Source organism: Nicotiana tomentosiformis, chromosome 6 (assembly GCF_000390325.3).
Source record: "Nicotiana tomentosiformis chromosome 6, ASM39032v3, whole genome shotgun sequence".
NCBI classification, from domain to species: Eukaryota; Viridiplantae; Streptophyta; class Magnoliopsida; order Solanales; family Solanaceae; genus Nicotiana; species Nicotiana tomentosiformis.
Window position 1 is genome coordinate 36,278,784 of NC_090817.1, and position 72,089 is coordinate 36,350,872.

Consider the following 72,089-nt stretch of genomic DNA (forward strand, 5'->3'; position numbering starts at 1 on the left):
CACAACAAACTTTCCACCCCGTAGAAGGCATCAGCCTCGAGTCATGGTCAAAATCATCGTGAACTCGTCAAAACCCATTTACACATAAGCAACTCACCAAAATTCAATCCCTCAAACCTCGTAGGTTACCAAACCCATAAGTACATCAAACTGAAATGCTTGCCACAAAATACCTTTAATGAATCTGAAGTTGTTTCTTCCATCTCTCCAACACTGCATCGCAGAACCAATAATGACATAGAATTATTCCAAGCCTCTTTCACAATCCAAAGAAAAATGCAAATACTTAGCCACACAACAAACCCGAAAAATCCTTAGGTACCACATCTTGGATCTTGAATCCACTAGAACTATTCTCGAGAGTCACCCATTCTGACCTAGTCCTGAATGCATAGCCAAACATGTTAAACGACTAGTGCTCTGCTAGGAGATGAATACCCCAAAATAAGCAACCGAGAAATTCCTTTATCCTGCATACTACATCCACAAAGGAATATCAAACTTGAGCCACTCCATAAACTCCATATATCAATAAGGCGTAATACACCATGTATTTAGTAAATTCCTTGCCCAAATCATTCTCGTTGACACCCTTCTCAAATTATAGCTAGTTCACAAGTGCATCCTAGTCCAGGATCTATAATAACACATGTCCATATGACCTAATCATCGATAGTAGACTCCCCCACTTTGCTTGAATCCATAAAAAATCATCTAATAACCCATAATACTCTTCCTTCTTAACTGCCATGATGTCGCGCTGTTATCCAATAGAATCTTCTCATAAGCTCATGTCGCACTAGTTATCACACCTTCTGAACTATCCTTAAAATGTACTCATCCTCATGATAATTGTCACACTCTAACCTCGGGAGGTGCAACCGGCACACGACGCCCGACGGCCCGTGTGAACCAACGTCCATACTTAGACCCTTCAACATGAAATCTAGGCGAACAAGGCCTCCAAGTATAATACCAACATAAAAAAATATTCACAACTGATGGTGGAAGAAACTTTACATTTTATATATATAGACAATTGTTACCAGTAGAGTCATAATCAACATTTACATACACACCGGACACTAGTCCATAAGCCTCTAAGAGTGCCGCAATACATAACTTGGTCAAGAGAGGCCCCCAACATACCCAAAACAAGAGAAACATATATTTTGGTATCTATCGACTTCTGTACATCTACTCTAGAGAAGTGGAGTAAGACAACCAATAGCCGAAACGTGCACTTTATTGAGGAGGGACGTCACTAGGCCTATCTGTACCTGTGGGCATGAACAGAATGCCCAAAAGAAAGGGGCGTCAGTATGAAAGATGTACTGAATGTGTAAGGATGATAATGTATGTAAACCAAAGGCATAACATAAGAGATATGGATGCACAATTTCAACATGAGTGCTGAAGACAAGCCACAGGGTTGTATACTGTGGAAACCATAAATCATAAATGTATGGAAGTTTTGAAAAAAAAAGGTCAAGCCACTCATTGGGGTTATGCATTATATATATAATATCATTCAATCGCTCTTTAAGACATATCATCGCATATCATGTTCAACCACTCTTTGGGGCATATTATATCATATTGTACCCGCCCTCATAGAGTACTCGGTAAAGCTTATGTATTCATTAAATCGTACGTGGCCCCAGGAAGTCTCGATTGTATGTTACTCCTAAAACGCATGTGCAAGTATACATGTTCGTACAAGTAATATAGGATTGTAAGTCCAGATATCGTATCCACAGGGACTTGTAATTAACTATTTACTAAATTAATCTAAGACAAATAATCTATTCAAGTATTTTTTTAAAGTTTGAATATTTAACTAAAACTAATCTAGAGTAGCAAACTAAGCAATTACAGAAAACAAGTTTGCAAACTTAGAGACGAATTCAATGGGAGAAAATATTCCAGAGCTGTGGGTTAGTTAACAATCCCGTTGAGTTTTCCACTTAAATTGTCTAATAATTTATATGATTTATTAATTGACAGGGTTAATATTACTCGTAGTCGTAGTATTCTCCTGAAGTACTACCCGCCTATTTAAGCTAACGTAAAGCCTATATTCCTATGGAATTAGGATTAACAAGAACGCATTAATAATTTCCGTATAATAACCAAGCAAGGCAATTAGGTATATCCCTATCCTACCAGCAAATCCGTTCTCGATGCTCAGGTTTAAGATCTTGCTCTACTCAGTTCTATATGCAATCTAAAATTTTCTCTCTCTCGAGTTCAATCCTAGATTTGTAGATAGTATTTAATTGGTGATCAAGCAATCAAATAATTAAGTACAAGATTGAATGAATAAATCAATATGATAAAGCAATAAGAACAATTCAAATACAACATTCATGTAGCCCCCACAATTCTAGAACTAATAAACTATGAGATTAAAGGAAGAGAAGAGAAGAAAAATTAGTGGAAAACCTATTCCAAGCGTGGATTGTGTTCACCCCTCCAAAGTGGCGTCTTCTCATCCCAAAATATGTTATATATCCTCCAAATTAGGTTTAGAATCCTTTTTATACAAGTTGGGACCGTGTTGGGCCGAAATAACCTTGTCCCGAGCGAAATAGGAAAGATCTCGCAACGCCGCATCCAGGCCAGCACGAGGCTTTGGACTGGCACCGGATCCAATGAGTTTTCTACCTCCTCTTTAAATCATATTTCATTTCTTTCTTGTTTTCCACTTGGGGGGACAAATACCAAAGGGTGTCCCCCATTTTTGTCCTTCTTTTTAATTCGTTTGTTTTCCTTTTGTTTTCTTTCGCGTTTTATTTACTTTTTCTCCAAATTTTTTTATCTTCACATCGCTTTATTCCTACACAGTTAGAATATAATATTAAGCATAAAATAATATAATTAGTACTCAAAAGATGATTAAAAGCACTAGAATATGAGACAACAATGATTAAATATATGCATTTTGTTGGCCGAACATCACTGTAACGACCCGACCGGTCGTTTTGAGCTCTAGCGCATCGTTATTCGGTTTGAGACCATGAACAGCTTCACTTCAGGTATCGTGACTTGTACGCGTGGTCGGGATTGAATTTCGGGAAGTTTAGAGTTGAATTGGAAAGAAAATTCTCATTTCGAAAGCTTTAAGTTGGAAGAATTGACTAAGATTGGATTTTAGAGTAAACAACCTCAGAATCGGGATTTGAAGATTCCAACAGGTTTGTGTGATGCTTTCGGACTTGGGCGTATGTTCGGATCGGGTTCTGGATACCCCGGGAGCTTTTTGGCACCTATTGTGGAGGTTAGCATTTTTAGAAGAATTCCACAAATTTGGGTTGAAGTGCATTTCAATATTATTGATGTCCGTTTGGAATTCCGAGTCTAAAAATAGCTCCGTATGGTGATTCCGGTATTGGGAGCACAACCAGAAGTGGATTTGGAGGTCCGTAGGTCATTTTGGGGTCATTTGGAGAATATTGGAAATTTGGTTAATTTTGAGAAGTTTGACCGGGAGTGGACTTTTTGATATCGGGGTTAGAATTTGATTTCGGAAGTTGGAGTAGGTCCGTAATATCAAAGATGACTTGTGTCCAAAATTTGAGTCCAATCAGACGTGGTTTGATAGGTTTCTACATCGAATATAGAAGTTTGAAATTCTAAAGTTCATTAGGCTTGGAATGGGGTGCAATTCATGAATTCGACATTGTTTGATGTGATTTGAAGGCTCGAATAAGTTTGTAATGTGTTTTGGGACGTGTTGGTATAATTGGTTAAGGTTCCGAGGGACCCGGACGGATTCCGGGTGGTTTACAGATTGAATTTGGAATTTAAAGAAGAGTTGAGGCAGCTGATATCTGGTGTGATCACACCTGCGCAAAAAGGGCCGCAAGTGTGAAGCTGCAGGAGCGAAAAGTGCATCGCAGGCGCAAAGAATTTTTCCGCGGGTAAAAGCCTCAGGTGCGAGAAATCTTTCGTGGGCACGGACACCGCAGGCGCGAAGGATTTTGACTCATGCGAAGCTGCGGGCGGGATGATCGCTGGGTAGTGAGTGTTTAAAGCGGGGATTTGAGCATTGTTTTCTCATTTCTTCACTCTTGGACGATCTTTAGAGCTTCTTGAGAGGAGCATTCACCTAGAAACTTGGAGGTAAGTTAATTCCCACCTATTGTAAGTTAAATACATGGTTTATATATGGATTTAGACATGAAAATTAGTAGAAATTGTGGGGGTTTTTGTAGAAAACCTAGAATTTGGTATTTTTAGTTTTTTACCAAGAATTGGAGCATGGTATTGGACATAAGTCATATATTTGAGTTCATAAGGTTATGGGTAATGATTATCTTCGAAAATATTCGGAATTCGGGCACGTGGGTCTGAGGGTGATTTTATCGACTTTTCGAACAGAGTTGGGAATTGTTGTAAATAGGATTATACTGAGTATTAGAGTATATATTTATGGATTTGCTCATTTATTGACTAGGTTTGGAGCTTTGGGCATCGATTTGAGTTGATTGAATGGCTTGGGAGCCGGTTATAAAACTTCGGAGCGAGGTAAGTTTCCTTTCTAACCTTGTAAGGGGGAATTAACCCCATAGGTGAACTAAATTATTGTGTGCTTCTATTTGTGGGGGCCACGTACGCACAAGGTGACGAGAGTCTATACGTAGCTACTAGCTATGCCTATGTCCGGGTAGTTTTAGGCTCACATCATGCCTTGTTGATATTGTTATTGATTTATGTTTATTGTTTGCCTTGAGAGGGAGCGAGATTTAGTCTGCTTATTAAATGTTTTGAAAGGAGTTAAAATTGAAGAACTTAAGATTTAAAAGGTTTCGTTCGAACTTCGTAATATCGAAAAGGATTGAGTAATGCTATAATAGCTTAAGAAATCTATGTGCAACCGCGTCACATGTACGTTTCACGAGCGGGGTAATTTCCTTAAAAAGCTACAAGCTGAATTTCCCTTATTTTGAAAAGAATCAAGAAAGAGATATGATTTTAATGTTAAATTTATATTTGACCGCGTCGCAAGTATGATCCGCGAGCGGGGAGATTCCTTAAATCTATATTTGACTGCGTCGCACGTATGATTCGCGAGCGGGGTATTTGCTTCTACCGCTTTTATGGGATCGGGCCGTTCGCTTTGGCAGGTTAATAGATGCATCTATGGTTCACGCCGTTCGACCCTTGGCAGTGCATAGTTTACTTTTATGTTGGATCGGGCCGTACGCCTCGGCATTTCTTATATATATATATATTCATATATATATTATCCTCATGGAATCGTGTGTAATGTTTGGCAAGAAGCTAGTGTATCTGATGTTTTTTCCCTGATTTGGATTATTACAACCTCTTTGATGAAATCCACTATATATATATATATATATATATATATATATGCTCCGGTTACGGAGGGAACTTGCTAGTTGAGAGCTTGAGTAAATTGTAACGAGGAAAATTGTACTGCGTATTTTATACTTGTTTGTTTCATATATTTACTTTGGCTCATATTCATTCACTTATTTACTGTACCTGATATTATTGGACCACTAGTAAGTGTCGAAGTCGACCCCTCGTCACTACTTCTTCGGGGTTAGGCGGGATACTTACTGGTTACATGTTAATTTACGTACTCATACTACACTTGCTGCACATTATTGTGCAGGTGCATATATGACTAGCAGCATCCCGGGCGCAGAGGTGTGGTTAAATGCGGAGACTTAGGTGAGCTGCATTCCCATTTACGATTCGCAGCCAGCAGAGTCCCCTTCAAAGTTTCTTATGTATTTTCTTCTCTAATTTGTATTTTGGACAAGTGTTGTATTTTATTTTATCTTCCTAGTTGATGCTCATGCACTTGTGACACCGGGTTTTGGGGTGATTATGGGTTGTCTTGTATTGAAATTGTCGAAAATATTATTATTTACTTTGTAAACTCCATATTTTGCTATTTAATTGAAGGAAAATATGATTTCAAAAGTAACAAAATGAGAACCTAATTAAGCATTTATTGTTGGCTTGCCTAACAGTGGAGTCCGGCGCCATCACGACCTTTATGGATTTTGGGTCATGACAACATGGTATTAGAGCACTAGGTTCACTTAGGTCTCACGAATCATGAGCGAGTCTAGTAGAGTCTTGCAGATCGGTACAGAGACGTCTATACTTATCTTCGATAGGCTACAGGGCTGTTAAGAGCACTTCCCTTTCTTGATTCCTCATCGTGCGATTTGATTCCTTTGAGGATTATGTCTTCATTTCCTTCCTATTCAATTTTATGCGACGCGAAGCGCTAGTTATAAATCGAGAATTGAGGAATTTTAATAGTACTATAGATGTGGTGCGAGATGTTTCTCCCTGCGTAATTGATTAAGCTATTATAGTCGCCTTGTGGAAGGATATTATGTCAATTCAGCTCAATAGCTATACTTCTGAGAGCATTGAGGCTATGCATAGGTTGCTATGATGCACATGAGTTGTTATTGCACAATATTGAGATAATGGTAGGATGCTTGCCTATGTCTTGGGGCATAGTATTATAAATGTTGCCGAGAAAGCGGCTGTCTGAGGTCGTAGTGTGCAGTGGCTCAGGATCGGATCGACATTCCCGATATTGATGGCTCGAGAAAGATGATTTTCTGAAGGGTTTAAAGTTGGTAGTGATCTATTGGTTTAAGTGCTACAGAGTTAGATTTTGATTTAAGGCAACAACTGGGCAGCGAAGGATGAGGAGGGACATGTGGGAGGTGTCTTGTGGTGGTTAAGTTCCTAGAAGGCCATGTGTAAGAAACAGAAGTCGAGTAGTTGCTTAAAGGAGAGGATTTGACCAAAGTGGGAGAGTGACAAGGTAGCATATGGGCTACTGGGTAGGATAGCTACACATCTTGAGGAAAGTTTGGAGTGATTTGGGATTCATGGTGGACAATGACTAGGTCTAGAGACTTAATTTAGAATGTTGGCTGTTATACTGGGGGAAGATTGGATGCGACATAAACGAGTTTGCTGATATGAAGAGGGATACAACATGACTTTAGATTGGAATGTATTGTCGCACCTTTAGTTGATGTCCATGAGGAGTGAATAGACTTGTATAGCTGGTGAATGAGCATGGGCTAAGGATGGTTTATTGGCTTCATGGTTATTGTACTCAGTGCAGCATTGTTGGAGGATGTCGGTATGGAATTTCCACATGTGGGTTATCTCCAGTGAGCGGGTTAGCGGTTGTGTGGTGTTGATGAAGCTCCTACGGAGAATTTCTACTGACTATCCAGGAAGAGGTCGAATATGTGCATGTGGCTAGTGATTCAGAGTATTCATGAAGTGTTTAACAGAAAAGATTTTGAGGAATTTGGCAGGTTGATTATGCTAGATCATGTCGATGAAGGAAGAATCTTGGTGGGTTCCAGGTTTATGCAATAGTAGCTTCAAGATAAGTGGGAGAGTTCCACCGCCTACAGTTGGATTGCATGGTCGTCTATTTGTAAGATTTTTGGGGTATCGTCATATTGATGGGTTGTTACGACTAAGGAAGGAGAATATCAGTGGTAATTTGAGCAAGCAATTTGAGGAATGTGTGCTATAGTTGGCCTTATCGATTCATGCTTAGGTTTTGGGAAAACTCAGGATTTATGCTCTGTGTAGAGGCGAGTTATAAGGAAGATGATTCGGCCAGGTGCTTCTTTGAGAGGGTTCTCATGTGCTAACAGAGACTTGGAGTTTATTATATTCGGGACCAAGTCAGAGTGGGTGACTCTCAATAACGGCCCTAGTAGATTCAAAAGTTAAGGTGTGGTGTCTAAGGATTTCGAGTCCATAATATGGTTGAATATCGAGCTTTTGCAGCAGATTTTGATAAAGGAGCCTGGAGCGTTCCATGTTATCCTTGGTCTACGGGGTATCATCAAAGGAAGGGGTGCATGTAACTTTGGATTTATAGAAGAGTCATCAAAATGGGTATATCAGTTGAAGACGCGATTATGCGCACAAGGAGGGTATGAATCTCGTGAAATGGGGTCGCTCGGGATGAGTGCAGATTGAGTTTGTTATATTGATAAAGGAGCTGTTGTTATTTCTAAGGAAGATCTAGAGTAAATTAGGAGAAATCGGGTTTGGTTAGCAATGGCTGAATTGGCATGATGATGGCAATGATCAGCTCCTTCAGCGTGTTGAATTATGCATTTGATTTGTGGCGGTACATGCGAGGTTTGACGGCTGCCATAATTGATTTTATTTGGGGGCATTCAAGCATTATGGCATGTTATATGTAGACGGATCCCGTAAGAATTATATTGGTTTAAACCACTACTCGAGGTTTGTATTTTCTGTGGTCATGGGAATTTGGCAGCATGTTGCAATGGTTCTCTTGAAATGAGCTGAGTAAAATGTTTCTATATGATGAAGTGTTTACCCTATTAGTGGTTCCGGAGTTATGATGAAATTTTTGGTGCTCTTGCGCATTGGCACGATTAAGTGTAGTGATTAGCATGGGATTTGGAAGTTGAGGATCAAGGTTGCGGTTCGGTGTTGACAAGAATGTCACGAGCTCAGATGAGCGAGAAAGGACTCAGATGGTTAGAGTCAGCTGGCATTGTTTTTGGCGTCACCTGGGATCGGTGCCTGGTGTGAAGAGGCTTTGCATACTGAATGCAGATTCTTGAATTACTTTACAACATTGGTGTGGCCGGTAGTATGAATGTACAGACTTGTTACCTGGTGCGGAAGGTCATAGGAGCATATCCCACGGGAAGATTGTATAAGTGTGACGTGTAGTCACTTGATTGATTGAAGAATGAAAACCACGTATGAAGATTGTGGTAATATCGCTAATTGGGAATTCGTGCCTGGAGGACGCTCAGTTCGTCTGGTGGTGGACTGTGGAAGCTTTTTCCGATTATGATGGTTGTTCTTATGTGTTATGAAAAAAAAGGGTTATTATAGACCCTTGAAAGGTTATTAGCCTGGTACGGTGCGATCAGAATCGGCTTGAGGTCCATGAAAGGATTTAAATATGAATATGGGCTCTGTATCAGGCTGTATGTGTTCATTTCAGCATAGTTCTTCTTATGGAGGAGTATTCAGACGTTGGATGTCATTTCGTCATCGGCTTTTTCATGTAGTGCTATATTGTGCCGTGTGAGTTGTGAAACGGCTTGTTAATTTCATGTGTGTTGAGGTTCAGCCTAGCGATAGTGTAATATGAGCAGGATGGCTCTCGAGATGCAAATCATATATCGCACCGTAGTTGTGATTGGGTTTTGTATCGTATGACATTATCTGTCTCCCCAGGGATGGTATTATGCACTTAGCGTTCTTGTGGCCGATATTCGGGTATTTTGTAATAATGAGCATTCTAGCTCGGTAAGTATCTCCTTATATAGATTTTATGTGTGGATCGGGTGGCACGCCGCCACATGCATGTTGTTTGGATCGGGTTGCACGCCGAAACAATGTGATATTGAGTGCAGTCCCCTATGTCTATTTTCGTGTGTTTTATTTTCCATTTTTTGAGGAAGGTTCGTAACACCTTTTCGGTTGTCTAATTAGTTATGCGGGTTGAGTAATCCTTTCTAGAGTTCATTTTCCTTAGGTATCACGTTCGGGTTTGTCGCTTATTGTCACATTGTGGCATCATATGCAACTTTTGGCAGTGCCTGAGGTGGCCTATTGCCTGGGCAAATAATACTAGGTGAGACGAGATTTTTGGATCTGGGATCAGTGCGATCGATTTATATGAAGCATATAAAAGAGCAAACATCATTATTCGGTTCATAATGGGGTGATGATTCTAGTTAAGAGGAGAGATTCAATGATTTGTTGACTCGGCAGTTGGTTATGAATTTCTACATGTCTCTTTCGTAGTGGCGGTATTGCAAGAGTTGGAACCAGACCTATGTATGTCATGAGGTGCATGGTGAACATCAGATTCAGGGAATTTTGGCTATTGTTATCAGAGGATGTTATTATGGTCATGTGAATTATGTGGTGCATGGTGTGAATTTAGCAAAGGTATACAGTCATGTTTTGATACATCGTGTGGTGATTGGTACGGTGATCGTATGTTGGAAACAGGCCTAGCAGAAGATTCCGGATGTTGGAATTTGGCTCTAAGGCTAGTTTGACTAAACACAAGGGGAATCTTCAGATTTGCTCGAGCCAGTGTGCTAAACCCAGTTGTGGTAGCACGGGTAGGTGCACGAGGTGTTAAGCAGTGGTTTCAGACAACTTCAGAGCAGTTCTTAGCACGTTCGAGGACGGACATATGTTTAAGTGGGAGAGAATGTAACGACCCGACCGATCGTTTTGAGCTCTAGCGCGTCGTTCGGCGGTTTGAGACCATGAGCAGCTTCATTTCAGGTATTGTGACTTGTACGCATGGTCGGGATTGAATTTTGGGAAGTTCAGAGGTGAATTGGAAAGAAAATTCTCATTTCGAAAGCTTTAAGTTGGAAGAATTGACTATGATTGGATTTTAGAGTAAACGGCCTCGGAATCGGGATCTTGAATCCACTAGTCGAGAGTCACCCACTCTGACCTAGTCCTGAATGCATAGCCAAACATGTTAAACGACTAATGCTCTGCTAGGACATGAATACCCCAAAAGAAGTAACGGAGAAATTCCTTTATCCTGCACACTACATCCACAACGGAATATCAAACTTGAGCCACTCCACAACCTCCATATATCAATAAGGTGTTATACACCATGCATTTAGTAAATTCCTTGCCCAAATCATTCTCGATGACACCCTTCTCAAATTATAGCTAGTCCACAAGTGCATCCTAGTCCAGGATCTATAATAACACATGTCCATATGAACTAATCATCCATAGTAGACTCCCCCACTTTGCTTGAATCTATAAAACAATCATCTAATAACCCATAATACTCTTCCTTCTTAACTGCCATGACGTCGCACTGTTATCCAGTCGAATCTCCTCATAAGCTCATGTCGCACTAGTTATCATACCTTCCGAACCATCCTCAAAATGTGCTCATCCTCATGATAATTGTCATACTCTAACCTCGCGAGGTGCGACCGGCACACGACGCCCGAAGGCCCGTGTGAACAAACATCCATACTTAGACCCTTCAACATGAAATTTGGGCGAACAAGGCCTCCAAGTATAATACCAAAAAAAAAATATTCACGATTGATGGTGGAAGAAACTTTACATTTTATATATATATATATACCGTTGATACCCAATATTTCCCTCATATTTTTAAAATATATATAGTTTCAAAAATAGTATATTTGCATCATCATTTAGTTTATAAACCTATACAAGCATGTTTTCATAATTTTCCATAATTTGTAAAAGCATTAAATTAATATCTTTCTGCATTTTATTATATAAATATTCAATAATTATCCTTAAAATTGTTTTAATGATGATTTAATCATCCTAACTTATTGTTTACACCAACATGTATGTTTTATAACATTTTACTCCATTTCTTTTATAATTACATTTACATTTTTAAGCTAATTACATATTTTTTCAATAATAGCCTATATTCATGTATAATTACTTTATTTGTGCCAATTTGTTTTTTATATTTTTATAATGCCAAGTTATTATTTTCAATCATTTTAGTTCACAAATAATATTTTTGTTATTTATTAATTACTTTTATAAATTATTGTTTTATAAATATTGGGTATTTAAACACTAGCCCCAATTTTTAAACAATTTCGGACCAAATAAATGGCCCAAAAACCCCAATACCCTAGCCCAATAACCCCAACCCAAACCAACAACCCCTTAACCCAAAAATCCGGTCGATACTCGTTAATTGACACGCCCCACTCGCTTTTTTTAATCCTGGCCGTTGATCTCTCAAGATCAACGACCCATGTTATTTCTCTCCCTTTTAATTACCCTCCTAGAAACCCTAACCCATAATCCTATAACCCGCCGCCCTCATATTCTCTCAACCTCCCCTCCCTCTCCGAAGAACCCTAAACCTGCCGCCCTTAAAATCTTCTCCTAATCCCACTGAATATGGGATTTGATTTATAACCTCTTGCCATATTCGACCCCTTTTGGGTACTGGTTGTTCTCCTATAGTTCTTGCCTAAACATGGCAAGCAGATCTCTTCAAAATCGAACCAAAATTAGTCCACACCCCTGATTTGGAGTATTATTCTGTCTATATTCGTCCTATGCTACCGTGAGTCCGATTATTTTGTTTATATTCTGCTGATTTTCACTTTCCCTAAAAACTAGGGTGTACAGATCCCTTAAATTATTTTTTAACTGATTTGCATATTTATTTGCCTTATTTGTTGCTTAAATCACTCTGTCTCCCTTGTTTGATGTTCGATTTTACTACTATATAAACCCCTCCCCCATTCCCTTCTAAAGAGGACTTCAATCGCTAAAATCACTACTGAAAAATTAGGGCTTTACTCTGTGTTCATTCATTCTCTTGTTTTTGGCTCTTGGCCGGCTGAAATCCAAGGCAATCGGATTTCCTACTTTTTCGACCTTTCTTGGGTGTGAGCACTGTCCTGGGTTCTTTGAAACCCTTGGGAACTTGACGCATCTGGGATTCTGGGTCATATTGACGTTCTTTTCTTGTTTGTTGAGCAATAACTAGTTAGTTTCTCAACCTTCACAATGTTTATTCCAATATGTTCTAATTAGCATATCTATGTTTTCTGAAATTGCATGACTTGATATAATCCCTTGACTCTCTTCATGTATGATTCTGCCTATAGCATGAATTCTCTAGCATTGTCTCATGCCTAAACTGTTGGTTCTAAAAATGTCTTTGTATCTAACTTAGGTAATTTGTTTAGTTTGAAGAATGTTTAGCTTAATGTGTTGACAATCTGAGTGTTTGCATTGGCTGTGTGACCTAATCTTGTTTCCTGCCTGATTCTAAATTTCTTAGTGATTAATTTATGTTATTAGTATGCCCTAATCTATTAAAGCCTTCACTCTAGTTATAATTTGCTCCTATGACTATGTTTGTCACTCAGTATATTCTCACTCTGCTTAATTTTGTACCCCTAGCAATTAAGTGGAACCTCTCAGACTATTTTTGCCTAAATTATGATTCTGCTTGCCTCATTAGTATAAGTTGTATTGTTTAAGCCCTAGTGTTTAGCATAACTTGATCCTTAGGTTTGAACTTGTTGATTTAATTATAACTGTTTGTCTTACTTGCCTAATGTATCTTTGCTCATTAACTTTGTAATCCCAGAAGTTTAAGACTCCTTGCCTCTTACAAATATACCCTGCCCCAATGTGTTATGTGACAACTTGCAGCATCAACTAGTTTCTTGAACTCATGCACCTTCTATGTTGATATGTCCATTATGTGATCATTTTCTAGTGTTTGACTCCAAAAAATATAAATGCACTTTCTAAACCTTGTTACTTTGCTACTATTTTCATTGGTTGTTTCCCTGTTCCGAGTCTCTAATTCTTGGCCGGCTAAAAGCCAAGGCCTCCTAAAATCTCTCTATTAACCTCCCTAGTGTGAGCACTACTCGGGGTCCACTTTGAGACCCCTGTGCACTCTGACACACTAGGGCCTAAGGTTCTTGGTCACTTTCTTCTTGACCGCTCAATTATGTCCCTCTCTATGCCTACTGAATAAGCTAATTGGCTTGTGTAAATGACTGTTTTCTGAATCTTTTAATCAACTATGGCTGTTGGGTATCATCCAAGTTCTCTTGTGATTTCTGGGCTATGTTGAAACCTGTATGGATACAAAACTGAAAGCCTGGCTAGGCTGGGTACACTTTGGGCCTGTCTTAGGCCCACTATAGTTATTTGTATCTTTTTTTTGTAGTTTTATTCAGTATTGGGCCTATAATAATTCTGTAATAACAATTGGAGTATTAGTAAAAATTGGAAAAATGGGTCTATTCTAGTGTTTGCAAGAAAAGGGTAGAAATCTTGCCTATAGAATCTGAGTGTTTAATTTGTTCAACATGCTTTGCTTCTATGTGTTTTGTTAGATACCATGCCTATAGGACATAAATAATCTCACATGTTCTCATGTTCCACTCTCATGTTACTATCTTCCCACTATACTACAACACATAAATTATTCGTTCAAATTGCTTCATTTTAGATATCATGCCTATAGGATTACGTTAAGTAATAAATACCTGCTCTTTATAATATTCACATAGATGTCATGCCTATAGGACTATAATCGAATTAGCTACTATTACCGCCATTCCCATTAAATTGATCGCCTAGAAAGCATGCCTATAGGAATGAAAGGATGAATAACTAGTTTCAATTGTCCTAGAAATCCTGCCTATAGGATCCTACTGCTCGCCTAAAAGCGTGTTGACAAAAACAAACACTTGTAATTTTTCAACTACCAACTGTCTCACTGCTTTACTGCACAAACAATTTAGAAATCATGCCTATAGGATTTGTAATACTCGCGATATGCAAAGCGACACTGCCTGTACATTTAAAATCCAGAATCACCTAGAAGCCATGACTATAGGATTTAAGACTATATTAATTCTGAAACTATCGAACGCCTAATTTGTTTGCGTGCATTTGTTGTCTAAGTGTGGAGGCTAACTTGAGCCCTTAATTGCCTTCACATGAAGTCCAACTTGTTTTGTATGTAGCCTAGTTTTATCATTTCTGAGCAGCCTAAGTTAAGTCTAGAAACCATCCAAAATAGAGGTCCAAACGCCTCCTGGGCCATAGGCATGGGACGGGTAGTGCACGCATAGAGCACGGTTTAGAATCAACTAGTGCGCTTTAGGTAAAAACTTAAAGATAGTAATCGGGTAGCAGGAGATGATAGTCTGTTCCCGCAGAATAATACGAGTAACACCCCATCTCGAGGGAATTACGATGTATTATTTATGTTGCACGGAGTGATCCTTTAGGCTAAAAACACTTAGGACCCCCCATGTTGTCTTAAAATCAATTATTTTGTTTATTAGTAGGTTTCTGATAATAATTGGCCAACTTCTTGTATTTTTCTCTTTATTTTGGACTAATTCATATAAATTGAGTTCGGTCGGGACCCACAGTTGTGGACCTCGAGGAATACCTAACACCTTCTCCTCGAGGTAATTTGAGCCCTTACCCGATCTTTAGTGACGCAAACTGGTTAAACTAGAGTTACTTTCAAATAGGTGCCCTAACGCACCTCAAACCCGTTAGGTGGAGATTCTCTCTTTTAACCCCTTCCTTTAAAAGAGTTGTCACGTGTCGAAACCTAATTTCGCGAGAAATAAAGGGCGCGGCATATACACAATCTTTGCCAACAGGGTCATAATCAACATTTACATACACACCAGACACTAGTCCGTAAGCCTCTAAGAGTGCCGCAATACATAACTTGGTCGAGAGAGGGCCCCACCTTACCCAAAACAAGAGAAACATATATTTTGGTATCTATCGACTTCTGTATATCTACTCTAGAGAAGTGGAGTGAGGCAACCAATAGCTGAAACACGCACTTTACTCAGGAAGGGACGTCACTAGGTCTATCTGTACCTGTGGCCATGAACAGAATGCCCAGAAGAAAGGGCCATCGGTACGAAAGATGTACTGAATGTGTAAGGCTGATAATGTATGTAAACCAAAGGCATAACATAAGATATATGGATGCACAATTTCAACCTGAGTGCTGAAGACAAGCCACCGAGTTGTATATTGTGGTAACCATAAATCATAAATGTATGGAAGTTTTGAAAAAAAAAGGTCAAGCCACTCATTGGGGCTATGTATTATATATATAATATCATTCAATCTCTCTTTAGGACATATCATCTCATATCATGTTCAGCCACTCTTTGGGGCATATCATATCATATCGTACCAGCCCTCATAGAGTACTTGGTAAAGTCTTATGTATTCATTACATCGTACGTGGCCTCAGGAGGTCTCGATTGTATGTTACTCCTAATATGCACGTGTAAGTATACGTGTTCGTACAAGTAATATAGGATTGTAAGTCCAGATATCGTACCTACAAGGACTTGTAATTAACTATTTACAAAATTAATCTAAGATAAATAATCTATTTAAGCAATTTTTTAAAGTATGAATATTTAACTAAAACTAATCTAGAGTTGCAAAATAAGCGATTACAGAAAACAAGTTTGCAAACTTAGAGACGAATTCAATGGGAGAAACTATTCCAGAGCTATGGGTTAGTTAACAATCCCGTTGAGGTTTCCACTTAAATTGTCTAATAATTTATCTGATTTATTGATTGATAGAGTTAATATTACTCGTAGTCGTAGTATTCTCCCGAAGTACTACTCGCCTATCTAAGCTAACGTAAAGCCTATATTCCTATGAAATTAGGATTAACAAGAACACATTAATAATTGCCCTATAATAACCAAGCAAGGCAATTAGGTATATCCCTATCCTAACCGCAAATCCGTTCTCGATGCTCAGGTTTAAGATCTTGCTCTACTCAATTCTATATGCAATCTAAAATTCTCTCTCTCTCTCTCTCGTTCAATCCCAGATTCGTAGATACTATTTAATTGGTGATCAAGCAATCAAATAATTAAGTACAAGATTGAATGAATAAACCAATATGATAAAGCAATAAGAACAATTCAAATACAACACTCATGTAGGCCCCACAACTCTAGAACTAATAAACTATGAGATTAAAGGAGGAGGAGAGAAGAAAGATTAGTGGAAAGCCTTATCCAAGCGTGGTTTGCATTCTCCCCTACAAAGTGGCATCTTCTCATCCCAAAATATGTTATATATCCTCCCAATTAGGTTTAGAATCCTTTTTATACGAGTTGGGACCGTGTTGGGCCGAAATAACCTCGTCCCGAGCGAAATAGGAAAGATCTCGCAACGCCTTGTCCAGGCCAGCACCAGGCTTTGGACTGGTGCTGGATCCAATGAGTTTGCTGCCTCCTATTTCAATCATATTTCATTTCATTCTTCTTTTCCACTTGGGGGGGGGACAAATACCAAAGGGTGTCTCCCCCTTTTCTCCTTCTTTTTAATTCGTTTGTTTTCCTTTCTTTTTTTCCGCATTTTATTTAATTTTTCTCCAAATCTCTTTATCTTCACACCACTATAGGATTTAAGACTCTATTAATTCTGAAACTATCAAACGCCTAATTTGTTTGCGTGCATTTTTTGTCTAAATGTGGAAGATAACTTGAGTCCTTAATTGCCTTCACATGAAGTCCAACTTGTTTTGTATGTCGCCTAGTTTTATCATTTCTGAGCAGCCTAAGCTAAGTCTAGAAACCATCCAAAATAGAGGTCCAAACACCTCCTGCACCATAGGCATGGGACGGGTAGTGCACGCATAGGGCACGATTTAGAATCAACTAGTGCGCTTTAGGTAAAACCTTAAAGATAGAAATCGGGAAGCAGGAGATGATAGTCTGTGCTGGCTGAATAATACGAGTAACACCCCATCTAGAGGGAGTTACGAAGTATTATTTATGTTGCGCGGGGTGCTCCTTTAGGCTTAAAAAAACTTAGGACCCCCCCACCTTGTCTTAAAATCAATTATTTTGTTTATTAGTAGGTTTCTGATAATAATTGCTCTACTTCTTGTATTTTTCTCTTTATTTTGGACTAATTCATATAATTCGAGTTCGACCGGGACCCACGGTTGTGGACCTCGAGGAATGCCTAACACCTCCTCCTAGAGGTAATTTGAGCACTTACCCGATCTTTGGTGACGCAAACTGGTTAAACCAGAGTTGCTTGCGAATAGGTGCCCTAACGCACCTCAAACCCGTTAGGTGGCGACTCTCTCTTTTAACCCCTTCCTTTAAAAAAGTTGTTACGTGTCGAAACCCGATTTCGCGAGAAAGAAGGGGCGCGACAGCATGGCGACTCTGCTGGGGATTCTTTTTGGCTCTTACCATAGCGAACTTGGTCTATATGAATTAGTCTTCTTTGATGAATGTGTTTCCTTGTTCTTTATCATTACATGAACATCCCGCTTCCATTTTCCTTTTTTTATGGCTACATGCACACTCTTTCCTCTATTTCCCTCTATTTTGAATTTGTATTAATATGCAAATCTTTGCTTAATTTGGTTACGATGTGCGTTTTCATTTATTTTCTAGTCATGTTCACTTGCTCTGAATTATTTTTAAATTTTCTACATCATGTCTCTCCCTTCCCCTCTCAAGTTGTCCTTTATTTGCGGTAAAACTAGTCGATCAGCGGTGCAATCGACGGTTTTGTGCCTTCCCCTCTCAAGTTGTCCACTTGAGGATACCGGTCTAGACTCTTCTAGAAACCCTCACTCTAACATTAACCGTGCATGCATCATGTCTAAACCTAGTATGGGTTAGAACACTGTTCGCGTAATAACTCTCTAAGGAAAGCCTTGTCCAAAGCCCGCCGGGATTTCCTTAAATCCCAATGGGTACAATCATGATATGTGCATTATTTGGAGAAAACATGCCGATATGCTAATCATTAATGTGTAAATAGTCGAATCCGGAGGGAGAAAGGGCTAAATTTATTTGTTTTACAGAAATGAGGCACGACATCCCCGGGTTCGGCATGGTTCGAAGTATCCCACCTTTGTTGCTAGATTGGTAGGAAAATCTCTCGCCAAGTGACAAGAACCATGTGAAAAGAGTTCTCGGGAATTTACCTTCTTTGTTAGATATTCAGCCGAATAATGTGTTAATTGAGGCTGCCACCATGTTCTGGGATGAGAAGAGGGTTGTCTTCCATTTTGGTGATACATAAATGACTCACCTTCTAGAGGAAATAGGAGGCTTCACTGGGCTCCCATTGGATAGCCCTGGTTTGTTGGTGCCAAAAAACCGTACTTCTCAAGGTTATGTAAAAATGATGGGTTTCAGGAAAAATGATGAGTTAGTATGTCTGAAGAAATCTTACATACCATTTGACTTCCTTTACTAGCGTTATGGTCACAACAAGTCATATCGTCTTTAACATGATGAATTTGCCATCACTTTTTTGGGTTGGACTCACCACTGGGTTTTTGTATTCATTGTCTATTTTCTAGGGATGCTGATATTCCGATACAAGGAGAAAATATCCACACTTGCCTATATATGGTCACTAAGACCCTAATGGAAGGAATTGGGGGGCAAACTTACACTATTGTCCCAATGATCGTGGCTGAGATGCACCGAGCTTTAGACCGTTGCAAAAAGGGATATAGGCATTTTGAGGGTTGCAATCTGTTGCTGCAAATATGGTTGTCGGAACACCTTCAAAGAGGACAATACCGTCAAGAATTTCCGCGACGACCATGGAATGACCATATAGCTTATCACCATTCGAAGAGAATGACTTTTATCCCAGACAGGTTTGCACATCCGGGAAACGCTGTGAGCTGGGTACATTTCTTTAGCAATTTGACTGATGACAAGGTACATTAGATGTCTGAGTGGTTCCCTAGGAGTGAATTCATCATCAGGTCGAGAGATGTTCCTCATCTAGTGCTAATCGAATTAAGGGGTCCTTATGCTCCTATCAGAGTCATGAGGCAAGCTGGGAGAAAACAGATTATACCACGAGTTTCCAAAATGGTTCATTACAAAGTAGACTTCCAAGGGAATGGTATTCCATTTAAGTTCGAGGCACAACACATGTGGCATCAAAAGATTACATAGCATGATAGGTCAAGCCAGGGGTTGATTTGAGAAATAGGGTCAAAGACGACGCTGCTAAAGCACAAGTCAAATACAGGAGGTTGCGCAAAAGGGTGTTTGAATATGAGGCCAGGCATTTGGAACAACATAAAGTGGACATCGAAGGAATCAATGAATGGAGGGGAATCGCTACTAAATCAACAGAAAAGTTGGAGTATTTAGAGTAGGGCTTGATGGAACTTGAGGGAAAGATGAGGAAAAGGGTCTCGGATTGTCAAAACGCAGATGGCAATATAGGAGGACATCTAGCAAGGGCGTATCTGCTGTTGGACATGCGCGACCTGGGGAATCTGATTGACGGGGCTAAGAAGGCCAAGCTTGGAGAAGGTTCCTCTGGGACCGAGTAGATTAGGAATGATGTTTTCTAGATTCGTTTTAGAATTTGATTGTAATAAGGAAAATGCCACTAGTGACTCTTTATAATTATTGTCGTTTTAGTAGAGATTTGGTCTATTTATCATATTAATGAAATGACGCAGTTATCGGCATTGAGTTTTCTCCAAAGCTATATGTCGCTAGGCCTAACTCAGGCACGATGAGGTCCCCAAATTAGGATGCAAATTTATAATTCCGCAGTACGTGTTTAAATATCGTAAATATCCTTTTAATACTCCTTACTGACTTGTTTACCTTTTGTTTTCCTTCTTTTCTTTGTTTATTCCCATCCCCTAAGGTTGGTTCGTGCATAATGGCATCATCAACATATCATACCAGATCTAAAGGTCCTCCAACTCCTCCTCCTCCAAGTGATCCCAAGAACAAAGGAAAAGCTAAGATGGACGATATGAGTGGTAATAGGAAAGACAACGCTGCGCACGCCGAGAATGTCAAAACTTCAGATGGTCGAAGTACTCGTAGAATGACTTGGTTTTATGGTTAGAGAAAAAGATACTGGAGTTACAAGGGAACTTAAGCAGGTCCGTAACTTGGCAAACCTTTCCCTTACCCTGAATGTTCCCGACATCAACCAACAAAACGCCCAAAACCCAACACCTCCTCAAAACACACAAAACCAACACCCACAAAATCTTCCCGCACCTCATCAATATGCCACACCTCCCCAAAATCCTAATCCTCTACCAGTACCAACCCCTCCACAGCATCACCATTATCCAACCCAGTATCCACAAACTACCACCTACCACACTCCTCAAAATGCACCACAACCTACCCCTGATCCCTAAAACTCAACCAATGATCACCATTACGCCCAAATCCCTGGAGTCCACCAGAGTAACCCCATATACGTGAAAACCTTACCCCATACTTCACAACAAACCCTGTATACATCGAAATTCACCGAGAAGGACCTGTTCATCAAGAACATGGTAGAAGAACTTAAGAAGCTTACAAGTCGAGTCCAAGGTGTTGAAGGTGGTAAAGGCATCAAAGGTTTAAACTATGAGGATTTGTGTATTCAGCCAAACGTAGAACTGCCAGAGGGTTACAAACCTCCTAAGTTCGAAATGTTTGACGGGACAGGTGATCCAAAGGTACATCTGAGGACATATTGCGACAAGCTCGTAGGGGTTGGTAAAGATGAAAGAATCCGCATGAAGCTGTTCATGAGGAGCCTCACTGAAGACGCCCTATCCTGGTGCATCAGTCAAAATCCAAGGAAATGGGTTAATTGGGTAGGCATGGCATCTGATTTTACGGATCGATTCAGATTCAATACAGAGAATACACCAGACATCTTCTATGTCCAGAATCTTAAGAAGAAGCCAACATAAACTTTCCACGAGTATGCTACTCGGTGGAGATCAGAAGCTGCAAAAGTAAGGCCGGCACTAGAAGAAGAGAAAATGAACAAGTTCTTTGTCCGAGCTCAGAATCCGCAGTATTACAAGAGGTTGATGGTTATTGAAAACCATAAGTTTTCCGACATCATCAAATTGGGAGAAATAATAGAAGAGGGAAATAAAAGCGGAATGGTAACCAATTTCGAGGCACTCCAGGCTACGAACAAAGCCTTGCAGTCGGGTGGTATATCTAAAAAAAAGGAAGTAGGGGTAGTGATGGTAGCCCAAGGTCCGAAGTCTCCTCTCACATACCAAACACATCCATCCACATATCAGCCTTCACGTTCTAGATATCAACAACTCGCTACCACCTACCACACTTATAACACTCAGCCAGCATATTACCACTCACCACCAGCTTGCCAAAACTACCAAAAACCCAGGCCAAATTTTGACCGTAGACCGCCCAAACAATACACTCCTATTGCCGAACCTATTAACCAGTTGTATGAGATATTGAAAGCTACCGCTTATGTCACTCCCATTCCTACCGTCGCCATGAAAAATTCTTCTTAACGGGTCAATCCGAACAAGACATGTGCCTACCATTCGGGAATGAAAAATCACACTATTGATGAGTGCCGCACTCTGAAGGATAAGATCCAGACACTAATTGATACCAAAGTTATATAGGCAAAGGAGACTACACCTAACGTCCGCAATAATCCCCTCCCGGATCACATGGGCGAGGGGGTAAATATGATAGAAACTGATGAAGAATGGGACCCGGAGGGGTCAATTGAGCTCATTCAAGAAGAGGATGATCCCAAAATGCCTCCAGTCACTCTCATGCCTATTTTGGTACAGATACAGTCACCGATTGAAGTTGAGGTAGCCGCACCGACTCCGTTCGAGGTTGAAGTAACAACACCCTCAGCTACGCCAACTCCGTTCGAAGTAGAAGTGATCACACCATTCACCGTAACGGTAGCACCCACACCATCCTTTAATTCCAATGTTTTGCCCTGGGACTATATTGTAGAAGCGAGAAGCAACGGAAAGGGGAAAATGGAAGAAACTGGTGCAGCACAAGGTATGACTAGAACCGGTAGGGTTTACACACCCGAGCATTTGGGGGGAACAAGTAAAGAAGCCTCTTCCAGGCAGCCTATCATTGAACCGGTTCGGATAATATTTGGATAAAGGTGTAAGCAAGGGAGTATTCTGTAGTTGATCATTTGAACAAATCTCCTCCTCAGATATCCATTCTATCACTACTGCAGAATTCTGAGGCACATAGGAACGCGTTGATGAAAGTGTTGAATGAGGCTTATGTACCCAACAACATTACCAGTGGAGAGATGGCCAATATGGTAGTACAAGTATTGGAAAGCCATAAGATCACTTTCCACGAAGATGAATTGCCACCAAAAAGGTTGAGCCATAACAGGGCGTTTCATATCATAGTACAGTACGAAGACAAATTCATTGCCAGGGTCTTGATAGATGGGGGTTCAAGTCTCAACATCTGCCTGTTGACTACTTTGAAGAGGTTAAGTAAAGGTTTGCGTGAGATTCGAGCAGGAACTATGAACGTAAAAGCGTTCGATGGGTCTCAAAGGGCCACAATCGGAGAAACCAACCTCTGCTTACATATGGGTCCAACTTGGTTTAATGTTGAATTCCAAGTGCTCGACATATCTGCCTCATATAATATGCTATTGGGATGACCTTGGATACATGCTGCTGGGGCTGTAGCGTTCGAATGGAATCATCAGGAGGTGATCATTCATGGAGACGGGAGTAAACCTATTTACACCAACCAGACTATCTCGGTTATGGAGAAATGAAGGAATTTAGGGGAGAGACTATCATCGCATTGAGCGTGTTAACGCGATCGAGAAGGACAAATGATGGAGTCGCAAAATAAAAAGCATATTGACATGGACAGGGTATGAACTCGGCAAGGGTCTCGATAAGAATCTCCAAGGGATCACCAAATTAATACAGTTAAAATATCACGGCATGTCCTTTTGACTGGGATATCAATACACCTGGCATGAGTATCAGAATTGGTCACCACCATGGCATGGTCCTTATTACACTCTCGAGCAGCCGATAACACATTTGAGCCAATCCTTCCATCAGGCTAATATGATGTGGGGATCCGAAGTAGATGAAGCGCTAGCTGGTTTAAGGAATCTATTCTTGGAAGATGAAGACATGGACTGTAGTGTAATAGTTGAGTAGGAGGAGGAAGAGGACCTCGTCATCCAGACGGTGGAGAAGGGAGCTGTTCTCTGGAACTGGACTGCCACACCTTCAAGGGCCCACCGAGTTCCTGGGGTAGCCTGGCTGCTAGTGTCAATTATTTTGAAAACAATTCTTATGAGCATTTTAAAAACATTTTTCAGTATTTTGTTTTGAAACATTTGCTTGAATCATTAAAAATCGCTTTTGTTTGACATCTTGATAATTATCAATGGTTTGCTATTTTATTATTTATTACTATTCTGTACATTTTTCTCTCTACAACATTACTATTTCTTATTGTGATGAACCAACAACTGTGACATGTAATGAGACAACGCAACATAAGGATAGTGACTCAAAAGAAATAGAAGAAGAGGATATAATACCTGAGGAAATTGTTAGAGAAGTTGAAGATTTTGAGAACTAGCCTAAGTCCAACCTGGACGAAACTGAGATAATTAATTTGGGAGATTCCGAAACAGTCAAAGAAACTCGCATAAGCATTCACTTTTCACCATCAGAAAAAGAAGAATACACCCGTTTCCTGAAAGAATATGAGGATAGTTTTGCATGGTCTTATGATGATATGACTGGTTTGAGCACATCTATAGTGGCTCATAAGCTACCTACCAATCCAATGTGTCAGCAAGTAAAGCAGAAGCTCAGAAATTTCAATCCAGATATGAGTTTGAAAATCAAAGAAGAAGTCACCAAGCAGATCAAAGCTAAGGTTCTCAGAGTGGTTGAATATCCAACTTGGTTGGCTAACATCGTGCCAGTTCCGAAGAAGGATGGGAAAGTTAGAGTATGCATCGATTATCGGGACCTAAACAGAGCAAGTCTTAAAGATGATTTCCCGTTACCCAACATACACATACTGATCGACAACTGCGCCAAGTATGAACTCCAGTCCTTTGTGGATTGCTTCGCTGGATATCATTAGATGTGGATGGATGGAGAGGATGCCAAAAAGACAGCTTTTATTACACCGTGGGGCGGTGTACTGCTGTAAAATGATCCCGTTTGGTCTGAAGAATGCTGGGGTCACTTTTATGAGGGCCATGAAAACTATTTTCCATGACATGATACACAAAGAGATAGAGGTATATGAGGATGATGTCATCATCAAATCCAAGAACCGTACAAATCACATAGCAGACTTGAGGAAATTTTTTGATCGACTTCGGAGGTACAATTAGAAATTGAATCCTGCAAAATGTGCCTTCGGGGTCCCCACAAGAAAGGTATTAGGATTCATCATCAGCCCCCGAGAAATTGAGCTAGACCCATCAAAGGTCAAGGCTATCCAGGATTTGCCACCTCTAAAGAACAAGAAAGACGTGATGAGCTTCTTGGGACGTCTTAATTACATCAGCCGCTTCATAGCACAATCAACCATGATCTGTGAGCCAATTTTCAAAATGTTAAATAAGGATGTCGCAACCAGTTGGACAGAAGACTGCCAGAAAGCTTTTGATAGAATCAAAGAATATTTGTCCACACCGTCAGTCCTGGTCCCGTCAGAACCTGGTAGACCACTGCTACTCTATCTATCAGTATTAGATGGGGCTTTCAGTTGTGTCTTAGGACAACATGATGAGACGGGAAGGAAAGAACATGCCATATACTATCTGAGTAAGAAGTTCACACCCTACGTAGTATGGTATTCTTTGCTGGAATGCACCTGCTGTGCTTTGACCTGGATAGCCCAGAAACTGAGGCACTACTTCTGTGCCTATACCACATATCTCATATCAAGGATGGATCCTCTTAAGTACATCTTCCAGAAACCCATGCCTATAGGGAAGCTTGCAAAATGGCAGATATCGTTGAGTGAATTCGACATCGTCTGTGTGACTCAGAAGGCGGTTAAGGGACAAGCATTAGCGGATCATCTTGCAGAAAATCCTATAGGAGGAGAATACGAACCACTAAAAATGTATTTTCCTGATGCAGAAGTATCATTCGTAGAAGAAGATATCACTGAAGCCTACGATGTATGGAGAATGTTTTTTGATGGATCCGCAAACTTCAAAGGAGTGGGTATTGGAGCCGTTTTGGTGTTAGAAATAGTTCAACATTATCCGGTATCCGCGAAACTCAGATTTACGTGCACCAATAATATGGCAGAACATGAGGCTTGCATATTGGAGCTCAATTTGGCCGTTGACATGAATATCCAGGAATTACTGGTAATTGGTGATTCAGATCTTCTGGTGCATTAGGTGCAGGGAGAATGGGCTACAAAGAATACCAAGATATTACCATATCTATATTATGTGCAAGAGATGATGAAGATTTTCATGAAGATAGAATTTAGACATGTCCCGAGATTCCAGAATGAGTTCGCAGACGCATTGGCCACTTTGTCATCCATGATACAGCATTCGGACAAGAATTTCATCGACCCCATTCCAGTAAGGATTCATAATCAGCCAGCTTACTCCGCTCATGTTGAAGAAGAAGATGACGGGAATCTATGGTTCCATGATATAAAGGAGTACTTGGCAGAAGGAGAGTACCTGGACCATGCAAATCATACTAAATAACGCACGCTCCGAAGATTGTCCAACCATTTCTTACAAAGTGGAGGAATTCTGTACCGAAGGACTCCAGACCTAGGGTTATTACGGTGTGCTGACTCCAAGGAAGCTTCCAAATTGCTCGAAGAGATACACTCTGGAACTTGCGGACCACATATGAATGGTTTCGTTTTAGCCAAGAAGATACTGAGGGCAGGTTATTTTTGGATGACTATGGAAACAGACTGTATCAGGTATGTCAAGAAATATCATCAGTGCCAAATACACGCAGATATGATACGGGTGCCACCAAATGAACTCATTGCAACGAGTGCACCTTGACCTTTCGCCGCTTGGGGAATGGACGTCATTGGACCAATCGAGCCCGCCGCTTCAAACGGGCACAGGTTCATTTTAGTGGCCATAGACTACTTCACAAAATGGGTCGAAGCTGCATCCTATAAAGCTGTAACCAAGAAAGTCGTCGCAAATTTTGTCAGTGATCGTATTATTTGCCGATTCGGGGTTCCAGAGTGCATCATCACCGAAAACACCGCCAATCTCAACAGTGACCTAATGAAAGCTATGTACGAGACCTTCAAAATCAAGCACAAGAATTCCATAGCATACATGCCTCAAATGAATGGAGCCGTGGAGGCCGCAAATACGAATATCAAGAAAATACTAAGGAAGATGGTAGACAGCCACAAGCAATAGTACGAGAAGTTACCATTTGCCTTATTGGGGTATCGTACCACGGTCCGCACATCAACCGGGGCAACTCCTTATTTGTTGGTCTACGGTACTGAAGCTGTCATTCCTGCCGAGGTTGAAGTTCCTTCTTTATGAATTATACAAGAAGTTGAACTCAGTGATGCAGAATGGATAAGAAACCGCTATGAACAATCAGCTCTCATTGATGGGAAAAGAATGAATGCAGTGTGTCATGGTCAACTCTATCAGAATAGGATGTCAAGAGCTTTCAACAAAAGGGTCAAACCTAGACAGTCCGCACCGGGGCAGCTGGTGCTGAAGCGGATCTTCCCGTATCAGGATGAAGCCAAAGGGAAATTTTCACCCAATTGGCAAGGGCCCTACATGGTTCACAGAGTACTAATAGGAGGAGCACTCATACTCACAGAAATAGATGGAGAGATTTGGCCAAAGCCTATCAACTCAGATGCAGTCAAAAGATATTATGTTTAGAATGTTCGCATTTCTTCATTTGATGTAATTGAACTACGCTCGGCCTGATTCCCATTTAAGAGGGGATACGTAGGTTGCCCAGTGGGTTCAGTGACAATTCAATAAAATTTTCATTTTCCCCACAACCAGAAACTGGGGCAGAATTTTGAGGAGGACCCTCAAAATTGCGGAGCAAGTCCATCCAACGCCATCTAATGCAGAACAGTTAGAGAATCGCCTAAGTAAACTGGGGCAAAAATTTGAGGAGGACCCTCAAAATTCTAAGGAAGTCGCAATGTCTCTAAAGTGTAACAATCATTGGTCCATCTAATTTATCCGATATTGCATACTAATGTATTTTAAATAACTACATTCATCATATGCACGCACATTTTCGAAAACTTTATTTTTACGAAACAACCAGATGCTACCCGTGGTAACTCAAGCAGGACTACGATACATAGCAAAGCAAAGCAGGCGGGCGGAGGCACAAACCAACCTTCCCCCGTAAAACTCACGATTATCCTTTGGATGCAGGAAAAAGAAATATTCTCAAATTCGGGAACACCTTAGAATCACTGTCTTCATAACGATAAAGGTGCCAATCGCAAACACATTTCCTGCTAAGAAATACTCTACTACTACTTATTATCTGTTCATTGCATGAGACTAAGCATTGTCTCCATCTTGCATGAGGCTAAGCCCCGCCTCCTTAATTGCATAAGGCTAAGCACTGCCTTCCCCTACATGAGACTAAGCATTGTCTCTATTTTGCATGAGGCTAAGCCCTGCATCCTTAATTGCATAAGGCTAAGCACTGCCTTCCCCTGCATGAGACTAAGCATTATCTCTACCTTTGCATGAGGTTAAGCCCTGCCTCCTCAATTGCATAAGGCTAAGCACTGCCTTGCCCTGCATGAGACTAAGCATTGTCTCCATTTTTGCATGAGGCTAAGCCCTGCCTTTTTAATCGCATAAGGCTAAGCATTGCCTTCCCCTGCATGAGACTAAGCACTGTCTCCATTTTTGCATGAGGCTAAGCCCTGCCTCCTTAATTGCATAAGGCTAAATACTGCCTTCCCCTGTATGAGACTAAGCATTGTCTCCATTTTGCATGAGGTAAGCCCTGCCTCCTTAATTGCATAAGGCTAAGCACTGCCTTCCCCTGCATGAGACTAAGCATTGTCTCCATTTTGCATGAGGCTATGCCCTGTCTCCATCTTTCACAAGGCTAAGCACTACCTTTCCTTGGACGAGACAAAGCATTGTCTCCCATCCCGCATGAGGCTAAGCCGTGCCTCCTCAATTGCATGAGACTAATCATCGTCTCCTACTTCGCATGAGGCTAAGCATTGTCTCCCTAGTCGCATAAGGCTAAGATCTGCCTTTCCTTGCGAAACCCCAAATGCTATGCTACTTGAAATCTAGCACTATTCTCCACCTCGGGGCTAAGCTCTTCCCCCTATCTTACTCAAGACTAAGCTCTGTCTTGTTTCGCTTCGCATATCCAAACGTCATGTCTTTGCATCTCATGGGCTGAAATGCCGCCATTTTGTTCGAAGGCGTCATAGTCCGACGACTTCATCCTCATAGCCGGAAGACACCATGCCATAGCCTGAGGATCTCTCAATATCGCACATCATTATTCAAAGGCGTCATAGTTCAGAGGCACCATTTTCATGGCCCGAGAATATCATTTCATGGCCTGCGAATCCCTTATCACGCAATTAATGGCCCAGGACATCATGGTCTAAGGACATCATCCCCATCGTCCAAAGACAACTTTCGTGGTCAAAAGGGAATTTGAATCATGTTTAAATTATCACAATATACACCTACATGCATTGTATTTAAGTTTTGCAGGTAATCCAGGAGGTAATCGTTCTCCCAACGGGAGCAATCTTCGCTCCAGTTTTCGTTCAATATTCACACCCTGTAACTACCTCAAATATAGCCAATCACCGTCCATTACCCATTCCTATCTGATAACCGTTCAAATATCCATAACCATTCCAAGGTACATCCATTCACCATTCTGATATCGTCCTATCCAGAAGAGCTTGTCCGTTCCAATAACAACTCCATCGGCTTATTCCACCGTTGGATCCAGAACTACACACGGACTGATTCCTGTAAAATCAGGAATATGTAGGCAACTCAGAAATCGGAGTTCGGCCTCTATTTTATCAAATCACCCCATTCGGTCAAAATCGGTCATCATTTCTTTACCCGACAACTCTTTCATCATTCACGGGTAAAGAGGGGCAGCTGTTGATACCCAATTTTTTTCTCATATTTTTAATATATATATAGTTTTAAAAATAGTATATTTGCATCATCATTTAGTTTATAAACCTATACAAGCATTTTTTCATAATTTTACATAATTTTTAAAAGCTTTAAATTAATTTCTTTCTGTATTTTATTGTATAAATATCTAATAATTATCCTTAAAATTATTTTTATGATGATTTAATCATCCAAAATTATTGTTTACACCAACATGTATGTTGTATAACATTTTACTCCATTTTTTTATAATTACATTTGCATTTTTAAGCTAATTGCATATTTTTGCAATAATAGCCTACATTCATGTATAATTACATTATTTGTGCCAAAATAATTTTTTATATTTTTATAATGCCAAGTTATTATTTTCAATCATTTTAGTGTAAAAATAATATTTTTGTTATTTATTAATTACTTTTTAAATTATGTTTTGATAAATATTGGGTATTTAAAAACTAGCCCCAATTTCTAAACAATTTCGGACCAAATAAATGGCCCAAAAAACCCAATATCCTAGCCCAATTACCCCAGCTCAAACCAACAACCCCTTAAACCAAAAACCCGGTCGGTACCCGTTAACTGACCCCCCCACTCACTTTTTTTAATCCTGGCCGTTGATCTCTCAAGATCAACGACCCTTGTTATTTCTCTCCCTTTTAATTACCCTCCTAGAAACCCTAACCTATAATCCCATAAGCCGCCACCCTCATATTCTCTCAACCTCCCCTCCCTTTATGAAGAACACTAAACTCGTCGCCCTTAACATCTTCTCATAATCCCACTGAATATGGGATTTGATTATCACTTCTTGCCATATTCGATCCCTTTTTGGTACTGCCTGTTCTCCTATAGTGCTTGCCTAAACATGGCAAGAAGATCTCTTCAAAATCGAACCAAAATTGGTACAAACCCCTGATTTTGTGTATTATTCTGTCTATATTCGTCCTATGCTACTGTGAGTCCGATTATTTGTTTATATTCTGTTGATTTTCACTTTTTCTAAAAACTAGGGTTTACAGATCCCTTAAATTGATTTTTGACTGATTTGCATGTTTATTTACCTTATTTGTTGCTTAAATCACTCTGTCTCCCTTGTTTGATGTTCGATTTTACTATTATATAAACCCCTCCCCCATTCCCTTCTAAAGAGGACTTCAATCGCTAAAATCACTACTGAAAAATTAGGGCTTTACTCTGTGTTCATTCATTCTCTTGTTTTTGGCGCTTGACCGGCTGAAAGCCAAGGCCACCGGATTTCCTGCTTTTCCGACCTTTCTTGGGTGTGAGCACTGCCCTGGATTCTTTGAAACCCTTGGGAACTTGATGCATCTCGGATTCTGGGTCATATTGACGTTCTTTTCTTGTTTGTTGAGCAATAACTAGTTAGTTTCTCAACCTTCACAATGTTTATTCCAATATGTTCTAATTAGCATATCTATGTTTTCTGAAATTGTATGACTTGATATAATCCCTTGACTCTCTTCATATATGATTCTGCCAATAGCATGAATTCTCTAGCATTGTCTCACGCCAAAACTGTTGGTTCTAAAAATGTCTTTGTATCTAACTTAGGCAATTTGGACAGTTTGAAGCATGTTTAGCTTAATGTGTTGACAATCTGAGTGTTTGCATTGGCTATGTGACCTAATCCTATTTTCTGCCTGATTCTGAATTTCTTAGTGATTAATTTATGTTATTAGTATGCCCTAATCTATTAAATCTTTCACTCTAGTTATAATTTGCTCCTATGACTATGTTTGTCACTTAGTATGTTCTCACTCTGCTCAATTCTGTACTCCTAGCAATTAAGTGGAACCTCTCAGACTAGTTTTGCCTAAATTATGTTTCTGCTTGCCTCATTAGTATAAGTTGTACTGTTTAATCCCTAGTGTTTAGCATAACTTGATCCTTAGGTTTGAACTTATTGATTTAATGATAACTGTTTGTCTTGCTGGCCTAATATCTCTTTGCTCATTAACTTTGTAATCCCAGAAGTTTAAGACTCCTTGCCTCTTACAAATATACCCTGCCCCAATGTGTTATGTGATAACTTGCAGCATCAATTAGTTTCTTGAACTCATGCACCCTCTGTGTTGATATGTCCATTATGTGATCAGTTTGTAGTGTTTGACTCCAAAAAATGTAAATGCACTTTTCTAAACCTTGTTACTTTGCTACTATTTTCATTGGTTGTTTCCTTATTTTGAGTCTCTAATTCTTGGCCGGCTGAAAGCCAAGGCCTCCTAAAACCTCTCTATTAACCTCCCTAGTGTGAGCACTGCTTGGGGTCCACTTTGAGACCCTTGTGCACTCTGACACACTAGGGCCTAAAGTTCTTGGTCACTTTCTTCTTGATCGCTCAATTTTGTCCCTCTCTATGCCTACTGAATAAGCTAATTGGCTTGTGTAAATGACTGTTTTCTGAATTTTTTAATCAACTATGGCTGTTGGGTATCATCCAAGTGCTCTTGTGATTTCTAGGCTATGTTGAAACCTGTATGGATACAAACCTAAAAGCCTGGCTGTGCTTGGTACACTTTGGGCCTGTCTTAGGCCCACTATAGTTATTTGTATCTTTTTTTGTAGTTTTATTCAGTATTGGGCCTATAATAATTCTGTAATAACAATTGGGATATTAGTAAAAATTAGGAAAATGGGTCTATTCTAGTGTTTGCATGAAAAGGGTAGAAATCCTGCATATAGGATTTGAGTGTTTAATTTGTTCAACATGCTTTGGTTCTATGTATTTTGTTAGATAGCATGCCTATAGGACATAAATAATCTCACATGTTCTCATGTTACACTCTCACATTATTATCTTCCTACTATACTGCAACACAGTAATTATTCGTTCAAATTGCTTCATGTTAGATATCATGCCTAAAGGATTACGTTAAGTAATAAATACCTACTCTTTATAATATTCACATAGATGTCATGCATATAGGACTGTAATCGAATTATCTACTATTACCACCATTCCCATTAAATTGCTCGCCTAGAAAGCATGCCTATAGGAATGAAAGGATAAATAACTAGTTTCAATTGCCAATTCCTAGAAATCCTGCCTAAAGGATCCTACTTCTCGCCTAAAAGCTTGTTGACAAAAACAAACACTGGCAATTTTGAACTACCAACTGTCTCACTGCTTTACTGCGCAAACAATTTAGAAAGCATGCCTATAGGATTTGTAATACTCGCGATATGCAAAGCGACACAGCCTGTACGTTTAAAATCCAGAATCACCTAGAAGCCATGACTATAGGATTTAAAACTATATTAATTCTGAAACTATCGAACGCCTAATTTGTTTGCGTGTATTTGTTGTCTAAGTGTGGAGGCTAACTTGAGCCCTTAATTGCCTTCACATGAAGTCCAACTTGTTTTATATGTAGCCTAGTTTTATCATTTCTGAGCAGCCTAAGTTAAGTCTAGAAACCATCCAAAATAGAGGTCAAAACGCCTCCTGGGCCATATGCATGGGACAGGTAGTGCACGCATAGGGCACGGTTTAGAATCAACTAGTGCGCTTTAGGTAAAAACTTAAAGATAGTAATCGGGTAGCAGGAGATAATAGTCTATTCCCGCAGAATAATACGAGTAACACCCCATCTTGAGGGAGTTACGAAGTATTATTTATGTTGCACGGGGTGATCCTTTAGGCTAAAAAAACTTAGGACCCCCCATGTTGTCTTAAAATCAATTTTTTTGTTTATTAGTAGGTTTCTGATAATAATTGGCCAACTTCTTGTATTTTTCTCTTTATTTTGGACTAATTCATATAATTCGAGTTCGGTCGGAACCCACAGTTGTGGACCTTGAGGAATACCTAACACCTTCTCCTCGAGATAATTTGAGCCCTTACCCGATCTTTGGTGACGCAAACTGGTTAAACTAGAGTTACTTGTAAATAGGTTCCCTAACGCACCTCAAACCCGTTAGGTGGCGATTCTCTCTTTTAACCCCTTCCTTTAAAAGAGTTGTCACATGTCGAAACCTAATTTTGCGAGAAAGAAAGGGCGCGGCATATACACAATCTTTGCCAACAGGGTCATAATCAATATTTACATACACACTAGACACTAGTCCGTAAGCCTCTAAGAGTGCCGCAATACATAACTTGGTCAAAAGAGGGCCCCACCATACCCAAAACAAGAGAAACATATATTTTGGTATCTATCGACTTCTGTATATCTACTCTAGAGAAGTGGAGTGAGGCAACCAATAGCTGAAACACGCACTTTACTCAGGAAGGGACGTCACTAGGTCTATCGGTACGAAAAATGTACTGAATGTGTAAGGCTGATAATGTATGTAAACCAAAGGCATAACATAAGAGATATGGATGCACAATTTCAACCTGAGTGCTGAAGATAAGCCACCGAGTTGTATACTGTGGTATCCATAAATCATAAATGTATGGAAGTTTTGAAAAAAAAAAGGTCAAGCCACTCATTGGGGCTATGTATTATATATATAATATCATTCAATCTCTCTTTAGGACATATCAACTCATATCATGTTCATCCACTCTTTGGGGCATATAATATCATATCGTACCAGCCCTCATAGAGTACTAGGTAAAGTCTTATGTATTCATTATATCGTACGTGGCCTCAAGAGGTCTCGGTTGTATGTTACTCCTAATATGCACGTGCAAGTATACGTGTTCGTACAAGTAATATAGCATTGTAAGTCCAAATATTGTACCCACAAGAACTTGTAATTAACTATTTACAAAATTAATCTAAGACAAATAATCTATTCAAGCAATTTTTTAAAGTATGAATATTTAACTAAATCTAATCTAGAGTAGTAAAATAAGCGATTACAGAAAACAAGTTTGCAAACTTAGAGACGAATTCAATGGGAGAACATATTCCAGAGCTATGGGTTAGTTAACAATCCCGTTGAGTTTTCCACTTAAATTGTCTAATAATTTATCTGATTTATTGATTGACAGGGTTAATATTACCCGTAGTCGTAGTATTCTTCCGAAGTACTACTCGCCTTTTTAAGCTAACATAAAGCCTATATTCCTATGGAATTAGGATTAACAAGAACACATTAATAATTGCCATATAATAACCAAGCAAGGCAATTAGGTATATCCCTATCCTAACCGCAAATCCATTCTCGATGCTCAGGTTTAAGATCTTGCTCTACTCAATTCTATATGCAATCTAAAATTCTCTCTCTCTCTCTCGAGTTCAATCCCAGATTTGTAGATAGTATTTAATTGGTGATCAAACAATCAAATAATTAAGTACAAGATTGAATGAATAAACCAATATGATAAAGCAATAAGAACAATTCAAATACAACATTCATGTAGCCCCCACAACTCTAGAACTAATAAACTATGAGATTAAAGGAAGAGAAGAGAAGAAAGATTAGTGGAAAGCCTCCTCCAAGCGTGGTTTGCATTCTCCCCTACAAAGTGGCATCTTCTCATCCCAAAATATGTTATATATCCTCCCAATTAGGTTTATAATCCTTTTTATACGAGTTGGGACCGTGTTGGGCCGAAATAACCTCGTCCCGAGCGAAATAGGAAAGATCTCGCAACGCCTCGTCCAGGCCAGCACCAGGCTTTAGACTGGTGCTGGATCCAATGAGTTTGCTGCCTCCTATTTCAATCATATTTCATTTCTTTCTTCTTTTCCACTTGGGGGGACAAATACCAAAGGGTGTCTCCCCCTTTTCTCCTTCTTTTTAATTCGTTTGTTTTCCTTTCTTTTTTTTTCGCATTTTATTTAATTTTTCTCCAAGTCTCTTTATCTTCACACCGCTTTATTCCTACACAGTTAGAATATAATATTAAGCATAAAGTAATATAATTACTAATCAAAAGATGATTAAAAGCAATAGAATGTGAGACAACAATGATTAAATATATGCATTTTGTTGGCTGAGCATCACTGTAACGACCCGACCGGTCGTTTTGAGCTCTAGCATGTTGTTCAGTGGTTTGAGACCATGAGCAGCTTAACTTCAGGTATTGTGACTTGTACGCGTGTTCGGAATTGAATTTCGGGAAGTTCAGAGTTGAATTGGAAAGCAAATTCTTATTTCGAAAGCATTAAGTTGGAAGAATTGACTAAGATTGAATTTTAGAGTAAACAGCCTCAGAATAGGGATTTGAAGGTTCCTACAGGTTTGTATGATAATTTCGGACTTGGGCGTATGTTCAGATCGGGTTCTAGACCCCGGGAGAGTTTCGACACCTATTGTGGAGGTTAGCATTTTTGGAAGAATTCCACAAATTTGGGTTAAAGTGCATTTCAATTTTATTGATGTCCGTTTGGAATTCTGAGTCTGGGAATAGCTCCGTATGGTGATTCCGGTATTGGGAACGTGACCGGAAGTGGATTTGGAGGTCTGTAGGTCATTTTGGGATCATTTGGCGAAAGTTGGAAATTCGGATAATTTTGAAAAGTTTGCCCGAGAGTGAAATTTTTGATATCGGGGTCAGAATTTGATTCCAGAAATTGGAGTAGGTCCGTAATATCAAAGATGACTTGTGTGCAAAATTTGAGGCCAATTGGACGGGGTTTGGTAGGTTTTGACATCGAATATAGAATTTTGAAATTCTAAAGTTCATTAGGCTTGGAATGGGGTGCGATTCATGAATTCGATGTTGTTTGATATGATTTAAAGGCTCGACTAAGTTTGTAATGTGTTTTGGGACGTGTTGGTATAATTGGTTAAGGTCTCGAGGGCCGCAGACGGATTCCGGGTGGTTAACAGATCGAATTTGGAATTTGAAGAAGAGTTGAGGCAACTGATATCTGGTGTGATCGCACCTGCGCAAAAAGGGCCGCGAGTGCGAAGCCGCAGGACAGAAAAATCCATCGCAGGTGCAAAGCCGCGGGCAGCGAAGAATTTTGCCAAGGGTGTGAAGCCGTAGGTGCGAAAAGTCTATCGCAGGCGCGAAGCCGCAGACACGAAGAATTTTGCCGCGGGTGCGAAGCCGCAGGTGCGAGAAATCCATCGCGGGCGCGGACACCGCGGGCGCGAAGGATTTTGCCGCGGGCGCGATGATCGCTGGGTAGTGAGTGTTTAAAGTGGCGATTTGAGCATTGTTTGTTCATCTCTTCCTTCTTGGACGTTCTTTGGAGCTTCTTGAGAGGAGCATTCACCCAGAAACTTGGAGGTAAGTTAATTCCCACCTATTGCAAGTTAAATACATGGTTTATATATGGATTTAGACATGAGAATTAGTTGAAATTGTGGGGTTTTGGTAGAAAATCTAGAATGTGATATTTTTGGATTTGTACCACGAATTTGAGCATGGGATTGGACATAAGTCATATATTTGAGTTCATAAGGTTATGGGTAATGATTATCTTTGAAAATTTTCGGAATCCGGGCACGTGGGCCCGAGGGTGATTTTATCGACTTTTCGAACAGAGTTGGGAATTGTTGTAAATAGGATTATACTGAGTATTATAATATATATTTATGGATTTGCTCATTTATTGACTAGTTTTGGAGCTTTGGGAATCAATTTGAGTTGATTGAATGGCTTGGGAGCTGGTTATGAAATTTTGGAGCGAGGTAAGTCTCCTTTCTAACCTTGTAAGGGGGAATTAACCCCATAGGTGAACTAAATTATTCTGTACTTCTATTTGTGGGGGCCACGTACGTATGAGGTGACGAGAGTTCGTACGTAGCTACTAGCTATGCCTACGTATAGGTAGCTTTAGGCTCACATCATGCCTTGTTGATATTATTATTAATTTATGTTTATTGTTTGCCTTGAGAGGGAGAGAGATTTAGTCTTCTTATTAAATGTTTTGAAAGGAGTTGAAATTGAAGAACTTAAGATTTAAAAGGTTTCGTTTGAATTTTGTAATTTCGAAAAGGATTGAATAATGCTATAATAGCTTAAGAAATCTATGTGTAACCGCGTCACATGTACGTTTCGCGAGCGGGGTAATTTCCTTAAAAAACTACAAGCTGAATTTCCCTTATTTTGAAAAGAATCAAGAAAGAGATATGATTTTAATGTTAAATTTATATTTGACCGCATCGCAAGTATGATCCGCGAGCGGGAAGATTCCTTAAATCTATATTTGACCGCGTCGCACGTATGATTCGCGAGCAGGGTATTTCCTTCTACCACTCTTATGGGATCGGGCCGTTCACCTCGGCAGGATTTATGTACCACACTCTCATGGGAGTGGCCCGTTCGCCTCGGCAGGTTAATAGATGCATCTATGGTTCGCGCTGTTCGACCCTCGGCAGTGCACATTTTATTTTATGTTGGATCGGGCCGTACGCCTCGGCATTTCCTATATATATATATATATATATATATATATATATATATATATATATATATATATATATATATATATATATATATTCCTCATAGAATCGTGTGTAACGTTTGGCAAGAAGCCAGTGTATCTGAGTGTTTTCCCTGATTTGGATTATGACAATCTCTTTGATGAAATCCACTATATCTATATATATGCTCCAGTTACGGAGGGAACTTGCTAGTTGAGAGCTTGAGTAAATTGTAACGAGGAAAAATGTACTACATATTTTATACTTGTTTGTTTTATATATTTACTCTGACTCATATTCATTCACTTCTTTACTGTACCCGATATTATTGGACCACTAGTAAGTGTCGAAGTCGTCCCCTCGTCACTACTTTTTCGGAGTTAGTCGGGATACTTACTGGGTACACGTTGATGTACGTACTCATACTACACTTGTTGCACATTTTTGTGCAGGTGCATATATGACTAGCAGCGTCCCGGGAGTAGAGGTGTGGTTAAATGCGGAGACTTAGGTGAGATACATTCCCATTTACGATCCGCAGCCAGCAGAGTCCCCTTCAAAGTTTCTTATGTATTTTCTTGTCTAATTTGTATTCTGGACAGGTGTTGTATTTTATTTTATCTTCCTAGTTGATGCTCATGCACTTATGACACCGGGTTTTGGGGTGATTATGGGTTGTCTTGTATTGAAATTGTCGAAAATATTATAATTTACTTTGTAAACTCCATCTTTTGCTGTTTAATTGAAGGAAAATATGATTTCAAAAGTAACAAAATGAGAACCTAATTAATTATTTATTGTTGGCTAGCCTGATAGTGGAGTCCGATGCCATCACGACCTTTATGGATTTTGGGCCGTGATAATCACCACCCCACACTTAAAATCTTGCTCGTCCTCGAGTAATCATTAAAATCACTCTAAATAAATCAAGCCTAGAAACACCACCACTTCGGTTGATACTAACAATTAGGCCTGATCATCCTGCAAGACATACGAGTTATAAACAACAACAAACTTCTAACCTCCTAACCTTAGAGGGGGACTCTAACTCACTAAATTTAAGCTCGCTCATCTACTCTGTCAATTAAAGCTAATAGCATCACCTATCTATCATGAAACCAGTTCCCTCACATCAAAGAACAACTCTTGCACTCACAAACGAATTCACATGTATGCACAAAGAACCATAGGCTTGCCCACTATGTACATCTCTACTAATTAAGTGTGAGCGAATAGAATCAAATAAGACTTTAATGGGTTGTAATGTTGGCTAGGGGACGGGTAGGAGAATTATATAATAGTGACTTACACTTCCCTAAGCACTTTGCACTTTTAGACTTCATCACCCATTATTTTCTACTATTCACTTTATTTTTCAGCCCTCTCTTCATCAATTATTTCACAAGTATTTCCCTCGTATCAAGAACGTTTCAATCATATTTATTTTTCAAAGCAATTTTTCTTTCATTATTTTTTTTCATACTACATTCTTTTCAAGAGGGCCTTTTCACCACTTTTCAGCTATCGTTGGTCACCATGTTTTACTTGATCATCCCTTTCTTCAAATTTATCACTTAATATCACAGTCTAAGCAACAATGCTCAAGGAAGCAGGGTGCAAAAACTAGGGATTCAACAAATGAATCAAGGCAAAAATACGGCTTCCAAACAAAAGGCTACAGGCTCAAAGGGCTAACTAGTGGTACAATATCTGAAAAGGCTAAAATTCACAAGACATATCAAAGAAAGTCTATTATCATCTTCTAAACAGAGAAATATTTTTATTTCGATTCAATAATATGCAGGGCAAGTTGTAGACTAGGATTCAAAACGTGGAATATATGTAAGATATCCTCACCCCACACGACACAAGTATCAATCAAGATGGATCAATTCTACTCTAAGATAGATAGGATCATAGCGAACAACAAAATAAGAATAAGCTATATACAAAGTCACAACCCTAAGCTTAGGTGTCAGAAATTCTGCTATTTTATTCATTATTCAAGCACTCAGAGGAACTACTCAAGATCATATCTAATTATGCTAGTATCAAACAAGTCACAAAGGTTTTCTTCTCGCTCTTTTACTACTCCTAAAAAAATCTAATCCTAAATATAAGAAAAATATACCCGGTTCAAGTTACATCCCCTGAAAAAGAACCGATACACAAATAAAAATCAAGGGGAATTATTACCTAACTAAAATTAACTAGAACAAAAAGGAAATATTTTTGGATTTTGTTCATGGAACTTTAATCCTTCAAGAAAGTTGTCCACAAGATCCATCGTCAAGAAAAGTCCAAGTTTTCTAAAACATTTTCTCAATTTTCATTTTTTTTCAACTTTTAGTTTGTTTACAAAAATAACTACACTTAGAAAGAGTACTATAACTAAGCTAAGTGTCACGACCCAAATCTTACATGTCGTGATGGCGTCTATCGCAGTACTAGGCAAGCCGACAATCATAATAAACCACGCATTCTTTAAGTTTGAAAACATAATAAAAAAAGCTTAAGAGTAAAATCTCATAAATACTGATATGAAAATACCACGACTCAATACAATATTTGACGAGCACAAAGCGCCCACTTAAATTCTGCTCGCTAATCAAATATAGTATAGTATAATATCGTATCCACATGGATTGAATTTAAACAATATTCTCGTAGTTTCTAACTTGGATGCTATCCAAGATGATCAATAGTTTAAATTTATAAGATGTCTAACTAAAATTAATTAAGAATCTAAACCTATTGACTAATGACAATCGAAACAAGGAATAAGCAAAGAAGGTTATCAATTCGAGAAGATAGGGTTTTGATTGGATATGTGCAAGATAATTATTACGGATCTAACTCTAGATAGTTTACTTTTAATGTTCAAGTGAGTCTCTCAAATTTACTCAATTATTAGTTCAAATGTTCTGCAAAAACTCCTCTCTCGATTAAGTCTTAACCTTACCAGATGAACCAATTTAAGCACATGAAGATATGCAAGAATGCGTAATGGATTGGTCTTTAGGAAAACCTCTTTCGGTTATTCTCCTAACTAGGTTTAATCAATGATTCAACTAGCCTCTTTCGATTACTTAGAAGAATATATGAACTCAACTAACAATATAATGCAAAGATATCACAAGCTATGTGTAACGACCCGATAGGTTGTTATAATCCACAAACAACCATCAATACACCAAATCCATCAAGCCCTAAATAGCACTACTCCATAGATATGGAGAAATTCATCACAAATAAAATTAAAGTATAGGAAAACATAAATTCAATCCAAACTCGGGTCTTGAGTGCGGAAGGAATGATGAAATCCTTGTGCTTGTATTCTTCCAAATCCTCCTTAGCCTCACTCGGTCCAAAGTATGTCCTAAAGTCCAGAAAATAATGTTTTCCCATGTATTTATACCAAGTAGGGTCAGGCCTAGATGAAATCACCCTTTCCTAGCCGAAATAGGACTTTCACTCTGTAAAAATTGCACAGGCGTGCCGCATGGGTCGACGCGCCATGCGGGGCATTAGTGGGGAAATCCAGAGAGCTCAACATCTATCAGGCAACAGGATTTGCACTGATGCGCCGCCCTACGCGCCGTAGTAGTGTATATTTCTCAGAGTACTACTCAAAACTTGATTTTTGATGTCCAGACGTGGTCCTCGACCCCCGAACACGATCCCAGCTTAATCCCTTGGGCTTTTAATCAAACTTTAAAGTTCCAAATAGCTCGAATTAGCTCCACAACATCTACATAGCTTAGAATCACTCCTACAAGGCATAAAACACACAATAAGGGCAAAACACTACCAATTAAAGCTCAAACACAAATAAATTGCAGTGAATTAGAGTGCAATAAGCAACTAAAATACGAGATTATAGCCTATCATCAAAACCCCACAATTAACCATTGATTGTCCTCGAGCAATCAAACTACACTTCATACAGACACGACCCCTTTTCAACAACTCTCATATCTCATCACACCAAAAATATTTAAAACAAATTAAGAACAATACCGTAACATCCTTGCCTCAAGATTTGACTCAAAAGCTCCACAAATTTCTATAACCCTCTCACTTACTCTAACACATAGATTAATGACATTACCTTACCTTCGTGAATTAAGTGCTCTCACACAACAATAGAGAGTAGTTCCGCACGCAATAAAATTTAAGAACAATTAGGAACTCAAGTTAGAAACAATCTACTCACTCTCAGAAGTAACATTCATATGCCACAAAAGACGTCCCATAGGCTTGCCCGTAGTGTACTACTCTACTAATTGAGCTCATTTTGTCAAAGATCAAGTAGGACTTCAATTGGTTATAATGTAGGCTATGAGACTGGTATTACTTCCAAGGCTGAATAAAACTACTATTCTGGTTTGCAAACACACGGGCAAGTTCTAGACATCAAATACAATGCACAGAATACACAAACCTCACACACACATGGCACATAACTCACTCAGGATTGGACTATCAAGACACTCTAGTCAAAGCAATTAAGCAAAGTTAAGATGATACAATTTAAGGTACTTATACAAGAGTAAATAATTGAGCCTTAGCGTCACAACTAAACTACTCACTATTCTCAAAGCATAATAAATTTAAGAGATATTGCCTTCAATTCAAATCACAACACAAGGTTTCCTACTCCTAAAAAAAATAAAACTAACTACACCCGGTTCAAACAAAACCCTTGGAAAAGAGACGCAAAACAAAGAAAAACCAAGGGAGAATTATTACACTACGTACAAACAAAAATCTTTTTGTCTTTTTTCTTTCGACTTTAATCCCTCAAGAAACCTGTCGATGATATCCATTATCGGGAAAAAAATGAATATTTTAAAATTGTTCTCATTTTTTTCACTTTTTTTTCCTATCTCTACTATCCACAACTAACAAAACGAAAACTAAAATACATACATACAAATATCCCCCATCCCACACTTTAAGTTGTGGCATGCCCCCGTGATACACAATTAAAAAGCATAAGGTAAAGGTACTTTCCTGAACATCTAGTCAGGGTCAGAGTCGAAGTCCGGCTCCATTCCTCGCGCCCGAACTAATGCACACATCCATATATATAGATTCTGCTCAGCCTTTTTGGGATACACCCCCACACTTATCTTTTTTCACTCGCCGCAACCTTCTCTTTCGAGCCCTTCACTTTCCACTCAACACTTGCAGCTGGTTTTCCTTTTTGCACCCCCTTTTCTACATCCATCTTGAAAGTCACAGACCCCTCACCCACTCTAAGCATGAGTTTCCTCTCATGTATATCTAATATTGCTCTGCCCGTCACTAAGAATGATCTTACTAGGATGAGGGGGACCTCCTTGTTTTCCTCCATATTCACCACTATAAAACCATAGGAAATACGAACCTATCCACCCGAACTAAGACATCTTCCACTATCCCCTTGGGTATTAAAGTCATTTGGTCTGCCAGCTGCAATGATATTGTTGCAGACCTTATCTCTCCTACCTCCTTCTCTAGTTTCCTATAAATAGATAGAGGCATTAAATTAATTGAGGCACCAAAATCACATAAAGACTAATCAAAATTAATAGTTCCTAAAGAGCAAGGTATAGTAAAACTCTTTGGATCTCCACACTTTTGTGGGAGCTTATTGCAATATTGCATTGCAATGCTCTGTTATCTTGACCACTGAGATCTCCTCTAGTTTCCTCTTCTTCGTAAGGATCTCTTTCAAGAATTTAGCATAAGAAGGCATTTGTGAGAGCATTTCTGTGAATGGTAAGTTTACATGAACCTGTTTCAGTACATTCATAAATCTCTCAAACTGTTTGTCCAGTTTTTCTCTACATAGATTTTGAGGAAAAGGTAACGCATGCATATGCTTGCTCTCCTCCTATTCCTCCTTCTCAATTTTTCTTTCTTCTTCTTTTTCTCAGCTTTCATTGGGCCCTTCTTCTTCTTCTTCTTCTTCTTCTTCTTCTTCTTGTCATAATCACTTTTCAGATTCTCCCCACTTTCTTTTTCAAGTATCACATCTTTTTGGATCGGGGTGGGGTCTTTCAACACTTGTCCACTTCTCAAGGTTACAACATTCACCGTTTCTTTGGGATTTCTTTCAGTATCAGCAGGGAGAGTGCCTAGAACCCTCTCAGATAATATTGTTGCAATCGGTCCCACTTTCTTCTCTAAATTTCGAATTGATGCCCCTTGTACTTCAAATCTTTCATCAGCTTTCACAATGAAGGCCTTCATGAGATCTTCTAGACCAGGCTGATTGGGCTGTTGAGGCTGAAACTGCTGCCTTGGCTGATTCATAAAACCATGAGCTCCTTTTCCCTGAAATCTGGGGTTGTTTTGTTGCCATGCATTAGCGGTACCCCAGGTGAACTCCATGAAATATCGGGGTGCTTCTGACCAATTGCATTAAAATTATAATTTCCCACAGCATTCACTTCCTCAGTTGAGGCTTGACACTCATGAGTAAGGTGTCCTCTTCCACATATATCACAGGCAGCATGAGGCTCACTTTGTATCGAGGCTAAGGCCAACTTTCATATTTCTTAAGCCATAGCATCAAGTTGTGCCTGCACAGATGTATTAGCATCAACTCAGTGAACACTAGTTGATCTACTTCTTTCAGCACTCTCAGAGTGCCACTGATTGGCATCTTAAGATAACTCGTCAAGAATTGTAACTATCTCCTCTGGAGTCTTCTTCATCAAAGGGCCTCCAACTGTATTGCTCAATGTTCTATGCGAGGCCAGTGTCAATCAATCCCAAAAGTCCTGGAGTTGCATCCAGAGTTCAATTCCACTATGTTAACACTTTCTAACAATCTCCTTAAATCTCTCTCATGCTTCAAAAAAAGTTTCAGTCTCTTTCTGGCAAAAGTTATGGATTTCCCTTCTAAACTTGCCCGTTTTAGCTGAGGAAAAATATTTATCAAGGAATTTTCTGATCATCTCTTCCCATATTCTGATCAATCCCGTGGGCAAGTTTCGAAGCCACTACTTTGCATCATCTTTAAGTGAGAAGGGGAATGCGCTTAAGTACACTGCATCTTGTGACACCCCATTGTATTGAAAGGTGTTCATAATCTCCTCAAAATCCATTAGATGTGTGTTTGGATCTTCGTTTATCTTTCCTCTGAAAAAACAACAATTCTGAATGGTTTGAAGCAACCCTTGATTCAACTCGAAATTGTTAGCTGCAATTGGAGGTGGTCTAACATTTGATAAGCCCTGATTGTAGATCGGTCTAGCATAGTCGCCCAATGATCTCCCAGGCATGGGAGCTATATTCCCGAACTGGTTTGTAACCAAGGGTTGATTTTGAGAAATTCTCCGACCCCTCTCTTCTTCATAGATAATTTGTGCATCTCTAATATCGCAAAGCACACACTTAAATTCTGCTGGCTAATCAAATATAGTATGGTATAATATCGCATCCACATGGATTGGATTTAAATAGTATTCACATAGTTTCTAGATTGGTAGGTATCCAAGATGATCAACAATTAAGATTTATAAGATGTCTAACTAAAATTAATTAAGAATCTAAAGATATTGGCTAATGACAATTGAAACAAGTAATAAGCAAAGAGGGTTATCAATGGGAGGAGATAAGGTTTTGATAGGATAGGTGCAAGATAATTGTTCGGGATCTAACTCTAGATAGTTCACTTCTAATGTTCAAGTGAGTCTCTCAAATTCACTCAATTATTAGTTCAAACGTTCAGCAAAAAATTCTCTCATGATTAAGTCTTAACCTCACAAGATGAATTAATTTAAGCACGTGAAGATATGCAAGAATGCGTAATGGATTAGTCTTTAGGAAATCCTCTTTCGATTATTTTCCTAACTAGGTTTAATCAACGATTCAACTAGTCTCTTTTGATTACTTAGAAGAATCTATGAACTCAACCAACAATATAATGCAAACATATCACAAGTAATGCTTCTCTCGATTACATGAACTAGTGAGTAAAGATGCAACAATTAAATCATCCAAAAATGCTTCAATACATAAAACTAGAGTTATAATCCACAAACAATCATCAATACACCAAATCCATCAAACCCTAAATAGCACTACTCCATATATATAGAGAAATTCATCACAAATAAAATTAAAGTATAGGAAAACATAAGTTCAATCCAAACTCGGGTCTTGAGTGAGGAAGGAATGATGAAATCCTTGTGCTTGTGTTCTTCCAACTCCTCCTTATCCTCCTTCGATCCAAAGTATGTCCTAAAGTCCAGAAAATAATGTTTTCCCATGTATTTATACCAAGTAGGGTCGGGCCCAGATGAAATCACCCTTTCCTAGCCGAAATAGGACTTTCACTCTGTAATAATTTCACAGGCGCGCCGCATGGGGCGACGCGCCATGCATGGCATTAGTGGGAAAATCCATAGAGCTCAACATCTGTCAGGCAGCAGGATTTGAACTGCTGTGGCGCACCACGTGCCACCCCACGTACCACAGTAGTGTATATTTATCATAGTATGACTCCAACCTTGATTATTAATGTCCAGACGTGGTCCTCGACCCCCGAACACGATCCCGGCTTAATCCCTTAGGCATTTACTCAGGTTTCAAAGCTCCAAATAGCTTCAATTAGCTCTACAACTTCTGTATAGCTCAGAATCACTCCTACAAGGCATAAAACACACAATAAGTGCAAAACACTACCAATTAAAGGTCAAACACAAATAAAGTGTAGTGAATTAGAGTGCAATAAGCGACTAAAACACGAGATTATAGCCTACCATCAATATTCCCCCAAAATCCGGGTGTCACTGAGTACATGAGCATCTATACAATAACATGGTCTAACTGCTGAAACACTATCTAGGAAGGTAGAACAATATAAATAAAACTAAAAGATAAAGGAGGAGAGTCAAGGTCTGCCGACACCAAAGCAGCTACCTCGAGAATCTCCGAACTGATAACACTTCAAAATCAGCAACCACCGTACCCGTAAGTACCTGGATCTGCACACGAAGTGCAGAGTGTAGTATGAGTAAAACCGACCCAATGTACTAAATAAGTAACAAGGCTAACCTTGGGATGAAAGCAGTGACATGCTCCACAGGCACAGTCTAATACAAAATTTAACAGTACAAAAATGTAGACATGCTTTCAAGTTTAACAGTTTTAGCTCAAAATAGATAAAAGATGCCAAGTGTGACATAAATGAGGAATGATACATCTCTATATCAACATGTCAATTATGCATGCCGAATGCAATGCAAAATAGTGATAAAATCATATGCATGCTCTCAGAGTATCAAATCACTCAGTCCTCCCATTCACTTGATCCTCACAGTCACTCATTCCTCACAGTCACTAAATCATCCCAATCGCTCGGCACTTGCTCTCGACACTCGCACTCGCACTCAGTAGGTACATGCGCTCACTACTGGTGAGTCAGACTCCAGAGGGGCGGATCCTGCCCAAGCACTAAAATAAGCCAATCATGACATGAATCAATAAAGCCTACTGCGACGTGCAACCTGATCCCATAAATATCCTCACAATTAGGCCCTCGACCTTAATTAGTCATCAATCTCTCCAGTCTCTCGGGCTCACAAGTATTATGATAATCAGCCCAAACAATGATGATATGATGTATCAATAAATGGCAACAGAGACTGAGATATGATATACAAATGATAGGTGTGACTGAGTACATAATTTCAAGTTATGCAAGTAATTCAACAACAGCACGACCTCTGTGGGTCCCAACAATACCAGCATTAGCCTAAGCATGATTTCTAATATGAGTCATAACTCAGTTTCTCTAACATATGGATAATACACGGAAAATGACAAGATTATTTGACTACACAACTCTACAGAATCTATTGAGTCACGATTTTTATGGTGCACCCACACGCCCGTCACCTAGCATGTGCGTCACCTCCACACCAAACAGATAACACGTAATTCAGGATTCATACCCTCAAAACCAGGTTTAGAGGTGTTACTTACCTCAAACTGTGCAAATCTCTACTCCAATAAGCCCTTGCCTCGCGAATCGGCCTCCGAACACCTAGAATATAGCGACAAACAACTCGATACAATCAACACAAGCTATAGGAATCAATTCCATATGAAAATGCTAAATTCTCAATCAAAAGTCAAAAATTCAACTCAAAAGGTCAACCCCGAGCCCACGTATCGGAATCCTACAAAAGTTACTAAATCCGAACACCCATTCAACCACGAGTCCAACCATATCAAAATTACTCAAATCCGACACCAAATCACCACTTAAATCCCTAATTCTTACTCTCCAATCCCTAGCCCAAAACTCCCAAAATTCCACCTTAAAAACACATAAACTAGGTGGACAATTCAATGGGTAATCAATATTATTGAATACAAATGATCAAAAGTGGCTTACTTCAAGAAATCACGCGAAACCCCTCTCAGAAACCGCCTCCAACCGAGCTTGCAAAGTCCATAAATGATAAAATCTGGGAACCCTTTAATTTTAAACACCGCCCAGGCCTTTCGCTTATGCGGCCCAAAATCTGCATCTGCGGAATCACTTTTGCGATGAAAAGTCCACTTCCGTGGAATTCACATAAGTTCCTAAGCTACGCATCTGTGCCCTAGGTTCGCTTCTGCGGAAGCACTTCTGCGACCTCGTTTCCGCTTCTGCGGAACACCTGGGCATCCCAGCTTCTCCCCACAATCAGCTTCTACAACCTCTTTTATGCTAGTGTGACTCTGCTTTCGCGGATCACCTCTTCGCACCTGCGACCACTACCCAACTATTCCCAGATCGCACCTGCGACCACTTTTTCGCTTCTGTTGTCACGCACCTGCGACCCAACCTCTGCATGTGCGATGGCACAAGACATCAACAGTAACAAAATCCTCCTAAGTCAAAATTCCTATTTGATTCCCATCTGAATCATTCCCGAGGCCCCCGAGACCACGTCTAAACATACCAACAGGTCCTAAAACACGATACGAACTTAGTCTAGGCCTCAAATCACATCAAACAAAATCAAAAACACGAATCGCACCCCAATTCAAGCCTAATGAAAACTAATGAATTCCAACTTCTACAATCGATGCCGAAACCTATCAAATCAACTCCGATTGACCTCAAATTTCGCACACAAGTCATCATTGACACAAACAGACCTATTCCAACTTTCGAAACCCAAATTTGATCCCGGTAACCACAACATCAACTCTCAGTCAAACTTCTCAACTCTCCAAACCTCTAATTTTTCAACTTTTTCCATTTCAAGCTAAAATCACCTACGGACCTCCAAATCAATATCCTGACATACTCCTAAGTCTAAAATCACCATACGGAGCTATTAGAACCATCAAAACTCTATTCAGGAGTCATTTACACATAAGTCAACATCCAGTCAACTCTTTCAACTTAAGCTTCCAGCATTGGGACTAAGTGTCCCAATTCATTCCGATATATCCCCGGAACCAAACCAGCTACTCTGACAAGTAACATAACAAAAATTAAGCATAGAATAAATAGTAAATGGGGGAACGGGGCTACAACACTCAAAATAACCTACCGGGTCGTTACACTAAGATAGCACAGAAAATTACCCCAACAATCTCTTCACCTCACACTTAAAATTGTGCAATGTCCTCAATTCGTCCAATAAATAAATAGAGGGTAAAAGGGACTCCCTGGTAGGCCAAAGGTCGAAGTATTAACAGCTCACGGGATACTCAGACTTCTTTCAGGTATGGTCCTTTGTGGGGGCACCCACACTTAGTTCCAACCACCTGCTCGATTTTTCACATGCCTATTGGTTTTGACTCCATGCTCGTACTCCTACAAAACAAAAATAAATACTACACAATTAGCACAACAATAAAAAAAATATATAAACAAAAATAAAAGAAAGGAATAAGTTGGGTTGCCTCCCAACAAGCGCCCTACTTATAGCCGTGGCATGACTCCATCACCTTCACCACTTTTCCTTCCACTTTGAGGATATGAATTTTCCTCCCAATTTTGCATCAATTTTTCTGTCACGTTTCTGGGGCGGTGGTATGAAAATAAAAGAACCAAGCAATAGATATCGCATCTTGCACTTCTTGGCCCTTAAGTGAGGTATGTCGTTTTGCCTTTTTGGTGTGGCATATTTTAGAATATAAGGATCTTGTTCTTCATCTATACATATCTCCAAAATCTCGATCTCCATGTCTCCATCCAAACATAATAAAGAGAATTATTTAGAATGGGGACCAACACGCCCCAACTCCAAAACTGCATTATTTTTGACATTCTCAATAATATATACTCCCTCAACCTCAGCATCATCAACAAGAACATGGTCTAATGATTGGTATTCTTGTTTTAGCTCCTCAATTTAGCTTCGAAGATCTTTTTCAGCTTCAAGCAACTCATCACTAAATTGTTGGGCGTTACATGCATCAACCTGTGCACTCAAATCTGCATCTAAGTCACGCACAACCAAACCAAACCTGTCAATTTCTTGTGTAAGATCAATTCTCTCCTTAGAGCAATCATTCACCAATGTTGTTAGTAAACAATGTGATTGCACATATTCCCTTAATCGATAATATTCATCACAATACGAACCCTTACTCCCAAATTCATATTCAGACATCCAAGAGGTCAGGTCATGACAAGCCCAAAAATACGGGTCATAAAAGTCTTCCGTTAACCAAGTGTCTTCATCAATAACCTTACCTCAGTATATTTCATCCCTAGATGTCATGCTGAGAGAACTAGAAACACACTAAGAGAAAAAATATCAAATAATTATTAAAATAAAAATATTAACAAAAAAAATCTTGAAAAGATAAATGTAAAAGTCTAATCTAGAAAAATAGCTAATTTCTAAGTCCCTAGCAACGTCGCCAAAAACTTGTTGCTCCATACATGATCGTACAAGTAATATAGGATTGTAAGTCCAGATATCGTAATCACAGAGACTTGTAATTAACTACTTACTAAATTAAACTAAGATAAATAATCTATTCAAGTGATTTTTTAAAGTATGAATATTTAACTAAAGCTAATCTAGAGTAGCAAACTAAGTGATTGCAGAACATAAGTCGACAAACTTAGAGACGAATTCAAAGGGAGAAAATATTCCAGAGCTATGGGTTAGCTAACAATCCCACTGAGTTTTTTACTTAAATTTTCTAATTAATTTATCTGGTTTATTGATTGACATGGTTAATATTACTCGTAGTATTAACCTGAAGTACTACTCGCCTATTCAAGCTAACCTAACGCCTATATTCCTATGAAATTAGGATTAACAAGAACGCATTAATAATTACCGTATAATAACCAAGAAAGACAATTAGGTATATCTCTATCCTAATCGTAAATCTGTTCCCGATACTCAGGTTTAAGATCTTGCTCTACTCAATCCTATAAGCAATCTAAAATTCCCTCTCACGAGTTCAATCCTAGATTTGTAGATAGTATTCAATTGGTGATCAAGCAATCGAATAATTATGCAAAAGATTGAATAAATAAACAAATATGATAAAACAATAAGAACAATTCAAATACAACTTTCATGCAGCCCCCCACTACTATAGAACTAATAAACTATGAGATTAAAGGAAGCGGAGAGAAGAAAAACTAGTACAAAGCCTCCTCCAAGCGTGGTTTGCGTTCTTCCCTCCAATGTGGAGTGTTCGCCTCCCAAAAATGTTAGATATCCTCCAAATTAGGTTTAGAACCGTTTTTATACGAGTTGGGACCGTGTTGGGCCGAAATAACCTTGTTCCAAGCGAAATAGGAAACATTCAGCAATGTCGTGTCTAGGCCAGTGTGAGGCGCTGGATCCAGTGAGTCTACCGCCTTCTCTTTCAATTGTATTTCATTTCTTTATTATCTTACACTTGAGGGGAGTACAAATACCAAAGGGTGTCCCCCTCTTTCTCTTTTTTTTTCCGTTTGGTTTCCTTTCTTTTTCTTCTGCATTTTATTTAATTTTTCTCCAAATCTCTTTATCTTTACACTGCTTTGTTCCTACTCAGTTAGAATATAATATTAAGCATAACGTAATATTAATTAGTACTCAAAAGATGATTAAAAGTAATAGAATGTGAGGCAACAATGTTTAAATATATGCATATTTAGTCAAACATCATTGTACCCTGCCTCAACGGGACTCAGCATATGCAGCCTCAAGATGATTCAGCCGTAACCAGCCTCAAGAGATCTCGGTTGTGCCCGATTTGAACAAAACTCAGCATACTTCGTCTTAAGAGGACTCGATAATATCACATGATACATCATTCTATTTCCAGCGTCGTAGAGAACTCGGTCATACCTGACCACACAAGGGCTCGATAAATACTTCACATCATGTCTTATCACACCCAACTGATCAGCGGTTGAATAATAGGTGTTGTACCCGGCCGACTATAGCGCGAGTCAGTAAAGTAAAATATGTACATATATATAAGTGAAATGCAAGATCAATTTTAATATTAAACTCAGAATAAATTACATTTTAGGACCTCACAATCCCATTCGGAAACATATCAAACTTATAAGAACATGAACATCATTATCAAGAAAGGATTAGAAAAATTCAGTCTTACAACATAAGGACGTTTTGGAAGGGAACACTTTCATCAAGACACGCCAATGGAAGAAAGTCGCCTTACGTACCTTTTTGAAGTACTAATTACGCTTTCTGAGTTCTTACACTTCTATAGTGATTATATTCACTTCCAAGGAATCTCCAAAATCAGTATAACAAGAAGACACATGACTTAGTGATGATCACAAGATTCTTTATGTTAAATCTGCTAGGTTCGCCTTTGATTAGACTTCAATCATTTAAGAGTTCTTAAAGAGAGCTTGGGAGTGTTGTGGGGGAGGTACAACTGATGATTTTTGTGTAGAATGAAAAAAAAGAAAGTTTTACTACTTTTTATATCAAGTCTAGAAATTCCATAGCTCCGAATACTAAACGGGTTTCCCCGCACTAGCCACTGCGCTTGGTGGGGAAGTTGGCACAATCTGATGGAATGTATAATCACCCTTTGTCCCATAATCACCATAGCTACTCTTAAAGGCCTCAATAATTTCCAACTTCTTATGAGGGGAAAAGTGTAGGGTGTAACATCATGCCCCCTTCGGAATATTCGTCCTCAAATGTTGAATCACAGTCACTCTTGAAAAATTCTTCAATCATACTTCGTGGTATCTTGAGTTACACCTGCTATAGTAGTCACAACATTATCTTCTGCATTATAGAACAAATAAGGGTATTTGGATTTTCATATCTTCTTCGGCTTCCCATGTCATTTCTTCTATATTATTTTTTCTCCAAAGTACTTTGACTGAAGCTACCTCTTTGGTTCGTAATTTGCAAACTTGACAATCTACAATAGCCACCGGAATTTCCTCATAAGATAAATTCTCTGTGATATGGACATCTTCAGTGGGCTTAACATGGGATGGATCACCCAAGAGCTTACGAGGCATGGACACATGAAATACCGGATGCACTGCTCCTAATTTTGAGGGAAACTCAAGCTTATAAGATACTTAGACTATTCTCTGGATAATCCGATAGGTCCGATATACCGGGGGATGAGTTTGTCTTTCTTGCCAAATCTCATCACACATTTCATAGACGATACCTTTAAGAATACCTACTCTCTCATAGTGAACTCTACATCTTGATATCGGTTATCTGAGTAGGATTTCTGTCTTCTTTGATCGATCAATAGTCAATCTTGAATCATTTTCACCTTCTCTATAGCTTGTTGCACCAAATCAGGACCCAATAATTTCATCTCGCCAATATCGAACCAACCGATAAGAGATCTGCACTTCCATCCATATAGAGCTTTATACGGTGCCATATGAATGCAAACATGGTAGTTGTTATTGTAGGCAAACTTGATGAGCGGTAGATGATCTTACCAACTTCCCTTGAAGTCTAAAACACAAGCTCGTAACATGTCCTCGAGAGTCCGAATGATGCGCTCGGCGTGGCCATTTGTCTATGGATGAAAATCTGTGCTAAGATTGATCTACGTACCTAAACCTTTTGGAATGATCTCTAGAAGTTAGTTATAAATTAGGCACCTCTGTCCGATATAATAGAAATTGAAACTCTGTAAAGTCGAACTATTTCCTAAATATATAACATAGTATAATCCTCAGCCGAGAAGGTAGTTTTGATAGGTAGGAAATAATCCGTTAACAAAACCCACATTGATTATTTCCCATTTTCAAGTTAGAATTTTAATATTCTGAGGCAATCCTCCTAGTTTCCTATGTTCAACCTTAACTTGTTGGCAATTTGAGTACTGAGCGACATATTCAACAATGTTTCTCTTCATTTCGTTCTACTATTATAGATGTCGAATATCATGATACATATTGGTTGACCCCGGATGAATAGAGTACGTGGATTAGTGAATCTCCGCCATGATCTGTCTTCGAAGTCACCCGACATCGGGCACATATAACCAACCCTTATATCTAAGGAATCCATCTTCGGATATACGAACAGTTTCTCTTTCTGATGGGGAATGCTTTCCCTTATTTTCATCAAGGATGGATCGTCGAATTGTCGTGCCATTACTTATACCACTAACGAGGAGTCAGCATCATTTTGAACTATGGATCCTCAGTAACCGGTATCAAGAAATCATGCACTTAAATTGGCCAACCGGAATAAGTTTTTAGTCATCTCCATTTTATCAATTTCCATATGCCTTAAATTGCCCATAAACCTTCGACTTAACGCGTCAGCCACAATATTTGCCTTGCTGGGATGGTTCAAGATATCAACATTATAATATTTCAACAATTCAAGCCATCTTCGTTTTATCAGGTTCAGTTCTTTTTTCTTAAATATGTGATGCAAACTCTTATGATACATAAATATGTCAACTTGAACTCCATACAAATAGTGACGTTGTATTTTCAAAGCAAATATAATAGCTGCTAACTCCAAGTCATGAGTTGGGTAATTTTGCTCATGTTTTCTTAGTTGTCTTGAAGCATAAGTAATAACTCTCCTGTGCTGCATCAGAACACTACCGAACCCCACTCTAGAAGCATCACAATATATAACATAACTTTCTGATCCTTCGGGTAAAGCTAAAACAGGTGCTAATGTTAATCTATTATTTAACTCTTGGAGACTCCTTTCACAAGTATCAATCCATTGAAATCTGGCCGCCTTATGTGTCAACTTTGTTAGTGAAGCAACAATGGAAGAGAAATTCTCCACAAATCTTCGATAGTAACTAGGTAAGCCCAAGAAACTATGTACCTCCGTAGGAGTTATGGTCCTTGACCAATTCTTAACTGCTTTGATTTTTTGATTATCAACCCTTGATGCCCTCATTCGATACTAGATGCCCAACTAAAGTCACCAAGCTCAACTAGAACTTGCATTTGGGAAACTTAGCATACAACTTACATTCCTAAAGCGTGCGTAATGAAATTCGCAAATGCTCTGCATGCTCAGCTTCTGATAGAGAATACACCAAATGTCATATATAAACACGAACACAAAGATATCCAAAAATGGCTTAAATACTCAATTCATCATATCCACAAAAGTCGTATGTGCATTGGTTAGGCAAAAGGACATAACGAGAAATTCATAATGGTCATATCTAGTCCGAAAGGTTGTCTTCGGAATATCTGCCTCCTTAACTCTTAGCCGATGGTTCCCAGACATGAGATAGATCATTGAAAAATACTCGGCGCCTTGAAATTGATCAAACAAATCATCAATCCTAGGAAGCGAATACGTGTTCTTAATGGTTACCTTGTTCAGTTGTCGGTAATCAACACATATCCTTCATGAACCATCTTTCTTACGAACAAATAACACTGGGCTACCCCACGAGGAAGTGCTAGATCAGATGAAGCCCTTATCTTGAAGATATTTCAATTGGGATTTCAACTCCTTCAACTCAGTAGGGGCCATCCTACACAGAAGAATAGATATTAGTTGCTTATCATGGAGCACATCGATAGCAAACTCGATCTCCCTCTTGAGAGGAATACCCAGGAGATCATCGGGAAATAAATCAAGAAATTCATTAACAATTGAGTCTGACCGAAGGGCTGGAGGCCTTGCCTTCGTATTCTGCACTCACACTAAATGATAGATGCATCCTTTCGAGATCATCTTTCGATGATTAAGGTAATAAATAAACTTTCCCTTAGGTGCTACAATATTACCCTTCTATTCAATGATGGGCTCTCCTGGAAACATAAAATGAACGACTTTCATCCAATAATCCACATTAGCATAATAGGAAGCCAACCAGTCCATTATGATAATAACATCAAATTCCACCATCTCTAATTCATTCAAATCATCTAAGGTGTGACGACCATAAATCATCACATCACACCCATGATAAATCCATGTAACTATCGCAGACTCATCTACAAGTGTAGACACTTTAAATGGCTGATGTAACAATTCAGGTTCTTTACCATATTTACGAGAAACAAATGGATTAATCTACGACAAAGTAGAACGTGGATCTATCAAAGAATACACATTAGTGGAGAATACATATAGTATACCTGTAACCACATCGGGTGATGACTCTAGGTCCTGTCGACCTGACAATGCATAGATGCGATTCTGTTGTCCACCTGAGCTAGACACTCCACTTCTAAGTCTACCTCTTCTAATCGATGGTTGCAGGCCTTGCTCATGAGGGCGTACTGATGAAGATGAATTTGTTACTGATCTTGTCGGTTGCATCATACTACTCCTACCTCACACTGGCCAAAAGAGAATAATGTGGCTTGTCTTCCCACATGAATAACATACGTCAAAACCTTGATGACATTGCCCAAAATAGGTCATACCACATCGGTCACAATATGGCACCGAGGGTCTCAGCTTGCTAGAATCTCCACTATATTGTGAGCTTTGTCCTCGGGAATTCTGACTTTACCAAAATAAGTGGTCTGATCACGATGCTGGCTCTGAGACTGTGTTGGTGCACTAGCCTTTCAGATAAGATGGATACCTAGAAAACAGAGTCTTAAAACCATCTCAAAACTCTCCTATATAATCTATGGACCGAGTTCTCTTATGCTAGCTTTGATTATGCTCTTGAGTGGCTCGTTGTTTCCTCTTACGATCCTCCAAGTAATGCGCATAGGATTGAATACGAGAAATGTCCATACTCGGATTCAAAGAAGGAGTGGTACATTCATTAATCAAATGTTGTTCCAGACTTCCCACAAATCGATGTATTCTTTCACTTATCTCAGCCACAACCGAAGGGGCATACCAAGACAAAGAGTTAAATTGCATATTGTACTCTTGGACACTTATATTGCCCTGTTCTAAATGTAAAAATATATCTTTCCTGGCTCGACGGAGCTCAACACGAAAATACGGCTGTAAAAATGCCTCAAACAACTCCCTCCATCCTGCCGGTGGGGCAAGGGGTCCCCTAGATTGTTCCTAAGTCTCATACCATGCCACATCAACAACCCACAATATGTAAGAAGCAATCTCTATAGCCTCAATTTTGGTGGCATGCATAACTCGTAAAGTCCACTATATCTGATCTAAAAAGATTTGGGGATCTGCATTTGGATATGTTCCTTTAAATACCGGGTGTCTAGGTTAATGAAATCTCGAACTCTCACACTGATTGTTCTATATAAGTTACTAGGGGCCTGACACTGGGCTTGAGAGGCTACTATCCAAGTCAACAATTGCACTACACGTTTCATGTCTAAATCCCGATCAGGAACAACTAGGGGAGGAATCGGGGGTACGTTAGTTCCTTTACGCCTTACCGGGGTAGTAGTGCTGCCTCTGAAGTCTGAGTATCAACCTTATCGTGAGGCTCATGTTGATCCATATGGGCAGGTAGCACCCGACTGGTACCCTCCCCTACCTCTTCATCTAATCTCTGAACAATTGCCTAGCGTCTCGTAGTAGGCATATGTATCGACATAAATAAGATGAAGATTAGAAGTGCACACTTATGACTCAGTTCTATCGTATGATCTAGATCAGAAAGATAGGTATCCATCCTAAATATACTGTAGCCTCCTATTTATAAGTGTAGTATACGACACACCCATAAACAAGACTCTACTAGATACGGCTTATAGAGTCCCTAGGACAAACCTGCTCTTATACCAAGTTTGTCATACCCCAACCCAGGGAGGTGCGACCGGCACACGATGCTCGAAGGCCCATGCGAACCAACGTCCATACTTAGATCCTTCAACATGAAATATGGGCCAACAAGGCCTCCTAGTATAATACCAACATAAAAAAATGTTCACTACTGACGGTGGAAGAAACTATAATATTTTATATATATACACAACGGTTTCCAACAGAGTCATAATCAACAGTTACATACACACCAGACACTAGTCTGCAAGTCTCTAAGAGTGCCACAATACATAACTTGGTCGGGACAAGCCCCGCCATACCCAAAACAACAAAAACATATACTTTGGTACCTATCGACTTCTGTACAACTACTCCAGAGAAGTGGAGTGAGACAATCAATAGCTGAAATGTGCACCCTAATGATGAGGGATGTCACCAGGTCTATCTATACTTGTGGGCATAAACACAGCGCCTAGAAGAAAGGGGCGTTAGTATGAAAGATGTATTGAATATGTAAGGCTAATAATATATGTAAATCAAAGGCATAACATAAGAGATATGGATACATAGTTTCAACTTGAGTGCCGAAGACAAGCCACCGGGTCGTATACTATGGTAACAATGAATCATAAAAGTATGCATGTTTTGAAAAAAAGAAGAAGGTCAAGCCACTTATTGGGGCTATGCATTAAATATATAATATAATATTATATAACATCATTCAACCTCTCTTTGGGGCATATCATCTCATATCATGTTCCACCACTCTTTGTATCATATCATATCATATTGTACCCGGCCTCGGAGAGGACTCGGTAAAGTCTTATGTCTTCATCCCATCGTACCCGGCCTTAGGAGTCTTGGTTGTACCCGGCCTCAATATGACTCAGCGTACCTGACCTTAGGAGGACTCGACCGTACCCAGCCTTAGGAGATCTCGGTTGTACCTGGCCTTAAGAGGGCTCAACATGATTTTACCCTTCACGATCGCTGCCAAGAATCCCCGCGATCGTGATGAACAAACTTATGACATACTTGCCCAACTCTTCCCAGATAGCCTCTAGTGCAATGGTCATAACTATCATTACAAAGCTCCAAATGAAAAACAGTTTGATTTTCTGAATATTAGACACAAAGGACTATAACTTTAATTTTTAGATCACCTCAAAATTCCTTATAGATTACAAGATATCTCTCGAAGTCAGCCAAGTGACAACATATATTTCTTCTTCACGATCGTGAATAGACCCTCCGTGAATGCGGTTCGGAATTCGAGAAATGCATTTTACTCTTCGCAAACACGGTCCAAAGCTCCATGATCGCGATGTACACACCTGTAGACAAAAATCAGTAGTTGAAAAGGGCAAAAGAAAAATGGTCTGAAACCACCCCAAAACTCACCCTAGTCCCTTGGAACCCCTTTCAATCATACCAACAAGTCCATATACCTAATCCAAAAGCTCGAAAACTCACAAATAACTTCAAAATCAAGAATCGAAGATCAAGATCATTCTCTTAACTATCAAACCTTCAAACTTCGTCGAAGGCATCCGAATTATATCAAATCAACTCAGAATCAAACCAAACTTTGCACACAAGTTCCAAATGACAAAACGGACCCCTTCCAAGTTCCGAAATGAAAATCTGAACCCGATAGCCACAAAGTTAACTCACGGTCAAACTTACAAAATTTCTAAAACCTTCAAATTTCCAACTTTTGCCAAATAGAGCAAAATCAACCTAGAAACCTTAAAATCCAAATCCGGATATACGCCTAAGTCCCAAATCACCATACAAACCTATTAAAATCATCAAAATATGAATTTGAGGTCATTTACTTATAAGTCAAACCTTGGACAACTCATCCAACTTAAATCTTTAAAATTGAGAATTACTCTTCTGAATCAATCCCGAACGTCCCAAAAATTAAAACAAACCATGCTAGTAAGTCATAATACATCATATAAAGCTACTCAAGACTTCAAACCACCGAACGAAATACCAATGCCCGAAATGACCGGTCAAGCCGTTACACCCGAAGAAGAATGGTAAGGTATATATCGACTATACTGATTCAAATAAAGTATGTCCTAAGGATTCTTTTTGTTTATTACATATTTATCATCTAATAAAAGCAACTGTTGGACATGAGATTTTATGTTTTTTAGATCCATACTTTGGGTAGAATCAAAGTAATATGGACTTAGAAGATCAAGACAAGACTTCCTTCATCACAAGCAGGGGGACTTTATGCTACAAAGTGTTACCGTTGGGACTCAAAAACGCAAGGGCAACATACCAGTGACTTGTTAATCGAGTATTCAAAGATTACATCATAAAGTCTATGGACGTTTATATAGACAATATGCTTGTGCAATCGATCAAATAGGTGGATTACTTGGATCATTTAAGGGAACCTTTCACGACTCTCCAAAGTTACAACATGAAGATGAACCTAAAACAATATGTGTTCGGAGTCGCATCAGGTAGGTTTTGAGATTTTATTATTCCTAAAGGGTTATTGAAGTGAACTTGGATCATACCAAAGCTATCAAAGAGATCCCGGATATTTTGAAGAGTAAAAAGGAAGTGCGAAGATTGACAGGTTGGATAGGAGCCTTTGGAAGGTTCATATCTCGATTATCAAAAAAGGAAATACAAATTCTTCTCGGTGTTGTAGTAACAAAAGGATTTCGAGTGGAAACTGGAATATTAGAAAGAATTAAAGAATTTGAAAAAATTTATCCAGCCCATTTTTATTTTCAAAACCCTAAGAAGGAGAACAATTGTTGGTGTACCTTGTTGTTTTGGAGTTTTCCGTAAGTGCAGTTTTAGTTCGGGAAGATAAAGGTATGGAATATTCCATCTATTATGTTAAAAAATATTATTACATACATAAACTAGATATGTACATTTAGAAAAGTTAGTATTGGCTTGAATAGCAGCTGCCCGGAAACTTAGGCCATAATTTTAATGCCATCCCATTTTTGTAGTCACAAATTTTTCGTAACGGTGCATTATTCACAAACCATAGCTCTCAAGGCGACTTTCCAAGTGGACGTTTAACTTAGTGAGTATGATATTATTTATTAACCTCGTACTACCATTAAATCACAAGTCTTAGCAGATTTCATGGCTGATTTTAGTATACGCATGTTATGCCTCAACTTCAGGAAGCGCGACCGATGCTCAACTGAGATAACCCGGCCAAGCAAGCCTGTACAATGCCTTCTACCCAAACTCACCCATGAATAAAGATAAGGTATATTTCATTACTTAGACAATGAGAATGTTACATGAACAATCCAAATTTCATTACCGATAGAACTTCATTCAAGATTCCCCAAAATATTACACTACACATTCACAGTTTAGAAGTGGAAACATATGATACAAATACAACATTTCTAATTTGACTTCCCAAAACAAAGCTACCACTCACGCTATGTCTACGAAGCCTCTAATAGATACAAAAGAGTAGCATGATGGTGCCGGCAATAAGGCTCCACCTATATCTCAAAATAATATACATAAAGGACAAGATATACAAGACCCTGAAATGAAATGGGGCTCACCAATTCAGCTAAGGAGAGGGTGTGCTATTATCACTGATTAATACCGCATGCTATGGAATCACTTGCATCCATTAAAGATGCAACGCCCCCGACAAAGGGGACGTTAGTACGTGTGGAATAGTACTAGTATGTAAAATTAAACACCCTCTCAATAGAACGAGTAACAGTAAAACGAGAAGGAAACATGAAATAAATAAGAGCCTCAAATAGTACTAAGGTGTCAAGTTAGGAGAAAAGTGAATTTCAAGTAAGTTTCAATATTTTTAAGTTGGGAGATCTTTAGTACCGATACACCACCGTGATTTTAGCATGGTGTCCTATCTCAGCCTAGTCGGCTAAGCAATCTCACCCTGAGATATCCACTCACAACACAACCATGTGCACGGCATGGCGTCCGATCTCAGCCCCATTGGCTACGTCGTCTCACCACAATGTCGTGTGGGTCGACATCACATCACATCTCGCTAGCAATAATCTCATCCCATTTAAGGGTAAACATCTCAACACATCAATCTCATCCCATATAAGAGAAAAACAATCTCATCATATCAACACGGTGATTTACCCCTCAATCACTCTTACACCGGCACGTATAGTTTCGGGATCAGGTTATTTTGACCTACCCTTCCTCGGTGACTAAACGATACTCCCAAAGCATTTATTATTTAAAGGATTTACAACTCATTTCATAATCTTACACACGTCTTTCCATTTCATTGGCACTAATGGCCACAATTGTAATATCATTCTTCGCACGTCGGCCTTATTTCATATTCCATACTCACCCCTATAACTTTCAAGCCTTACCATGAATTAACATCAATAATAGAATTTCAAATCAATACTTAACACATATGAACAAACAAGAGTCTTAAGCACATTGAGTTTCTCTTCCACAAATAGGCATGCCAACTTGCAATTAAAACATGGTTTTAAATCACAACAGCTTTGGTACATTGATCATGCCAGATTACATTCTCGAAGGGAATCGTGATGTGATAGGAACATTTGGAACACATTTTGAGGATATTCATATTTCAAAACAACACTTATTTTAGAATAATAAAATCTATTAGGGAGGACTCAGAACATGAGAAATAGAAATTGAGCTAATCATTATTGCAACTTACGAGGACATCATGAAAATCGATTCTACAAGAAGAGTTTAGCCAACATACCTCGCTTGAGCTCCCTTAAATTACTATAATGTTCCAAAAATCCTAGCGACTTCAATATATTAAAAACATGACAAATTTGAACCATAATTAGGAAGATACTCGGGGTTTCAGCTCATTTGAGTATTTTATCAAGCACTAGGTGTGCATTAAGGTTTCAAGGTCCTCCTATGGTGGATTCCTTTACCCCAAAAAATCCCCACTTCAATAGGCCACCCACAAATACTCCACAACCTTCCTACCACCTTTATTAGTACATGCATGCATAAATAACAACTCTTATTCTCAAAACCTTCTTCCTTATTACCTATTTCCAACCCAAATTTCGAAATTGAAGGCTAGGGCTTGAATCTTATCTCTTGGGTGAAGGCCTTGTGAGTTATCCTTGTGAATTCTTCCAGACTTGAGCAAAGATTGTTGAACAAATAGCTTAGGATTTCTTCTTCTCACTATAGACCACTTTCCTCTCTCTAAAATATCACTTTGAACCTTCTAAAATGACCCCTAAGGTTGTTTTATAAAAATGGGGTCTGGTTTTAAAACCAGAAAATGGTCCCTCCGAACTCAACTCTACGGTTGCAGAGTGCACTGCAGATTAGGTTTGTGGCCTACAAAATGGACCACAAAAACGGTCTTAAAAACTGGGATGGTCTGGTCGAGTCTGCGGCCAGGTCTACGGCTCGTATATCAATTGTGCAGCTGCCGAATGGACCATAGAATCTTCCTCTAGAAATCTTCATGCTGGTTCTACGATGGATGTGTGCCCGCGAAACGATTATGCAGTCACATAGTTGGCCGCAAAACAACCTCCAAAATTGGTCCATTTCTCTGATTCACTCTGCGGCGGATCTGCGGTCCGCAGATCTATTCTGCGATCCGCAGATCTATTCTACGGTCGCATTATGGATCGTAGAAATGCCATGTTCTGCAATAATTTTTCTCGGCACCATGAAACCCTGGATTTTAGGTGATATTTTATGGGGCCTTACAATGCACGCCTCCTGGAACCGAGAATGAAGCACTTATTGCTTCTGAAACAGACGTGTCTCACCAAAACCTTATCAAACTTTTTTGTTGCCGTGAACATTACTCCATTAATTTCTGCCTGCCCGGACATAATATTAACCATTCACTTAGGCTTTGGAGTTCTCAGTTGTTCCTAATTCTTTCGATGTTCCATATAATATTACTTACCTTTTTCGCTGAATAACTCCATGAGGTATCCTTTCTTCAAAAGGTAATCTACCTTACTCTTTAGAAGTCTATAATATGCAGCCCTATGTCCGTGATTATTATGGTATTCACACAAAAATTCTTGGTTTCAATTACTAGGACTGACCTTATCTCTCCATGCCACTTTGCCTTATCTCCCAAATATTTTAGCACAACTACCAATTTGAAAACGCTCACTAGGCTTTCAACTGTAGGGGTTATGAGCCAAAATCACACTTGAACCATGATGGTGCCTAACACCACCTTGCTAAGCAAGCCAACAACAAATATGCATAAATAAACTTCAACAACTGTAAGAAATAGTCTCAATAGTGGAATAACATAAATAACTAAAGCCAAAATAACGATACAACCAAAAACCACCCAAAATTTGGTGTTTCCGAGTGCATGAGCTTTATAGAATACTAAATACAAAGTCTAAACAAAATACAAAACTATCTAAAAAGACTAAACAATAATAAAAGATCGGAAGAGACTCTAGGGACTGCTATCTGGGTGCAGCTCTACCTCAGTCTCAACAACTCATCTTAGCTCAGCTCACAATGCTCAACTAAGTCCAACTCTGGAATCTTCACATAAAGTGCAGAGTGTAGTATGAGTACAACCTACCCCATGTACTCAATAAGTAGCAAACCTAACCTCGTTCTGAAAGCAGTGACATGGTTGGCAAGGTCCAATACTCACTTTCAACAACCAACAACAACAATAACAACATAACAATGGCGAAAAGGAAAAGCAGATCAAATAATATCAGGTTCAACTCTATCACAATAACATAAGAAAAATAGGCACGCTTTCCAAGTGTATAGTGAAGGCATCAACTGTTCCATAGAAAATTACCTAGACGGGGATTTGTCAAAGTAAACTGTGATTTCAAACTCTAAACACAAAATAGAGCCATCCAATACCAATTATCATGAGGAAACTACAACTATATTCCTGCATGACTAGAATATATGCCAAAATCATCAACATCAAGATTTAATCATAAAGTATACAAGATCTCAGCAAATGCATAGTGCCTGGAACAAATGCCCCTCAATCATACTCTCATCACACTCACGGTGCCTGGCATATTGCCATTGAATAATCACGCACACACACACACCCCCCAGCACTGTAGGGGTGACTGACTTAAGCCCTCTACTAAGCACAAATCATGTTCCTACACTCACAAGGCCCAAAGTAACATCGGTTATCACCTGACTCCGTAAGGGAAGATCCTAGCCCAAGCACTAATCAAATCAAAAGTCAATGATCAACATCACTCAGCCCCATATGGGGCCTTGACGCAAGCATCACTTTACGATCAATAACAACATGACTCTAAGGCCCAAGATCGGTCATATATCCGCTCAATATGGCACTATGGCCTAAAACCAATCATCAATCTCCTGATGTCTCAATATATCAACATTTCACAGTACCACAATCACAATAACGCCCGAAATGTACCAACATGCCACAACTCAACTCAAACCCGTGTCACACACACATGGACACTAACAACATATGAGATAGCATATAAATAGTGCACATAGGCAGAGATACAACACGTAGATATAATATCATGACTGAAAATATGACTACGGCTAAGGCAAATAGCTCAACATAGAAAACATAGACCTATCATGTCTCAAATAGATAAGCAATAACCTATACATGAATTCTAGCATGAATAATAGCTCACATAGTCAAACAAGTGGAGAAAATATGGTATTAATGAGGCATTCTAGCAAAACAAGACATATAATAACCTATAGTCTACCCTGGTCATCAATAACCATGGTGCATGCATATACTCTCGTCACATCGCATATGTATCACCTCCAACATATAGCAAACAACATAGCATACGACTATATTTGATCTATTTGGAGGCCGATTCAAGAGGCAACAAAAAATTCAACTCAAGCCCGCTTCCCTGAAACCCAATAAAACACACAAATCCTGACTACCCATTCAAATACGAGTTCAATTATATAAGTTTCACCCAAGTCCGACTCCAAATAAGAATTCAAATCTCAATTATTCACTTTTCAAAAATCTAGCACAAAAATCCCCAAATTCCCTATATCAAATCCCATAATCCACGTTTAGTAATTCATGGGTAAATAAGATATATCATCAAAATCAAGCAGAAATCATTTACCCTCAAAGTGGTGATGAAACTCTCCTCAAACATCACCTCTAGTTGAGCGCTAAAACTCAAAATAGTGAAAATAAGCCAAACCCTTGAAATGTAATTTCCGCATCTGCGGACAAAATGGTCGCTTCTACGACATCACATCTACGCTCTTGTAGAGTCGTTGGTGCGCCATAATTGCGCATCTGCGCATGTGCTTTTTCACAGCCAAGTCTGCATCTGCAGACTCCCAAGCCTAGGCCAAGCTCCACTTCTGCTAACTCCTCCCTACTTCTGCCACCTCGCACTTTCGTCCAATGTTTCGCAGATGTGATACACCAAAATCAGTTCTGCCAACATATAACACTCCCTCCCCCCTCCCCCCCGGGGACCCCATCCAATCATACTAACAAGTCCGAATACATTATCCAAACTTATCCAAATGCTCAAAATGCTACTAATAACATCAACACCAAGAATCGATGATCAAAATTAATCTGTTAAGTTCCAAATTCCTACTTTGCCAAACATGTCCAAATCATGCTTAAATAGTTCGAATTTCAACCAAACTTCACACATAAGTTCCAAATCACTAAATGAACCTATTCCAAGTCCCGAAATAATACGAGTCCGATATCACCAAAGTCAATTCCTTATCAAACTTATGAACTTTCCAAATCTTGAAGTTTCCAACCTTCGGCAATTAGAGCCAAAAGCTCATAGGAACCTCCAAATTAAAATCCGAACATAAATTCTAAAATCACCATATGAAACTATTGGAACCATCAAATCACCAATCTAAGGTCATCTACTCAAAAGTCAAACCTTGATCAACTCTTACAACTTAAGCTTCAAACAATAGAACTAAGTATTCCAATTCAGTCTTAAACCTCCCCAAAACCAAATCAACCATCCCCACAAGTTACAAAACTACAAACATGCATACGAGAAACATCAAATAGGCAAACTGAGGCTCAAATATACAAAATGACTGGTTGGATCATTACATTCTCCCCCTCTTAAACAAACGTTTATTCTCGAACGAGTTTAGAATCATACCTGGATTATCAAAATATGAGGATATATGCTCCACATACCATGCTCGGTCTCCCTAGTTGCTTCCTCGGTAGGTTGACTTCTCCACTGATCCTTCACTAAGACAATACCTTTAGACCTCAACTTCCGAACCTACCTATCCAAATGGCCACCGACTCTTTCTCATAAGCCATATTCTCATCCACTTGTACTATGCTAAAATCTACCATGTGTGACTGGTCCTCATAATACTTTTGAAGCATGAAAACGTGAAACACCGGATGATCTCCCAACAAAATGAGAGGCAAAGCAAGTCTATAGGACACCTCACCAACTCCCTCTAACACCTCAAATAGACTAATATATTGAGGGCTCAACTTGTCCTTCTTCCCAAATCTTATCACGCCCTTCATAGGGGAAACTCGAAGAAGAACCTTCTCACCCTCCATGAAAGCCACACCACAAACCTTCCTATCAGCATAACTCTTTTTCTTGGAATGCACTATACAAAATCACTTATGAATCAACTTCACCTTATCCAAAGCATAATGAACAAATTTGTGCCTAACAACCTAGCCTCACCAGGCTCAAACCAACCAAATGGGGAACAATATCGCCTTCCATATAAGGCCTCATACAAAGTTATCTAGATACTAGATTGATAGTTTTTGTTGCATGCAAACTTTTCTAATGGGTTAAAACGGATTCCATTGGCCTCCGAAATCAAGAACATAGGCTATCAACATATCCTCCAAAATCTGAATGGTCTGCTCGAACAACTGTAACAATCCAGCTGGTCGTTTTGTGTATATGAGCCCTGATTCCCCTTTTGATGCTTCACACATGTGTATTTATGGGTTTATGACTTGCATGGTTGGTTAGTTTTGTTCCGGGAAGATTTTGGGTTGATTTGGACCCTTTGGTTCTTGGCTTAGAAGCTTAAGTTAGAAATATTGACCAAAATTAGACTTTTATAAAAACGACCCCAGAATGGTATTTTGATGGCTTCAATAGGTTTGTATCAAGATTTTGAACTTGAGCGTATGCTCAGAATCAAATTTGGAGGTCCCTAGGTTGATTTGTGTTGTTTTGCCGAAAGTTGGCAATTTTGATCATAGATTGACTTTTGGCTATCGGGTTATGATTTGGTTTTAGGACTTAGAATAGGTCCTTTTTGATATTTGTAGCTTGCCTGCAAAATTTGATGTCATTTGGAGATGGTTTGATAAGATTCATATTCTTGGTTGCATTTCTAGTGATTTTGAACTTTTCTTTGAAAATTCCTACGTTTTGATGTCTGATTCATAGTTCTAGATGTTATTTTTATGTTTTAATTATGTGATCTAGATCGTATGATGTTTTATACTTATGTAGATGTTTTGTTTAGTCCAGCAAGGTGGTAAACATAAAATAAAAAAGCAGAAAGAGAAATGAGACTTTTATTTTGATAAAAGTTTCTATTGTTTGGATCGCTCAGGGCTCGGGTGAGTTTCAGCCGTTTTTCGGAATGGCTTTGAACTAAAACAGGCTGCTGGTGTGCTGGTGTCTCTGATGTCGCAATTGAGAGATCTGGACTTGCAATTGCAAAGTGAACAGGTGAGGATCAGGTATCGCAATTGCGCTGTGTATGCCATTCTGGGTAGGTTCGCATTTGCGAGGGAGGCAGGCTTCGCAATCGCGAAGCGCTTGTCGCATTTGATACCTCGCGCATTGACTATCAGTTTCGCAATTGTGATACATTCTTCGCAATTGCAAGGGTTCACAATTGTGAACCCAATGTCACAATTGCGAACCCAATGTCGCAATTGCGACATCTGCAACTGAACATAAGGGCTGGAAAGTCGGGATTAAGTCTCATTTTTCATATCTTTGAATCCTAAACTCGGTAGGAGGCGATTTGGAGAGGGGATTTTCATCTACAAATATTGGGTAAGTGATTTTGATATATTTCCAACTATATTTCATGATTATATCTTATATTTAATATCAAATTTATGAGAAACAAAGAGTAAATTTTGGGATTTTTATCAATGTTTTGAAAAATAAAAATTTGAGTTTTGAGAGTCAATTTGTACTCGAATTTGAAAACAAAACACATGCATAGACTCGTGGGGTTATGGGTTGTCGGAATATACCATTGGACCCGGGTTTTGACCGAAAGGGCCTAGGGTTGACTTTTGTTGACTTTTGGAGAATTGTATAAAGATCATAGATGTATCTATCATAATTGGTTTTCCTTGTATTTTATGATGATATTAAGTCATTTTTTGTTAGATTTGAGCCACGTGGAGGCAAATTTTAGGGGAAAAGCTATTTTTGAGGGTTTATTTAGCCTAGTTGAGGTAAGTATCTTGTCTAACTCTGTGTGGGGGAAATTACCCCTTAGGATTTGGATTGTTTGTGTTATTTGTATTAAGTGGAAGACGTGTACATGAGGTGACAAGTGTGTTTAGACCTTTAGACTTCTTTCACGCATTTAATTGATTTGTCATAACATGTTATATTTTTCATTATTAGAGGATTTTTTCTTCGTGTTTGCGAAGGTGGCCATGCATTCATGAAGACTTAGTGGTTCTGAGCATCATGATTACGAGAGGGGTTCCGAGCTCGCGTAGGAGGATGAGGCTCACTTGGGCACTAGGTATTTAGCATTTGCGTTCACGAGGGTGGAGCCGCGTTAGCGTTGGCATTGGGTCAGGAGGTCATCGTGTTCGTGAGGGGTCTGTCACGTTCGCGTAAGGGGAATTTTCAGCGGTGAAGTTTTGTGCTTCGTGAACGTGAGGCACATTCCGCTTTGCGAAGGAGGCGTACCTGGGTAGATTTTAAAAACCCCAAATCGTGGGTTAGAGTATTTCACATTTGGACTTGGGGAGCTTGGCTAGGGGCAATTTTTGACAGGAATTTCAATACAAATCAAGAGGTAAGCTATTTTTGACCAGTTGTTTCCAATAATATTTAATACCCATTGATTTCTACACCTAGATTATGTGATTTTAAGTTGAAATTTGGGGAAATTTGGACTAGGGATTGGAGAGTAAGATTTGGGGGTTTGAGAGTCGATTTGTGGTCGGAATTGGATGATTTTGGTATCGTTAGACTCGTTATTGAATGTGTGTTTGAATTTTATGCATTTTGTTAGGTTTCAAAGTGTGGGCCCGAGGTTTACCTTTTGGGTTGACTTTTTGAATTTGGTTAAAGAACTTAGCTTTATCGTATGGGTTGATTCCTATAGCTTGTATTGATCATATTAAGTTATTTATGACAAGATTCGAGTAGTTTTGTGGCCGATTCGTGAGGCAAGGTCTTGTTGGAGTCATGATTTGTGCGGTTTTAGTTAAGTAACACTTCTAAACTTGATACTGATGGCATGAATCCCTGAAATATATGTTATGTGGTTGGTGTTGAGGTGACGCACATGCCAGGTGACGGGGTTGAAGGCGTGCACTGTGGTAACTACGACTCGGTTGATTATGTGGTACTGTATAGTTCTCTAATCTTGTTGCTATTCTTGTAATTCCTACGTGTTAGGGTAATTGAGCTTTGATCCATGTTAGAAATCATGTTTAGGCTATATGCTTATTCTGTTGGGACCCACTGAGGTTATCTCTGTTGTTGAGTTATTTGCTTATATTGCAATTATGTACTTATACATATTCATTCATTTACATATCATGTCTCAATCTCTTTTATCATTTACAATTACATCATGTTATCATTGTTCGGGCTGAGTGGTATGAGATATGTGAGCCCGTGAGACTGGAGAGATTGATGACTGAGTTGGGGCCTGAGATCCGGATTGTGACTTATTTATGGGATTGGGCTGCATGCCGCAACAGGCCATGTTGGTTGTATATTTGTTCCAGGGCACGATCCACCTCTCCGGAGTCTGACATACCAGTAGTGAGCGCAAGTACTGTACAGTGCTGAGTAATTGAGTGTTATGAGTAGGAGTTGAGACAAACAGATTGAGTACTCTAAGAGAGTGAGTACCTGGGAGTATCATTGTGATGCATTGTATTTGACATGCATATTTGACATGTAGACATAGAGATGTAACATTCCTCATGCTAGCTGTACTTTGCATATTTTATCAACGTTGAGCTTAAATTGTTGAACCCGAAAGTATGTCTAGATTTATGTATTATGTACTAACTGATTTTGGAATTTCTTTGAGTTATTACTGTCATTTCCCTATTATATAAGTATTGTCATTATCTACATTAGAACTGTACCTTTCTGAGCTCGTCACTGCCTTCACCCCAAGGTTAGTCCTGTTACTTAGTAAGCACATTGGATTGGTTGTACTCATACTACAATCTGCACTTTGTGTGCAGATCCAGGTACAACTGGACACGATGGTTGCTAGATTTGGTGCAGTATCTACTCGGAAACTATTGAGGTAGCTGCTATGACGCCCGAAGACCTTGACTCTCCTTCCTTTCAGTTTTACTCTGTATTGTTCAATTTTTCAAATAGTTGTATTAGAGATTTAGACTGTGTTGACACTTAGTAGCTCATGTAGTCGGTGATACCCAAATTTTGGGGATTATTGTAGTTGATTCGCAATTGTTTTTATCAGATATTTATGAGAATTTCACTATTAAAATTATTAAATTGTGTTCTTAATTTAAAATACGTAGATATTATTTTATTGTTGGCTTGCCTAGTAATGTGATAGGCACCATCAGGACATGTTGAGATTTGGGTCGTGATAAGTTGGCATCATATCATTAGGTTACTTAGGTCTCACGAGTCATGAGTAGGCTTAGTAGAGTCTTGCAGATCGGTACAAAGATGTCTGTACTTATCTTTGAGAGGCTACCGAACCATTAGGAAGCTTCACCTTCTTGTATTCTTGTTGTGCAAATTTGTTGTTTCCGAAAACTAAACTGCTATTATTTTATTCTCT

General features: G+C 39.2%; 3 protein-coding genes and 1 pseudogene across 3 annotated transcripts; 3 read left to right on the forward strand and 1 right to left on the reverse strand.

Annotated features, from left to right (window-relative positions):
- Nucleotides 1–20,944: 20,944 nt before the first annotated feature.
- Nucleotides 20,945–21,352, forward strand: LOC138893801 (uncharacterized). The gene has a single exon (XM_070178464.1). The coding sequence runs from the start codon at nt 20,945–20,947 to the stop codon at nt 21,350–21,352; it is 408 nt and encodes a 135-aa protein (XP_070034565.1).
- A 768-nt stretch (nt 21,353–22,120) lies between these two features.
- On the forward strand, nt 22,121–26,163 carry LOC138893802 (uncharacterized). The gene is made up of 4 exons (XM_070178465.1): nt 22,121–22,252; nt 22,404–22,454; nt 25,477–25,701; nt 25,840–26,163. The coding sequence occupies exons 1-4, from the start codon at nt 22,121–22,123 to the stop codon at nt 26,161–26,163; spliced, it is 732 nt and encodes a 243-aa protein (XP_070034566.1).
- Nucleotides 26,164–44,711: 18,548 nt separating this feature from the next.
- Nucleotides 44,712–44,810, forward strand: LOC117280674 (small nucleolar RNA R71; annotated as a pseudogene).
- Nucleotides 44,811–56,117: 11,307 nt separating this feature from the next.
- Nucleotides 56,118–56,651, reverse strand: LOC138893803 (uncharacterized). The gene is made up of 2 exons (XM_070178466.1): nt 56,457–56,651; nt 56,118–56,402 (listed from the first exon to the last, which is right to left on the reverse strand). Exons 1-2 carry the CDS (start codon nt 56,649–56,651, stop codon nt 56,118–56,120), a joined length of 480 nt encoding a protein of 159 aa, XP_070034567.1.
- Nucleotides 56,652–72,089: the final 15,438 nt, after the last annotated feature.

Bases quoted from the DNA above. Each gene is read 5' to 3' on its own strand.
- LOC138893801 (XM_070178464.1), top strand. From the start codon at position 20,945: ATGGTAGAAGAACTTAAGAAGCTTACAAGTCGAGTCCAAGGTGTTGAA.
- LOC138893802 (XM_070178465.1), top strand. From the start codon at position 22,121: ATGATAGAAACTGATGAAGAATGGGACCCGGAGGGGTCAATTGAGCTC. The intron at 22,455-25,476 runs GTATGACTAGAA...TGTGTGACTCAG, and splicing joins AGAAACTGGTGCAGCACAAG to AAGGCGGTTAAGGGACAAGC. The intron at 25,702-25,839 runs GTATCCGCGAAA...CTGGTGCATTAG, and splicing joins AAATAGTTCAACATTATCCG to GTGCAGGGAGAATGGGCTAC.
- LOC138893803 (XM_070178466.1), bottom strand. From the start codon at position 56,651: ATGCAACCGACAAGATCAGTAACAAATTCATCTTCATCAGTACGCCCT. The intron at 56,403-56,456 runs GTATTCTCCACT...ACTTTGTCGTAG, and splicing joins TGGTTACAGGTATACTATAT to ATTAATCCATTTGTTTCTCG.